General features: G+C 44.8%; 2 long non-coding RNA genes across 2 annotated transcripts; one reads left to right on the plus strand and one right to left on the minus strand.

The window, feature by feature from the left end:
• The first annotated feature begins 4,183 nt into the window (after positions 1 to 4,183).
• Positions 4,184 to 50,477, plus strand: LOC310660155. The gene is made up of 3 exons (XR_014503250.1): positions 4,184 to 5,128; positions 49,085 to 49,207; positions 50,065 to 50,477. It is a non-coding gene; the product is annotated as an uncharacterized lncRNA (long non-coding RNA).
• LOC310659800 lies at positions 28,409 to 29,768 on the minus strand. The gene is made up of 2 exons (XR_014503018.1): positions 29,587 to 29,768; positions 28,409 to 28,613 (listed from the first exon to the last, which is right to left on the minus strand). It is a non-coding gene; the product is annotated as an uncharacterized lncRNA (long non-coding RNA).
• Positions 50,478 to 72,089: the final 21,612 nt, after the last annotated feature.

A 72,089-nucleotide genomic window follows, 5' to 3' on the forward strand; every position in this document is an offset into this window, starting at 1 on the left:
TCCCCCGTTCCTTATTAAAGTTTTGGTGGTGAACCAAGACCATTCTTTTAACTTCTTAACTACTTGCTGTCACTATAGCTTTTGATATCTTCTTCATTCTATATATGCAGCTTACGCTGGCTTCAGGAAAGAAGAAAACCCACGGAAAGCCTATATATAATTTAGCCTCATTACTTTTGAGGCCGAACATCCCAAAAGCACTTTCCCTCCTCCCTGGCAGTAAAAATGCAATGATCATAAGTTAAATGGCTATTATGTTTGCTGCCATTTCATGACACCCCAAGCCAACTGCCTGAAGCAACTGTCTCGCCTTGCCTAATAATGGCAGGCCTAGCCCTGGTGATGGTTGTCAATGCAGACTCAAATGAACATGACCATCCATGCTTCTGGTCCCCTGTGGTTTGGTTGCTGATTGCCTTTCACAAGCACAGTAAGTAGCATTACCAACCCTATCACATGAGGTTCATTATCTCTCTCATCTTTCCCCTGGCATATGACAGAGAATGAATTTCCTCTTCTGAACTGAAATCCATTGTTGCCATAAGCTGCTAAACTGCTCAGCCGTACAAAAGGGCTGGCTGGATTTCTATACAGCAAGCCAGTGGTCCTGTATCTATTGGTCAGGTCATTTTGAGACACAGCACTTCAGGGAATTATTCGCTATGGTAATGAAACGACGGGCTTTATTTCTCTGCCTCGTCCCTGTAGCAGCACAGCTGGGGTTGCCATCAGAAGCATACTTTCTAGGAAAGAAGTCTCACCAAATATGAGGCAAATTAAACATCTATAAAATTGCTGTTAATTTGGGAATATTTTTCAGAAAGCAGGTTAATGTAAAAAAAATAAAAAAATAAGCACCTTTCTGTGAATGGGAGTTCTTTTTATCCCATCTGCACCCCAGAGGCATTTTCAGATAGCTGGTCTTGGGATAGCAGTTGGGTGACACCTCTTTCTCACTGGATCTGGGGTAGAATGCATTCATAGGAAACAACTGCATTTTCCTGGCTACAAAATACTGTCCATATTCCAATAATAATAATAATAATAATAATAATTTATTTATACCCCACCCATCTGGCTGGGCTTCCCTAGACACTCTGGGTGGGTCCCAACAGAATATTAAAAACATGATAAAACATCAAACATTAACAACTTCCTGAAACAGAGCTGCCTTCAGATTTCTTCTAAAAGTCAGTTGATTATTTCCTTGACATCTGATGGGCGGGCATTCCACAGGGTGGGCCCTCTGCCTGGTTCTCTGTAACCTCACTTCTCACAGTGAGGGAACCGCCAGAAGGCCCTTGGATCTGGACCTCAGTGTCCGGGCAGAACGATGGGGGTGGAGGTGCTCCTTCAGGTATACTGGGCCAAGGCTGTTTAGGGCTTGAAAGGTCAGCAACAACACTTTGAATTGTGCTCGGAAATGTACTGGGAGCCAATGTAGGTCTTTCAGGACCGGTGTTATATGGTCTCAGTCTAGCTGCTGCATTCTGGATTAATTGCAGTTTCTGTGTCACCTTCAAAGGTAGCCGCACGTAGGGTGCCTTGCAGTAGTCCAAGCAGGAGATAACTAGAGCATGCACCACTCTGGCGAGACAGTCCACGGGCAGGTAGGGTCTCAGCTGGCATACCAGATGAAGCTGGTTGACAGCTGCCCTGGACACAGAATTGACCTGCACCTCCATGGACACCTGTGAGTCCAAAATGACCCCAGGCTGCACACCTGGTCCTTTAGGGGGCACAGTTACCCTATTCAGGACCATAGTGCAACCTTCAGAGAAGATGCCTAGATTGAGCACAACAAATGAGCAAGAAGTGTGCATTGTGCAGAGATGATTGTGCAGTAAGCCTCAATCCCAAAGGTCTTCAAGAATCACTGCAACATGGTGGGGGACACACTTATCACAGGGGTAATATTGTGTAAGTCTGGGAGAAGCATATTCTAGACCCTGTAAACAATGATTTTATTGCCTTTCTGATCTGATTTACTATCGCCACAAAAATATTACAGCAAGTGTGATTGCAAGAGCCTCTGCTGCCCTCTGATCAGCAGCTTGTAACAGGCTCATAAACCGCTTTCGTTCACCCTGCCAGGAGAGATTTACCTTTACCAGTTATTGCTACTTGTGTGTAACCTTTGTCTTTGCGGCCGAAACATTCAGTGCAACAGTAGCCAAAGCAAACAAATCAAGCACAGCACAACCTTTTCCCATATCACTTTAATCTCTCTTTATTGTACCCACTGTATTTCCCTCTTCCTCTTCCCTGTCCAGATACTCAGCACACTGTGCAAAAATGGGATGGCGGCTGAGCTTTTGAAATGGAGCAAACTTGATATCCGACAAGAACTTTTTAAGGCGTCGCATTGTTTTCTCCTGCGCACCTGCATCTACTCTGGAATTTGAAAACCTCATGAATTTGGAATCCCTGTGGTAGAAAATTGTGCAATGTGTAGTGTGTTCTTCCTGTTTTTCTTCAGTGAATTACACCTGTCTGGGAGGAGGGGGAGATTTATTGCATCATGGATTGCAGCATGAGAAAGGAAGAGAAAGGGAAGGGCTTTCCCCCTTTCCTTCCTTACTTAGCCAGCACAACTCTGGCGAGACAGTCCACCCCTCCCATATCTAAGACAGACATTTCACCCCTCCCATATCTAAGAATCTCCTGAGCAGTCTGCTGATTCTGCAGAGAGGAGGAGGCATGTTCTGATATCTACATATTCTGCTCCAGCACCTCAGTCAGAGAGTGAGTTGGTCAGTGAAAGAGAGAGTCGGTCAGTGAGAGAGTCAGGGAGTGAGTCAGTCAGTGTGTCGGAAAGACTGAGTGTTATCTCTGTGTAGATAAGGTCGCAGCTGAAACACTCAGTGCACTCCAGCACCTCCATTTGTATATAGTTTGTATAGTACAGTAGCTGTTAGCGAATAAAAGAAGATATTCTTCAGCACTGTCGTCCGAGTGATTTATGCTCTGCTGTACAACGACTGTCTTCTTGGTGGAGTGATTTGCGGTGCTCACAGCTCTGAGTTGTGAGTCCACAGCACTTAGACCTGTTCCTGTGAGAAAGGTGGTCTTCTGGAAGTGCTACCCAGCTCGCCTAGCCCAGTCGGGGCTGAGTGGATGAGTCCAGTTGGTGACACTGGCTCAAGGGCGATGCTGACAAACTTTACTGCCAAAAGCCAAGACTGATGACTTCCACATTGGAGCTGTACAATGAACCAGGAAGAATGAACTTCCCTCCTAGTACCTTGAGAGCCAACCTCCCACAAAGATGCAGAGCAACGGGTGGGCAGGCAACACAATGGAGGCAAGCCGAGTTCCTGCATCCACCTTCAAATTACCTTACATGCAATGCCCAAGTGGACAAACAGCTGCCATCAATGGGAGCTGAGCAGCTCCCATCAAAAAGCACTCTGCCATGGCGGCAACATGTTCTATCTGGACCAAGCTGGTGGGGAGGAGAGCAGATGGGTCAATGAATGAGGCTGCCCTCAGTGCAGGAACCAGAAAGGGAAAGATTGAGCCCACAGTGCAGTCTGTCTGCTGGTGAGGACCAGTGGTATAGTGTGTGGGGCCCAGAATTGTTGTTGTTTAGTCGTTTAGTCGTGTCCGACTCTTCGTGACCCCATGGACCAGAGCACGCCAGGCACTTCTGTCTTCCACTGCCCCCCGCAGTTTGGTCAGACTCATGCTGGTAGCTTCGAGAACACTATCCAACCATCTCGTCCTCTGTTGTCCCCTTCTCCTTGTGCCCTCCATCTTTCCCAACATCAGGGTCTTTTCCAGGGAGTCTTCTCTTCTCATGAGGTGGCCAAAGTATTGGAGCCTCAGCTTCAGGATCTGTCCTTCCAGTGAGCACTCAGGGCTGATTTCCTTAAGAATGGATAGGTTTGATCTTCTTGCAGTCCATGGGACTCTCGAGAGTCTCCTCCAGCACCATAATTCAAAAGCGTCAATTCTTCGGCGATCAGCCTTCTTTATGGTCCAGCTCTCACTTCCATACATCACTACTATGATTTAAGAAATAGCCATGGTTATTTTCAGACCCATCTGCTATCGCCTCCTTCTGAGGAAGAAGCTAGCACGCAAACTCTTTACGTGCTTCATGTTAGGCTATTCTACATTTTATACTGAACATTGGTACACAGCTGTGTCTATAATGAGCCTGAGCCTACGATGGAGGAGTTCACAGCACTAACACCCCAAAAGGGTGTTGGTTCTTCCGTAACCACAGCCTTCGATTCAAACATAAATCAAACATTGCGCCCCCCCCCCTTAGTTCCTCATTTGCTGTTCTCTGGTTTCTAGCTCAGATCTCTCCAAACTTTGTAACTACCCACAAGCTAAGAGTAGGGCCCCACCCATTTGCTGTCTCGCACACAGAGCCACTTTCCTTTTTACCCCTTAATGGCCCATCACCCAGGTGATCACCTCACCAGGAAGCTATTTTTCAACACTTCCTGGATCCAGGGGTTAGAAAGGTCTCAGACTAAAGGTAAAGGTAAAAAGTAAAGGACGCCTGGATGGTTAAGTCTAGTCAAAGGCGACTATGGGGTTGCAGCGCTCATCTTGCTTTCAGGCCGAGGGAGCAGGTGTTTGTCCACAGATAGTTTCTGGGTCATGTGGCCAGTATGACTAAACTGCTTCTGGCACAATGGAACACCATGACGGAAACCAGAGCGCATGGAAACACCATTTACCTTCCTGCCATAGCGGTACCTATTTATCTACTTGCCCTGGTGTGCTTTCGAACTGCTAGGTTGGCAGTAGCAGGGACAGAGCAACAGGAGCTCACTTCATTGCACAGATTCGAACCGACGACCTTCTAAACGGCAAGCCCAAGAGGCTCAGTGGTTTAGACCACAGCTCCACCCGTGTCCCAAATAAACAAGAACACAATCACTGATAGGTCCACCTGCCATTGTGAGGCTCAAAGCAATGAAGATGATGCCTCCCCAGCTGTTGCCATTGGCTGTGGGTTTCTTGTGATGTCACAAAAGCACTTGGCAACTGAGTGGATATACAGGCAGGCCAAGGGGAAAGCCCTTTTCTATTTCTAGCAGGACACACCTGGCAATGGATGTGACATTCAGCACTGCCCAGGTTTCTTCCACTTGGAGGAGGCAAACTGGTGAATGGAAGGAGGCAATCCTCTGGCAGTGGGATACTTGGGAGCGATAATAAGGCAAGTTTGCTTGTTTGAAGGCTGCTGGTATCTGTGGTTGGAAACTGGTGGACGTCTCATGATGGACCTAACAGTAGCTTCTGGCACAATGGGGCACCATGACAGAAGCCAGAGTGGTTTAGACCACAGTACCACCCCTTCCCCAAACTCATAACACTATGCATGATCAAATCTCTGCCCCCACACTGTTAGAGACAGGAGATACTGGGCCCTGCTGAGTGCTGTGGGTTTTTGTCTCTGATTATATGGCTCATATATCATTCCCAAGACCAAAAAGTAAAAAGAAAAAAGTGAGTGAGCATTAAATCTGTGCTGGGAACAATACCATAATTACGTACAATTAGGTGTGAAAAGGAAATTGCAGTAAAAATGCCCTTGAAGTACACTGCTTTCCCACAATTTAATATTGAATGCATCCAAGAACAGGCCTTTAAACCTTGCTGTGATCCTGCCCCCAGTGAAATATATATAAAAATGGAAAATCTAGTCCTCACAAATCAGTGCCAGAGATCCAAATGATGTTTCCCAGGCAGCCCAGCCATAGCGAGTGGAGAGTCCAAATTGCTTCCCTCAGATAGCACTCTTCCCATCATCACAGGCAAATCACACACATCCCTGGAACTTCACAGCTGCCGGCAAAAAGTGATTATTCTTCCTGTTGGCATTTTCATTACTTACGCAATAGCCATGTGTTTTGTGTGCGTTTGTGTGTTGTGGGAACATAAGAGTACTCATTGGTTATTGCCTGTGATGTCTGAGGCTATGCACACAAATTAGCAGCTCGAAATTCAGCAGGGTCATTTCCAGTTGCATTTTTACGTTGCTGTACACACCAGAAAGAGGGGCGTGGGTGGCGCTGTGGGTTAAACCACAGAGCCTAGGACTTGCCGATCAGAAGGTTGGCGGTTCGAATCCCCGCGACGGGGTGTGCTCCCATTGCTCGGTCCCTGCTCCTGCCAAACTAGCAGTTCGAAAGCATGTCAAAGTGCAAGTAGATAAATAGGTACCGCTCCGGGAAGGTAAACGGCTTTTCCGTGCGCTGCTCTGGTTCGCCAGAAGTGGCTTAGTCATGCTGCCCACATGACCTGGAACCTGTACGCCGGCTCCCTCGGCCAATGAAGCAAGATGAGCGCCGCAACCCCAGAGTTGGTCACAACTGGATCTAATGGTCAGGGGTCCCTTTACATTTACCTATACACACCAGAAAAGAGCTGGGGATGTCTCTCTATCTGATGCACATTACTCGATTTGTTTCTCCACCCTGACAACCTCCTGCAACTCTCATAAAAATGAAACTGTTGTCCGTGTGTGTGCATTGCGTGTGCACAATGGCTGCCTGAAATGTACACAACTCGGCTTAACCATGCTGTAGATTTTCAAATCAGATGAAAGCTGGTTTGAGGGGAAACACATTTAAAAGTATTTCTCAAGAAGTTATAGAATACAGATGGATTGTGGCCAACATTATGCATCCTCGGCTTCAGACACTAGCACTGGAGCCGGCGCAATATGCACATGGCGGATATGGATATGATTTGGAAACAAATTATATGGCTCCCTCGCTGAAACAGGCTGGTCTAAAGCTGCTTGGGAATCCCTGTGACTTCTTCATTTTCCCCCCAGTCACAAGGCATACCTGAGACTGAGGAATATGCAAGGCTTTTTGCAGGTCAGTGAAATTCAAAAGAATGTGAACTCAACATGTTAGGAACCTACTCTGCCCCAATGAACCTGCCAAAAGAATGGAATTCGGTTTTTCTGCTTTTCTCTTTCTTTCCCCCTAAGGGCTCCAGCTTCGTAGGTGCAGCTGCCTCTTACCATCCCTCTTAGTAGTATTGGAAGAAATTCAGCTTGAGGCTGTCTGCATTGTTTTCTTTCTTCCCCTCCCTTACCTTTATGACAAATCTTTGACAGGGAGGACAAAGGTTCATTCAGGGACCAGCCTGCTAAAATGCCAGGTGGATGCTCCATCTTGCATTCTAGGGAGAACGGTTGTAGCTCAGTAGCAGAGGATGTGCTTTGCACGCAAAAGATCCCAGGTCCAATCTCCCACATCTCCAGGCAAGGTCTGATTCGAAACCCTGGAGAGACACCCCCAGTCAATTTCAGCAGTAGGTGGACTGATGTTCTGAGGCAGCTTCCTAGGACTCTGAGTCATTACTTATTACTCACTCTCAGAGACTGAAGTTCACAGCTGGATGAAGGAGATAATCACGGAAGACACAGGAATCCTCTGGTTTTCCCTGCGATGGTAATTGGTTGGACTGGCAGGAAGCAGGAAATTCCTCTTGCTCATAAGACACTCGGAACTAAGCTACCTTGCTTCTCTTGGTGTGTCCGTTTTGAAATGATTTGAAAAAGTGTGCCTGCTTTTTTGCAAGTTGCAAGTTGTGTTGATTTTGATTTCCTTAACATAAATTACAATAGGCACTTTCATTATATCCTTTAAAGCACATTATTTCCCTCAATCTGGGCCCTGGAGTTTGTTTAAGAGTTGCCAACTTCGTGTGTGATAATCTACAGTGCTCAGAATCCTTTTAAGCTGTAAGAAGAAGAAGAAGAAGAAGAGTTTGGATTTGATATCCCGCTTTATCACTACCTGAAGGAGTCTCAAAGCGGCTAACATTCTCCTTTCCCTTCCTCCCCCACAACAAACACTCTGTGAGGTGAGTGGGGCTGAGAGACTTCAGAGAAGTGTGACTAGCCAAAGGTCACCCAGCAGCTGCATGTGGAGGAGTGGAGACCCGAACCCGGTTCACCAGATTACGAGTCTATGGCTCTTAACCACTACACCACACTGGCTCTCAAGTTACTGTCAGGGACTGTGGTGAGGAGAGCTGCACTGAGGAAGAATTGTGGGAGCCTCCCCCTCCCCCTGATCAGGATCCGAATCCTGAATCTTCCCAGGAGCAGGAGGACATTATAGATTTGGAACAGTGGTTTGCAGAAGGGCATAGTTAAGAAGGCAGAAGCTGGGAAATACTGGATGGGGAACAGCTAGGAGAACACACACACACACACACACACACACACGAGTGTTAACAGATTCACTGTCTCTGGACAGCATTCATCCACTCTACCCAAGGTCAAGAAGAGCTCAGAAAGTGGCAGAACAGAAAGCACACAAAGCACAGACGGGCCAAGCTCAGATTACATGACGTAGAAGTGACATGGATTAATAGGGACGCAAGGGGGTGTAATCCTTAATTGGGAGCACCGCCATTTCTAGGAGATGGGTTCTTTGTCCTCTTGCTGTGATTATTAAAGTTTCTAACTGGTAAGAAGACTCCTGTTCCTTTGTTCTGCTGATCTACTGCCATGGGGGGAGGAAGCCATTTTCCTGAAGCCTGACGGATGCACACAGCCTCAGGGTGGGATTTACTGAACATTGCTATCCCATGTCATGCTGGGTCCAGGCTACCAGGCTTGTCCCCCAGATAATCTGGGGATCCTTCTTTGAGTATGCAAATTGCTAAACAGGAAAGTATTGTCCTTCCAAATGATAACTGAAACACATCAATATTACTGGGGGGAAATTAAGCAGTTGTCTATACGACATATCATTACTAGTCACAGGCATTCCTTGTTTCTTGCATGAACGTCTTCACAGACATCATTAAAATCCAAAGCTGAAGGATAGTGTGCTTGCAAGGGATTGCAGGGGAAAGGAAGAATCAGTGAAAATCACCTCCTCGAGCAGCTGGTCACATGGGTACAAGCCAGGATCCAACCCTTCTGAGTATCAGGTTTTTTAAAAATAAAAAACTACTTTTGTTTGTTGTGCTCACATGCAGTCACTGTCTAGTTGATTTTGTGTCACATGTTCATTTCACATGCAGCAAGAACATGTCCGAAAGATAACCAGAAATGAATTTGCCTGGACACGTCATACAAAAATGTGGCATAATTGCCCACTTCCGCACACCACCCAAATGTCATTTCCATTCCATAAACATGGTTAGTGGAAAACACATAGCATGCCTCTGCTGGAAAACACATCACACAGAAGTCCTTCTGAAGATGCAAGAGGAAGCAGATGGCAACAGAGGCTAATTTTCAAGATGCCCCAATAATGCACATCTAACAAAAAGATGCCCAGGCTATTAGGATCCTATGAACGAGTAATGCTAGAAATGTACATTTAGCATTTTTAAAAATGCCTTAGCTATTGAGAGATCTTTTATGAGGCTTTTTTCATTTTGTTTAGTCATCTCAATGATGACAGAAACCAGTGTCCATTAAGGGGGGAGTACTGTTTCTATACACAGATAAACTGGAATTTTTCCAAATGATGAGAGACAGGAATTTTCTTACATATCACTTGGTATGCTTAAGCATGCTATTTCACATCATTTTGAAGAAACACCAGCTGATGACATGACTCCCCAAATCTCTTTTCTGATGAAAGCAGCTTTTGCATCTCATTTGTTGATTTGGGCAGCCATGTCATCAGCTGATCTTGGTCCACTGTGCTTCATTAAGTCCAGGGTCAACACAGCCATCTACCAGGAGATTTTGGAGCACTTCATGCTTCCTTCCGCAGATGAGCTTTATGGGGATGCTGACTTCATTTTCCAGCAGGACTGCCCACACTGCCAAAAGTACCAAAACCTGGTTCAGTGCCCATGGGATTACTGTGCTTGATTGGCCAGCAAACTCGCCTGACCTGAACCCCATAGAGAATCTATGGGGCATTGCCAAGAGAAAGATGAGAGACATGAGACTGAGCAATGCAGAAGAGCTGAAGGCTGCTATTGAAGCATCCTGGTCTTCTATAACACCTCAGCAGTGCCACAGGCTGATAGCATCCATGCCACGCTGCATTGAGGCAGTAATTGATGCAAAAGGAGCCCAAACCAAGTACTGAATACATATGCATGCTTCTACTTCTCAGAGGTCCAATATTGCTCTATTTGCAGCCCTTGTTTTGCTGATTTCATATAATATTTTAATTTTCTGAGATTGTTAATTTGGGGTTTTCATCAGCTGTATGCTATGATCATCACAATTATAACAAATAAAGGCTTGGCATATCTCACTTTGCATGTCATGAGTCTATCTCATATATTAGTTTCACCTTTTAAGTTGAATTACTGAAATAAATGAACTTTCCCACGATATTCTAATTTCCCAAGTTTCACCTGTATATTGTTGAATGTCTATGTAAATTGTACACAGTGAGAACAGAACACAAATTAAGGTGCATGAAGTTGATGCACCTGAGTTCTGGTGGCATCATGAAGCTAGAAAAACAGAAGAATGTCAAGGAAGCCAAAGGGCAGGATATTTGAGCTTTAGATGAAGCTGAGCATATTTTTGGTCTTTCCTGATGGGTTCTGGCATGTGCTGCCACCTTGAGATCCAGAGAGGAAAGGTAGGACACAGATAATATAATCTTGCAGCACCCTTAAGAAACTGCAGTTCCCTAACTGTGTGTCGATTGGTGTGTATGTAACCTTAGTTATTGACATGGCCCTGCCAAAAGCATGCCTAAGAGTCCATCCTTACCAAGAGTCCATCCTTACCCCATTCTGTGGGGCTTCATGGCTCTGATAATATTTTGCTTCTTTTGGAGCGTTTATTGATTTTACTGCTGTTTTGTCTTTTCACTGTTTTAGCTTTATTGGTATTATACCTTTTCTTTTGACGCACGTCATCTCAGCAGGTTTGACGGGTGGGAGTAAAACATTTGTCATATTTTTTATGAGCTCTATGATCTATAAATCTAACTGAATCTAAATAAACTACATAAAGTACTGATGGAATAGTTTGGTGCTGCAGGAAATGGTAATCTAATAAGGCCGCTCGATTTGGTAGGTGTTCCAAAATATACAGAAATATAAAGCTGTCCCTCAGTTCTCTTTGAAAGTTATCGGTGCCCAGATCAGAGGACCTTCAGAGGTATCACATATGCTCAGTGTCACCTTGCAAGGATGTAAAATGGTGGCAGCCTTCCTGCCAAGTCCTGAGCTCCTATTTACTTTTCCACTTCAGATCTTCTGTGTTTTGTGGCTGTTGCTGACTCAGTCGGCTGCCAGAGTTACTGGCGGCACCACATCGTACTAAGCAACAAACAAAGCAAAGGTCCAGGGCCTCTGGCTTGGCTGCTGACCGGCTGGCTGCTTGGCTGGCTGACCCAGAGAACACACAAAGAGCAGTGTCCCTGTCGGCAGCCCGCCTTGCACTTGTCTGTGGCAAAATCTCTTTGTCTTTCCTTGCTCGGTTTAAAGGAGCATTGAAAGGGGGAAGGGAGAGCATCTGTTCAAAGCATAGCCCACCAGAGCAAAAGAATCAAACGAAATGCACCTGCCGAAACATTCAATGCTGCTTATTCATTGCACTTGAATTCTGCCTTACGGGCATCCCTCCCCAGGTGTGTGTTACACTTGTGTGAGGCTGCGTAAATGAGAAATAATTACATAAATAGAATCATGCCAGGAAATGGTGGGAAAGAACTGGAGAGTCCTTGTGGCTCACAAGGAGACCCTCCCTGGACCAGAAGAGGACATCAGTGAGGATGGAGGAAGCCCTGAAGAGACCAGAGGTGCAGTGGGGCTTTATGCTGCTCAGCCTCCCCGCCTAACAGCTGATTGTGGGGTAGCACAGAAGCTGCAGCCGCTTTCTGGCACATCTTCCAGCTAGCCCCAGAGTTTCAGTTTCGGTGGAAGAGAGAGTTGTGTGGAAAGAGAGCGGAGGGCACTCCCCGCTTTATGCATTTTCACTTATGTGCACGGGGTCCCAGAATGCAATCCCCGCATATGTAGGGGGACAGCTGTGCATCTGGGGTAAGATGTATGGCTCATCCAGACTTTAAAGCTTTGTGTCTGAGCATTTGTTGTTGTCTCAACAAGTTTTGTGTCCAGATTTTCACTTTTTAAAATACAGTGGTGCCTCGCAAGACGAAATTAATTCATTCCGTGAGTTTTTTCGTTGTGCGAGTTTTTTCGTCTTGTGAAGCACCACTGTATTTAAACACTAACAACGGCGGGGGTGGGGGGAGAAGCAGGACAGCTGCTGCAGCCGGTACCTCAGACTCACCCGTGCGTTGTGGCCACCGCGCGACGTGGCTGCTGGAGGGCGGCGGGGCTCAGGAGCGCGACTCTGGCTGCAACGCTGGCTGCTGGCGGCAACAGCTCTCTGAGGGGAGCGCGCGAGGGGGGTGGGCAGTGGCGCGAGGCAGCCGGAAGGTCGGCCGTCAGCCGGAAGGTGGGAGGGAGCCGGAGGAGCGGGGAAGCGAGCGTGCGTGCGTGCAGTGACCGTCACCATGACACGAGAGGCAGGGCCATTTCGTCTAGCGAAGCAAGCCCTTAGGAAAATCCGTCTTGCGAAGCACCTCAGAAAACGAAAAACCCTTTTGTCTAGCGAGTTTTTCGTCTTCCGAGGCATTCGTCTTGCTGGGTACCACTGTATGGGGAAATCAGTGTGTTACCACTGAATCAGAGCAAATGGGAACCTTTGGGAAACTTGATTGCTGTTTGCCCCGATTCAGTGGTAAAAGACTCAGATATGGCACTTTAATGCCTGGACCGCTGCCTTGGCCTTCCCTGCACATCATGCATCTGTGACGGCAAATAAGAGGGAGGGATCAGCGTACCTGGAAGAGGGAGGGATCAGCGTACAAGGTATGCAGAGCTACAAAACATTTCTTTTTAAAGAAGGAGGAACTCCATCTCCAAACCAAACAACCCAGTGGGAACGAAGCATGCAGCATGGCCTCCAGGACATATGGAATATTAAGTGTCAGTTGGGAAAAATAAATGGGAAACCATGAGGGGTGTGATGTGAAGTGCTGGAGCCCCACATAGCTTACAGAATCTTGGAGGAGGGCATGTCTTCTGGCTGACATCCTGAACGAGAACACTTCTGTAAGGGGGTGAAGAAACACCATAGTGTGTTGTGATTCAAGTTACAAGAAAGGAGATTCCAGCTAACCATCAGGTAGAACTTGTCACGGCTAAAATGGCCGCTGTTTCTTTAATGCAAATAAAGCTGGGTCAGCATGACTCAGCAGCCTGCAGCAGGTTGTATATATAAAGTGAGAAATGTTAGTTTGTGCTGAGGCTGGTGTTTGGAGGTTGGGTTGGTTGATTGGTGCTGGTGTGTGTAGTTATTCAGTTGTGTTTTGCACAAGGACCTTTTAAGAATAAAACTCTGCAAGGATATTCTCGTGGATTCCTTTTGTGCCGACAAGGAGACTGAAGAGAAAAAGGGAGGTCAGAACCCTTTCCTTCTTTTTTTGCCTTTTACAAACACTGACAGGTTATGGGCCCAGTGTTTCTGAGCATGTGCAGAGTGCAAAACGACTGACAGCATCTCAGCAGGGAGCTGGTGAGTCCTGGTGGTGTATGGAGCCAGTGGCTGTGCGTTGGAGCAGTTGGTGGCAAGCTGTAACTGTGTGCAGTGACGCTGGAGCGGCTAGGATCTGAGGATCAGGAAAGCACTCGGCGTCGGCTACTGGAACAGTTTGAACGGCTAGAGGACCACAGTAGGCTACTCACAGAGCGGCTACACCAGTTGCAGAGCCAGGCGGGACCTGAGGGTCAACAGAGGCAGCAGCTAGAAGCCGGTGAGTGCCAGCCAGGACCATCCAGTTGGACTCTAAAGAGAGAGTCAGGAGAGATTGCTGGAGGCCCCACAGAAGGGGCTCAGCAAGCACCAGCAGAGATGGCAGATTTCCAGTCTTCCCAAGTTGTAAATATTGGGGGAGGCATCCCTTTTGAACTTCTCTCAGAAAGCAACTGGCTGAGTTGGTCAATTAAAATGCAGCAGTTGTTAAGGAGAGATGGACTATGGGACTGTGTTGAAACTGAGGTTTTGAGACGGGACACTGCTGAGAAAAAACAGCTAGATGAAAGGGCTCGTGCCCAAATTATGCTGTGTTTGAGCAACTCTCAGTTATTGCATGTAGCAAATGCCAGCACAGCGTTTGAGTGCTGGAATTTATTAAGGGCAATGCATGTCAGAGAAACTGCTGGAACTATAATTTCTCTGACCAGAAGGCTGTTCAGGACTGTTTTGAAAGAAGGTGAGAGTTTGGCAACTCATCTTCAAACGCTGAAATCTCTGTTTCTTCAACTACAACAGAGAGGTAAGCGTTATGATGAGACTGACCAAACATACATTATCCTTTCAAGTTTGCCTGAAAGCTGGTTGCCCGTGATTAACAGCATGGAGAGTATGCGTCCCCGAGATCTGACCCTTGAGTATGTGGTGAGCAGATTGACCGAAGAAGCAGAAAGAAGGTCAGATAGACAGGCTGAACTCCCAGAGCGGAGGAGTTACAGCAAAGGGGGCCAGCAGCAGAATCTGCCAATGGAGCAACGCCAAGGCTTGGACTTGGCCATGGCGGTGAGGAGGTGCTATAGATGCAACCAACCCGGGCATCTCCAAAGTCAATGCAGGGCAAGACTTCCAGGAGACGTGGAGCAGAGACAGCAATCGACGCAGAAACGTAAGCAGAAGGGGTTCTCTTCAGGGAAGAAGAACACGCGTTCTGCTCAGTTTGTGTCTGCATTTTCTCGAGAGGAGAGGAAGATACCTCGAGGAACATGGTTGCTGGACTCTGGGAGCAGCAGGATTATCTGCAACAGTCGGGAGGACTTTAAGACCCTGGAGAAGCCAACCAATGGAAAAGACTCAATCTATCTTGCTGATGGTCGTAGAAGCAAGATTGATGGCCAGGGAACATGTTTCCTGCAGTGCTTGAACACTACTCTACCAGAGACTCTGTTTGTCAGCAGTTTGGACTATTGTTTGCTGTCTGTAAGCTGTTTGATTAAAGCCGGGTATAGTGTTAAGTTCACGCAGGATGGCTGTCTGATAAAGAATGGAACTCAGGTATGTGGCCATGCAAAGATGGAAAATGGGTTATATGTAATGCAGGACAAGCCTGTTAAAGCAGCCCAGGTGGTTCAGGATAATTTGCCAGTTCATAAGGGGTGTATACATGAACTGCACAGAAAACTGGGTCACGCCAATTTCCGTGTGCTTTCAGAAATGCAAAAGGTGTGCAAGAACCTAAAAGTAAATAGCTGTAACTGTTTCCTAGATTGCAATGTATGTAAAATGGCCAAATCTAAGAGGAAGCCTGTGGCATCTAAAAGTGACAGAGTATCTAAAGAGGTTTTAGAACTTGTCCATTGTGACGTGATAGGCCCTTTTCCACAGAAGACTGAAGGGGGCGCCAGATATGCTTTTCTGGTAATAGATGATAAATCACGTTTTAGTTGGTTGTTTTTGTTAAAGCAGAAATCTGAGTGTTTCCCCACATTCAGAGAATGGGTTGCCCAAGCTGAAAAGCTCTTCGCTCGCCCTGTTGTGCAGTTGCAAACAGATAGGGGCGGAGAATTTCTGAACAAACAATTTGGGGCATGGTTGCGATGTAAGGGGATCACTCATCGCTTGACTAACCCTTATAGCCCTGCTGAAAATGGTCTGTGTGAAAGACGTGGGGCTGTAATACAGTCAGTAAAGGACTGCCTGCTAGTGGATGCAGGATTGGGCCACAACCATAGGCTGTGGGGCGAGGCTTTTCTCACAGCAAACTTTTTGATTAATAGAACCTGGTCTAGCTCTATAAAAGATATTCCTTATCGTGTGTTGTTTGGGAAAGAACCAGAGTGGAAAATGCTCCATAACTGGGGTTCTTGGGCACATGTAAATATTCCCAAAGCTCAGCGCCAGAAAGGGGGCGCTAGAGCGCAGAAACTGCGGTTTGTAGGATATCAGTCCTATGGCAAAGGATGGCGTTTCAATTTATGCCCAGGACGCGTGATTCTGTCACGAAGTGCAGATTTTGCTGACCAGGACAGATGGACTGCAATCCATGCCAACCCAGATTGCCTACTGCCCCTGCAAGTAAGAGAAGAGGCTTCTTCTCAGCCATTGGCAACACAGGAGCAGGATGAGGAGGAGGCACAGATTTCCCCAAAAGATGTGGCAATAGATAATACTTCTTCTCTAGAGGAAGAGGAAGAAGAGCCAGAGATAAGGGGGGAAGAAGTAGTTGTGCCTAGACGCTCCCAACGTTCAAACAAGGGCGTACCTCCTCAGCGTTTGACCCTAGGAGGAGTGAGAGTATGTAATGTGAGTTGTGTGGAACCACAAAGTTATAATGAAGTCTTAGACTTACCCCCTGGGGAACGTGCTTTGTGGGAACAAGCCATGAAAGAAGAAATGGACTCTTTTAAACGTAACAAAGTGTTTGAGGTCATAATGCCGCCACCTGGTGGCAGAGTGGTGTCATGCAAGTGGGTTTACAAAAGGAAAACCCTTGCATCTGGGGAAACACGTTTTCGAGCCAGATTAGTAGCCAGAGGGTTCACTCAGATTAAAGGGGAGAGTTATGATGAAGTGTTTTCTCCCACTGTAAAGAGTGAAACTTTTCGTTTAATGCTTTCCATTGCTGCTGTAAGACAACTAGTAGTGCACCATTTTGATGTTGATGCTGCATATCTGCATGCAAATTTAGACCATGAAGTGTTAATGAGACAACCCCCTGGGTTTGAAGAGGGGAATGGTGCAGTCTGGCGTTTGAAAAAAGCTGTTTATGGTCTCAAACAAAGTGGAAGGTGTTGGAACCAGTGTTTAAATGAAGCCCTTGTAAAACTTGGTTTTAAAAGGAGTGTGGCTGATCCATGTCTGTACACCAAGGGGACAGGCAACAAATATCTAATGCTCTTAGTCTTTGTTGATGATTTGCTTGTGGCAGGGAGTTCCACAGATGAGATCCAGAAGCTCACAAGTCAACTGGAAAAGAGGTTTAAGCTTAAAGCCTTAGGGCCTGTAAGCAATTACTTGGGAGTAGAAGTAAGGCAGGAAGCTGATGGAAGCTTCCTATTAAGTCAGAAAGAGAAAATTCTTCATTTGATAGAGCAGTTTGGCATGGAAAACTGCAAGCCAGTTCTGACTCCCATGACACCAGATTTCCCAAAGACAGTGTGTGATGATGAATTTGATCAGCCTGAATTGTATCACTCAAAAATAGGATCACTGTTGTATTTAAGCCAGTGGTCAAGGCCAGACATTGCATGTGCTACAAATGTTCTGAGCCAACGTGTATCTAAACCCAGTACTGCTGATTGGTGTGCTTTGAAAAGGCTTATCAGATATCTAAAGGGGACATTAAATGTATGTTTGAAGATATCTAGTACACAAGACGAAAAACTAGAAGTATTTGTTGATGCGGACTGGGGAAGCTGTGTAGCTACCAGAAAATCTACAAGTGGAATGGTTATGATGTTTGCCAATTCCATAATTGGATGGAGGTCAAAGAAACAAGGATTTGTTGCTACCTCATCCTGTGAGGCAGAATATGGGAGCCTATCACTAGCATGCAATGAAATCGTGTGGTTTATACAGATACTAAAAGATCTAGACTGTAAAGTAGATTTGCCTATCCAAGTGTATGAAGATAGCCAATCGTGCATTGCATTAGCGGGCTCGGAAATAATGAAATCCGCATCAAAACATATTGCTATCCGTCATGCGAATGTGAGAGATTGTGTACAGAATGGGGTAATCAAACTGGAGTATTGTCAATCACAAGATAATATTGCTGATTTGTTTACCAAGCCTTTGCCAGCAACATGTCATAATGAATTAATGACAAAACTGGGTTTATGTATATAATGTATGTATGTATTGTTTCTGTTGGGGTTTTTCGCATTTAAGAAACAGAAGGGGTGTCACGGCTAAAATGGCCGCTGTTTCTTTAATGCAAATAAAGCTGGGTCAGCATGACTCAGCAGCCTGCAGCAGGTTGTATATATAAAGTGAGAAATGTTAGTTTGTGCTGAGGCTGGTGTTTGGAGGTTGGGTTGGTTGATTGGTGCTGGTGTGTGTAGTTATTCAGTTGTGTTTTGCACAAGGACCTTTTAAGAATAAAACTCTGCAAGGATATTCTCGTGGATTCCTTTTGTGCCGACAAGGAGACTGAAGAGAAAAAGGGAGGTCAGAACCCTTTCCTTCTTTTTTTGCCTTTTACAAACACTGACAGAACTTTGTGTCAATAAGCGCTTGTTCAACAATGGAACAGACTCCCTCAGAAGGTTGTGGACTCTCTTTCCTTGGAGGTTTTTCAGCAGAGTTTGGATGGCCATCTGTCATGGATGCTTTAGTTGAAAATCCTGCATTGTAGAGAGTTGGACTGGATACCTTGGGTTACCTTGCAACTCTATGATTATTATTTAGGTGTTAAGCCACCAGTCATTTAAGAAAATGTAGAGAGACTTGATGATCTGTGGGGTCCTTTGCTGGAAACTACAACTAATCCAGAATACGGCAGCCAGACAAGTGACTGGGAGCGGCCGCCAAGAACATATAACACTGGTCCTGAAAGACCTACATTGGCTCCCAGTACGTTTCCAAGCACAATTCAAAGTGTTGGTGCTGACCTTTAAAGCCCTAAATGGCCTCAGCCAAGTAGACCTGAAGGAGAGTCTCCACCCCCATCGTTCATCCCTGAGGGCCTTCTGGCAGGTCCCTCACTGTGAGAAGTGAGGATACAGGGAACCAGGCAGAGGGCCCTCTCGGTAGTGGTGCCCGCCCTGTGGAACGCCCTCCCATCAGATGTCAAGGAAATAAATAATTACCTGACTTTTAGAAGACATCTGAAGGCAGTCTTGTTTAGGGAAGTTTTTAATGTCTGATGTTTTATCATGTTTTTAACATTCTGTTGGGAGCAGCTCAGAGTGGCTGGGGAAACCCAGCCACATGGGCAGGGTATAAATAATAAATTATTATTATTATTATTATTATTATTATTATTATTATTATTATTTGTTTATCTAACAGTATGTATGAACTGCTTAACGTTTCAAGAATCTGTAAGTGATAGAGTCTTTAAAAAAACACCCACTAGACATTAAAACAGGAACAAAAATGCAACCTAAAACCAATCAAGCAAAAATATAAGAACTCTTGGAAGCATAAAGAAACAGATGATTAAAGATATAACACAGGGTTTAATATTGTGGGCAAAAAAGGTCATGGAAAACTGGTTCCTTCCAGAAAGCCAGGGCAGATGCCAAATTTTTCCAGACTTACTGAATGGAATATAAACCAGACATACATAGTAGAGAATAACTTCAGCCACGAACAGTGGTGTTCTGGTTGCCAATCAAAACCATTTAACTGGCAAAAGGAAGTTCTGGTATATTGTTAAGCAAATGGTTCTGTATTTGGTATGGTTAGAACTGAGAACAGGAAGGGTAGAATAATATGTTTAGATGCCAAGTTAAAATGTATTTCTTCCTTCAAGCCTATGGAGATGGCTGGTTTGGAACTGGTTTATTCTGATTTTTTTTATTTTTTGTATATAGTTTTTATTAAATTTTCTGCTTTACAATTTAAAGTACTGATTTTTTTACATCCTTAAAATATCAATGACTTCCCATCTTCTCTTTCCATGGTTCATTTTACATATCATAAATCCCTGTATATTTTACAGAAACTATTCCATTCATTATTCCATTATTCCATCCATCATAAATTCTTTATACTGTTTAATTTATCTTAATGCTGCCAGTGTTTTCAGCTGTACACAGTTATAACTGGGGTTTTTAAAATTGACTTTATGAATTTTATATGTGCTCCTAATATGTGGGTCTTTCATGAATTGTGTGTGTGCTGACCTAGGAACCTTCAGGTTGAAGGTGAGTTATAATAAATAGCATTAATTACAACAATTACAACAGTTATAATAATGAGCGTTTGAAGGCCCCATTGTTAAATAAATTCCTAACTGAGTTTGCACTGCCATAGAAGAAAGTATTTTCTAGAAAGGCAACATTAGCTCTCAGCATAGCTGTCAACTTACAGATTTGAAAATAAGGGGCCAGCAGCCTCAAAAATAAGGGATCAGCAGCCAAAATAAGGGATCAACAATTACTTTGATAAAATACATATTTTGTTGCGTCCAAATAGATACCCATTAGGTCCATAAATTACCATATAGCATATATTCAACACAAAAAAACAGCAACAATTTGTTGTTGACAAAGGACAGCTGGACATAGAAAGGGCCCCATTACCTTCAGTAGCTTATTTAAGGGACATCATCAATAAGGGACAGCAGCGGGACATGGCGCTGGGATAAGGGACTGTCCCGCCAAATAAGGGGCGCTTGACAGCTATGGCTCTCAGCCAACAGAAAACCTGAATGCCCATCAGAAAAGCTTTAAAACCAGGTAGGACACCAGAAAGGATGAGATGAGAACTTGCAACAAAGATTTCACTGTTGTTATACAATGCAATCATATTTCTATGTCTCTGCTACACTAATGTCTCATACTCAATTATTTCCCCCAACGGTATCTTTGCATTTCTTTGCTGGCCAGATTTCTTTGCTGGCTGGAACAAAATGTTTCCAGTCAATGGAAAATTTCGGCATATTCTGTTAGATGATCCTCCCAACTTTCCTGTGGGAGGGAGAAGAATCTGCTCTCAGAGAGTGAATTGGCTCAGGAAATGTATGAGGATGATTCTTTTAACAGCCTCTTGTTTGCTAATGGAAATGGGCCATCATAGCTCAGGGAGAAGGCAGTTTGAAGATGAGAAGAAGCGACTCACCTTTATGGCATTCCAAATTAACAATTCCATGATAATTAGCAGCAATGATTCATCTTTAGTTGAGAAGTCATTTCTCCTGGAATGGACATCGGTGATGGAAATATGCAAGAAACTGCATGTTCCCACATCAGATGTAGTCTCAACAAACCAATGTTTTCAACTGAAGTTGGCGGCAGGAGAAACAAAGAAAGGAATGAGCCCAGAACACCATTGAACAAACCACAAAATTGTGTCACATTTTGGTTGGCCTAAATAAGAACCGTGGTACCTTGGTTCATGAACTTAATCCTTTCCGGTAGTCTGTTCTTAAACCAAGGCGTGCTTTCCCTAATGAGGCCTCCCGCCGCCGGTGCCCTTCCACCGTTCGGCTTCCGTTCTTAGACCGAGGTAAAGTTCGCAAACTGGGACACTACTTCCGGTTTTGCGGAGTTTGTAAATCAAATCGTTCGTAAACAGGGCTGTTCTTAAACTGAGGTACCACTGTATTTCTTCATTCTGGATGTGGAGAATTTTCCCATGGGCCCATGTGGCTACCTTTTTGGTTGTTTTTTTGTTCTTTTTAAACTGAAATATGCAAGTTCAAGTTGATTTAGGGACAGGCAGGATTTATTGCATTAAATGCAAGGCCCACCCTCCCCAGATGGCCTGTTCGTAAGTGTTTTGACATGGCATGCCAGTTTGCTGGTGATCTTGCAGGTGACTGTAAGGTCCCATGTATTGAAAGCAGTGTCCTAACAGAGTGATTTAACATCCAATCCGTCTTCCCGGGGAACTTTCTGGGAATTGTAAGTCTGGGAAGGGATCTGATAACAATACTCTGCATCTCAACAAGCTACAGTTGCCAATATTCTTTTGAGGATGCCGTGCCTGTTTCAGATGATAGGATTTAAATGCATGGTGCAGATGGAACTTAAGCTGTGGCTGGCTGGCTGGCTAAAGTATTAATCCCCCAATATGGCTGGACTCCAATTTCCATAAGTTCCAGCCAACAAGTTCAATAGTCAGGATGATGGAAGCTGTAGGCCCACAGGTCTAATCAAATTGGTCTTAGGAGCTATGGGCTAGGAGCTCTTCTCAAAAAGATGGACCTGCAAGGGCAGCTCTTGTATATGGCATAAATTCAGGAGTATCTGGCATTTTCATTCATATATAATTTTCAGATTAATTTTCAGATTAAAGTTTTACAATCATATATCGAACATAGATCATAAAAACAAGATTCCAATGAATCTCTTGGACTTCCCTCCTCCCCTTCAGGTAACGCTTCAGGTTACAAACTCCGCTAACCTGGAAGAGTTACCTCAAGTTGAGAACTTTGCCCCAGGATGAGAACAGAAATCGTGTGCCAGCTGCGCAGTGGCAGCAAGAGGCCCCATTAGTGAAAGCACGCCTCTAGTTAAGAATAGTTTCAGGTTAAGAACGGACCTCTGGAATGAATTAAGTTTGTAACTAGAGGTACCACTGTACAGCACGTTCTTCCTCTCTGCCTCACCTAGTTCTTTGACAGTGATTAAATCCTGGAGAACAGAAGAGCAGTGTAGTCTGTCCAAAAAAATCTACACTAGACCTTTCAGAACTGCATCACAGGATGTAAGCAGCAGTAGGCTCATAGGCTTCAAGGTTATCTGTTATCCAGCTGATGGAAACACATGCTGTTCCAGTGAAACTAGTTCCCAAGATTTGAGATAGATGTCGGGATTTAGGAAGCATAAGATCTCTTTGTGTGTGACATGCGGCTAGGTTAGGCTCCTCACAGCACCGTGCGGCGAAAGCAAGAAACGTAGAAGGATTTCATATCCTTTATGAATCTTTTAAGGGCATCTTCGAAATGGATGGAAAAATACACAGTAGTCTTTCAGGTAAGGACTGACCCCGCGCTCAGGGGAAAATATATAGACACTAGGTGTACACAGAACCTGCTTGTAAGGGTTCAATATTACATACCAGGGATGGGGATCCTCAGATCAGAGGGTTCAAATGCAGCCTATTTGATCCTCCGGACTCTCTCTCCAGGCCACATTCTCTCCCTAGTAATGCCCCTCTTCCCATCCTGCTTTGCATTTTCCTTGAATGTGTTTGTCTGACTGGAATGCACCCTTGAAAGCTGCAAATTTGCCACACTGAATGATAGAGAGCAGGGTGTGGGTGTGCAAAGGTGTGTAGAAACTATACAAATGTAAAGTTTTCCTTTGTTGCTCTGTCCCCTTTTACCTCTGCCCCCACACCACTGGCATAACCGCCCCCCTTCCCCAGAGACTGCCTAGAAGCAAATGAGGCCCACAGACTAAAAATGGATCCCCTCCCCTACTTAAAGCACTTACTTGAGGTAAATCCCATTGAGCTCACTGGGGTTAACTTTTGGATATGAATAGGATCGCACCACAAATGGCTTCTCCCCATTCCACCAGCTCCACCCCAAGGGATCTGTTGCCATCACCTTTGTTGTTGTTGTTGTTTAGTCATTTAGTTGTGTCCGACTCTTCGTGACCCCATGGACCAGAGCACGCCAGGCACTCCTGTCTTCCACTGCCTCCCGCAGTTTGGTCAGACTCATGTTCATAGCTTCGAGAACACTGTCCAACCATCTCATCCTCTGTCGTCCCCTTCTCCTTGTGCCCTCCATCTTTCCCAAAATCAGGGTCTTTTCCAGGGAGTCTTCTCTTCTCATGAGGTGGCCAAAGTATTGGAGCCTCAGCTTCACGATCTGTCCTTCCAGTGAGCACTCAGGGCTGATTTCCTTAAGAATGGATAGGTTTGATCTTCTCGCAGTCCATGGGACTCTCAAGAGTCTCCTCCAGCACCATAATTCAAAAGCATCAATTCTTCGGCGATCAGCCTTCTTTATGGTCCAGCTCTCACTTCCATACATCACTACTGGGAAAACCATGGCTTTAACTATACGGACCTTTGTTGGCAAGGTGATGATTGAGGGCACAAGGAGAAGGGGACAACAGAGGATGAGATGGTTGGACAGTGTTCTCGAAGCTACGAACATGAACTTGACAAAACTGCGGGAGGCTATCACCTTTAGGCAGCATGTAAAGCCAATAATAATAATAATAATAATAATAAATGTCACACAACAGTGTTCACTCTCTTCCTTCTGCCTCTCATGTCCTAATGACCACCGGCCACCAGAATCCCAGTTAGGAGGGTATCCTTCTTCATTTCATGTTTCAGAAGAGCTTATTATTAATTCTGCCCTTTGTCAATAAGAAGAGATGGAAGGGGACTTCTTGTCATATTACTTCTGGGACAAAAATAAAGGTCTGGCCATATTGGCTGCTCTGTGGCCCTCTAGATGTAGTTGGACACAGCAAGTCCCAGCCAGCACTATAGATGATCAGGGATGATGGAAGTTGTATTCCATCAACAGTTGGAGGTCCAGTGGTCCCCCACTCCTACTCTAAATGGAAAAGAGTGCAACACCACAAGGTGTCATAGGCTGCCACAATCTTTTGACCTTGACCACATGGAAGAGAGGAACGAGTGATGTGGCTAGGAAATTTTGCATAGATCTCTCCCTGCATTGTTTTAGTCTAGGAAAAGTAAGGTAAAGGGTAAAGGACCTCCGGACGGTTAAGTCCAGTCAAAGGCGACTATGGGGTTGTGGCGCTCATCTCGCTGTCAGGCTGAGGGAGCCGGCGTTTGTCCACAGAAAGCTTTCTAGGTCATGTGACAGCGTGACTAAACTGCTTCTGTCTCAACGGGACACTGTGATGGAAACCAGAGCACACGGAAATGCCATTTACCATCCCGCCACAACGGTACCTATTTATTTACTTGCACTAGCGTGCTTTCGAACTGCTAGGTTGGCAGGAGCTGGGACAGAGCAACAGGAGCTCACCCCATTGCGGGGATTCAAACCGCCGACCTTCTGATTGGCAAGCCCAAGAGGCTTGGTGGTTTAGACCACAATGCCACCTGCATCCCTAGGAAAAGTACTCTGGCAGCCATCTGAAGCTATAATTGACAAGACTGACTAACCCTTAAATATTGTTTTCCTACGTTTCTGATTTTCAAAATGATCCAACGTAAATTAAGAATTTCCAGATCACTACTGCTTAGATTCAGATAGATGAGAATGATTTTTTAAAAAACCAGGAAACCAAAAGCTTCCTGTGCTTATTTGCATATTTGCATGTGTTGAAAGAAATCATTGGAATTATGCATGATGTCAGTCAGGCGAGAATCTGATCTAATGCATCCTACATTTATCTCTGATTTTTGCCTTCAGCCTGACAGCCTAAATATGAGGAAGGTGTTAATTTTATGCAGTATTACAGATGTTTGATTAAAGCCTTTAACAAGTGCTTCTGATGTATAATTTATATCTGGGTAAGTGACTATTGCTTGCACACTGAATCAGTTACCCCAAAGCATCAAACCCAAAATTCTCACTTTCCTAAAAAGGAACTAGCAAATGAGTCAAAAATAAATAACAGTGATTGGTCAAGGACAAGAATGCTATGCCCTCCTTCTAGGCAAAGTCAAAATCAAGTCCTTGTAACAAGCAACTGTTTGTATTGATGAGCCAATAATGATAATGATGATGATGATGATAATAATAATAATAATAATAATAATAATAATAATAATAATAATAATAATAATTTATTATTTGTACCCCGCCCATCTGGCTGGGTTTCCCCAGCCACTCTGGGCGGCTTCCATAGAAACAAAAAATACAGTAAAATATCACAGATTAAAAACTTCCCTGAACAGGGCTCCCTTCAGATGTCTTCTAAAAGTCAGATAGTTCCTTGACATCTGATGGGAGGGCGTTCCACAGGGCGGGCACCACTACCGAGAAGGCCCTCTGCCTGGTTCCCTGTAGCTTTGCTTCTCGGAATGAGGGAACCGCCAGAAGGCCCTCGGCGCTGGACCTCAGCGTCCGGGCAGAACGATGGGGGTGGAGACGCTCCTTCAGGTATACTGGGCCGAGGCCGTTTAGGGCTTTAAAGGTCAACACCAGCACTTTGAGCCAAGCTGTTGAAATTATCTATTTTCTTCAAAATCAGCTGGAAGATGGCAAGGGCTCACTAACTTTCTGTCTTCAAGATTCACTGGGTGATATCCACTATGGGTATATTCTGAGTATGATTTGCTTGGGTAACACCAACAGTAAATACAGAGAGACCTGAGATCAATTAGAAATGTGCATTTTTAATTTTTTATTAATTCTTTCTGCTTCTAATGATGGCACAAACTGTTGGCTACACCATTCTAGAGTGCAATTTTGATTGGCTCTTGGATACTTAGATTTAGGCACCATCGTGAAAAATGTGTAAATGAAGGCAAACAATATTTATTCTTTAGAATCCTTTATTGTGTTTCAAATCTTTAATCTATCAGTGCTACCAATTACGTAGCCAAAATGTCAACAGCCCATTGCCGAAGAAGCGGGTATCAGTAGGCTTGGGGGAACCCCAAGATTTTGAGACACACAAAATGCCACAAGATTTTGAGACATATAAAAATGTTCAGAAAAATAGCCTGTAAGGGTGAAAACAGCCCAATGAAGATTGAGCGTGCTCAGTAGCTATGGAATGATGACTGGCTGATTAGTTTTGAAGAATGAATACAAATATATGTATGGGAAAGATTGGCAACATAACCTTGGAAGTATAAGTCTGTCACCTGCTTTTCAGGGACTTCATCTTACAACCTTCATAATATAGAGCAAAAACAAAATTGAAACCACAATTTACAATAACATACAATGGTAACTGCATGCAACATTAAGTGGTATTTAAGACACTGGAACAGAGAGTATTTTAGACAAATTAGACAAGAACCACTCCTGCTATATACCCTCCAACATCTCTCTGATGAAAATAGGGACATCGTATTCCACCATCATCATCATCATCATCATCATCATCATCATCATCATCTTATTATGGATACCCTGCGCATCTGACTGGGTTGCTTCAGCCACTCTGGGCAGCTTCCAGCATATAAAAGTAAGAATAAAGTAGAAAATATTTTTTTAAAAACTTCTCTATACAGAGCTACCTTCAGATGCCTTCTAAAGGTTGTATAGTTGCTTATCTCCTTGGCTTGAGGGTTGCATAACTTGGTAGACTCCAACGTTTCTCTGGTGATGATAGGAACATCTTAAGGAAAAGTGGTACATTCCAGAATCAAATCAGTCATCAGTTCACAACTTCTGTGAATCTGGGACTGTCCCTGGAAAACAGAGACCTTTATAGGGTCTCCTGCAAAAATAAATGGTTCTTAAGCTGCGGTCTGAATTAACGTAACATGGGGGGAAATGAAATCTGTACTGGGAGGGAGTACCATATATGGTCACTGATAAGGTCCTGCTTCTTCTAGTGCCCCTCCCCAATCATGTTCCCAGGAGACACAACAAGCAGGGCATCCCCTATAGATCTCAAAACCTAGGTGGGAAGGTACTTGGTAAGATGCTCTTTCAACTGTTTGGGTCACAAGTCATACAGGGCTTTCTGCGCCAGAACCTGAACCTTGGATTGGGCCTACCAGTGTAATGGAAGCCATTAGATGGAGTTATGTTGTGAATGAGTAGGTCTACGGTTGAGACTGGCTTGCCCAAGAGAACATACAATCCACAGCTATGCATATTTATTTATTTATTTATTTATTTTACTTAATCATAAAAAACCCTCCAAGCAGTTTACATTAATCTTGGAAGGATATCCCACTGCTCTTGGTAGGACTTCACTGGCAAGTTTGTTTAGGACTGCAGCCACAGAGAGTTCTTCTAGCAGAGGCCGGATTCAAACCAGGGGCTTCATGATTTGCAGGCTCCGTCCCTCAAGCTATATGCTATGCCAGGTCCTATTCAATGTTCCTTTGTCTTGACAAAACAAACAGTCCTTGGGAACCCTTCAACAGGAGACTTCATGAGGAAATAAACAAGCCCAAAGGCGAGTGGCAAACAAAAAGCAGACTTAACGGAAGGTTATAAAATAACGCTGTGTAAACAGCAATGAAATTCTAAGCGAGTTAATGCCAAGGGGAGATAATTTGATGCCAAACAACAAAGCTCTTCTCTGTCTAGGTAAATATATTGAACACAAATATTATGGCAATGTGAAACAATGGATTTTATTTTTCAAGCAGATGGTAGAACCCTTGAGATGAAGGGTAATGCAAGGATAATAACACTAAATGTGCTACAGCTTCACCTTCTATATACATAATTAAAAGTACAGAGGGTCTGATAGTCTTCCGTTGCATCTGAGCATCCTAGCTCCTCACCCCTTGCCTTTCGAGTTTGTAAAATCTCTGAAACATAAGGGTGGAAAGCTGCCAGAAAGATACAGTCAACATGGGAGCAGAAAGACTGGGCTGAGAGTAGGGTTGGAGGAGAAAGTCAGTTGGGAAGGCATTTAATATCGAATCTACCAAATTCACACCTTCCGAAATAATATGCAAACCGAAACACAGCAATCCTTTGAAATTCACACTTATCTGAATTTTCCTGTGCAGTTCCCCAACCAATGCTTACAAAAATGAGGAGAGTGTGTGCATAAAAATGAAGTCATTCGTGAAAAATAACATACAAAAATGCATTACATTAGGGGGATTTGCTAGCAGAAATGTGTACATTTGCCAAAACTGCATATAAAAATGTGCTTCTCGGGAGAAATTCACACTAAAATACCGATGGTTTTTCACGAGATATATTTTTTTTAATTACAACTTTCTGCAAAATGTGAAGAGCGGAATTTCAGATTGGAAAGACTGGAAACCAGGAGAACGGAAATTGACAGATCCTTCCATGCCTAGCAGAGAGAACGGGGAGCTGAAGATGTATCAGTGAAGTCTGGTCACTGAGCCTCAGAGCCACATGAGGGGATGCAATACAAATTATCTGGAGAGAAGAAGACTTGTTACTGTTTGAAACAGAATCAAAATATATAAGGGTGGTCTTGCTGAAGATAGTTGTCTGTTTCTTGCCACATAAGGTAAAGGTAAAGGGACCCCTGACCATTAGGTCCAGTTGTGGCCGACTCTGGGGTTGCGGAGCTCATCTTGCTTTATTGGCCGAGGGAGCCGGCATACAGTTTCCAGGTCATGTGACCAGCATGACTAAGCCACTTCTGGTAACCAGAGCAGCGCACGGAAACGCTGTTTACCTTCCCACTGGAGTGGTACCTATTTATCTACTTGCACTTTGACGTGCTTTCAAACTGCTAGGTTGGCAGGAGCTGGGACCGAGCAACGGGAGCTCACACCGTCGTGGGGATTCGAACCGTCAACCTTCTGATCGGCAAGTCTTAGGCTCTGTGGTTTACACCACAGCACCACCCACGTCCCTCTTGCCACATAGATCTTAACAATTCATACAAACTAACCTATTCCCACCCATCCACCCAAAAACAGTACTCCTCAATCTCATGCCATTTGAAGTCTACTGGTGGAGTCATTATAGACACAGGAAACAGGGAAGATATAAATGTGTGTTTGCCAGATGAATTGTAACAAGAGTGCAAACATTCGATGGAGGTTATGAATGCAGGGAGAGATCAGAGATGTGCCAGTTGGCTTTCTCCAAATTTCCACTTGTACCAGGACCTATATCTATATATACCCTATATCAGGAGTAAACGGTAAAGGTAAAGAACCCCTGGACAGTTAAGTCCAGTCAAAGGCAACTATGGGGTCGCGGCGCTCATCTCGCTTTCAGGTTGAGGGAGCCGGCATTTGTCCACAGACAGCTTTCCGGGTCTTGTGGCCAGCAGGACTAAACTGCTTCTGACGCAATGGAACACCATGACAGAAACCAGAACACACAGAAACACTGTTTACCTTCCAGCCACAGCAGTACCTATTTATCTACTTGCCTTGGTGTGCTTTCGAACTGCTAGGTTGGCCGGAGGTGGGACAGAGCAACAGGAGCTCACCTCGTCGCGGGGATTCAAACCACTGACCTTCTGATCAGCAAGCCCAAGAGGCTAAGTGATTTAAACCACAGCTCCACCCGTGTCATGAATAAAGCACACAATCCCTGATAGGTCAACCTACCATTGTGAGGCTCAAAGGAATGAAGATGATGCCTCCCCAGCTGTTGCCATTGGCTGTGAGTTTCTTGTGATGTCAGAAAGGCACTTGGCAACTCAGCAGATATAAAGCCAGGCCAAGAGGAAAGCCCTTTTCTGTTTCCAGCAGGACACACCTGGCAATGGATGTGACATTCAGCACTGCCCAGGTTTCTTCCACTTGGAGGAGGCAAAGTAGTGAATGGAAGGAGGCAATCCTCTGGCAGTGGGATGCTAGGGAGCGATAATAAGGCAAGTTTGCTTGCTTGAAGGCTGCTGGTATCCATAGCTGGAAGCTGGCGGACGTCTCATGATGGACCTAATAGTAGCTTCTGGCACAATGGGACACCGTGACAGAAGCCAGAGTGTTTACCTTCCCACCACAGCGGCACCTATTTATCTACTGGTACGGGCATGCTTTAGAACTGCTAGGTTGGCAGGAGCTGGGACACAGCAACGGGAGCTCACCCCATCATGGGGATTCAAACTGCCAACCTTCCGACTGACAAGTCCAAGAGGCTCAGTGGTTTAGAGCACAGCGCCACCTGCGCCCCTATATATATACCCTATATCTATATCTATCTGTATATCGTCTCTCTCTCTCTCCTATCTATCTATCTATCTATCTATCTATCTATCTATCTATCTATCATGTATCTATCTATCACCTATGCCCTAAATCAGGAATAAGGAATCTCAGACTGTAAGGGGATGCAGTACTTTAGACCTTTCTAAATACAGTGGTACCTTGGTTTACGAACCTAATCCGTTCTGGAAGTCCGTTCTTAAACCAAAACCATTCTTAAACCGAGGCGCGCTTTCCCTAATGAGTCCTCCCGCCGCCGGTGCCCTTCCACCATTTGGATTCCATTCTCAGACTGAGGTAAAGTTCGCAAACCAGGACACTACTTCCGGTTTTGCAGAGTTCGTAAACCAAATCGTTCGTAAACAGGAACCGAAGTACCACTGTACTTGAAACTCTACCTGGGTCGTGCCCCTTCCTTGGGATGCATACCCTTTCCGTTGGCATACCCTTCACCAGTGTTGTCCCCTGCTTCTCAAAGTCCTTTTGCCTCGCTGGAATGCATCTTGCTTGAGTAAGATTGCAAGATTTGTGCATAGAAACCATTGGCTTTTGCATGGCTGGACCGTATCCAACTCAAAGGCATTGTTCCGTCCACATTTGCTTCTGGGCTCGCTGCCTCTCCCATGTGGCCCTTGGAACATTCTCCAGGTGGGAATGTGGCTCCCAGGAGGTGAAAAATGTTCCTCACCTCTGCCCTAGACCATTTATTATATGGGTTGTAGATAAATGCCTCTGCACTTTTGAGCATGTGAGGGTCTTCTGGGCAAACGGAAGCTTAGATGCATGAGCTAAACTGAACATCTGCGCACAGTTAGTGTGCTTGATATTAAGCATTTATTAACTCCAGGCTGGGCCTTTATCATCACCCCCTTACTAGTTGCTCAAGGCATTTGTGAGCATTGTTGTTGTTGTTGTTTAGTCGTTTAGTCGTGTCCGACTCTTCGTGACCCCATGGACCAGAGCACGCCAGGCACTCCTGTCTTCCACTGCCTCCCCCAGTTTGGTCAAACTCATGCTGGTAGCTTCGAGAACACTATCCAATCATCTCGTCCTCTGTCGTCCCCTTCTCCTTCTCCTTGTGCCCTCCATCTTTCCTAACATCTGGGTCTTTTCCAGGGAGTCTTCTCTTCTCATGAGGTGGCCAAAGTATTGGAGTCTCAGCTTCACGATCTGTCCTTCCAGTGAGCACTCAGGGCTGATTTCCTTCAGAATGGATAGGTTTGATCTTCCTGCAGTCCATGGGACTCTCAAGAGTCTCCTCCAGCAACATAATTCAAAAGCATCAATTCTTCGGTGATCAGCCTTCTTTATGGTCCAGCTCTCACTTCCATACATCACTACTGGGAAAACCATAGCTTTAACTATACGTGTCAGGGGTTCAGGAGCAGAGGCACAGGATAAGGAGGAAATGGAGAGTGAGGGGGAGGAGTCCGAAGGAAATGTCAGCGATGACAGCGATCCGAGGTCTCTGAGTCTTTCCAGTGAATCGGACGATTCACAGAAAGGAGCTCCCATGGTCAGGGCAAGGGGAGTGCCCAGGGGGACACCTCGGGAAGAAGGGGGGAGAGGGGACTCAGAGAGTAGCAGTCGGAAATCAGGGCCCACGTCCCCCCCAGAGTGCAGTAGGGGGGAGGAGTCCCAGGCATCGGGATCAGGTGGAGCGCTGCCAGCGGGAGAACATGAGGCAGGATTGACCACACCTCCGTCGGGGAGTGAGGAAACGGTCATCAGGAAAGTTAAACGCGTGCGCGCGCCAAGTTCAAATGTACAGGAGGGAGGCACAGTGGGCAGCCCGGGAAGAGAGCCAGGTCCTAAAGCCCGCCGAAGAGAGCGGGAGGAGTCAGAGGGGTCGTCATCGTCAGCCTCAGAGGAATCCAGGGAGACAGGGGCCCCGGAGGGCAGCAGGACCCAGAGGAGAAAGAAGAGGTGGAGTAAAGCTAGAGTCTTAAACTGGTGTACAGGGGGCGGGGACTCAGATGGAGCTTCGCCGGTCTAAAGTCTAGACGTAGAGCTGGAGCGCTGCGGCGTGGAAATGGAAACTGTACTTCAATAAAGACTTTTGTACATAAATACCAGCCAGCGTTGGTCCTCTGTGAGCTGGGACCAGGAGCCAGCCCTGACAGTAAGCTCCATCACACAGAAGATTTTCCACCAAGAACCTCGCAACGTGAGTCTACGTAGCGAGGGGAGAGAAGTGGTGCTTTGCGAGCTCACAAGAATCAGACAAGATGACTACAGAACAGGAATGGACAGACCTGCGAAATGCTGTGGTTCAACTCAACGCAGAGGTGCGTGCCTCCAGAAAAAGGGAAGAGGAAATGGATACAGTCTGCAAGGATCTCCAAGCCAGGTTGGACATGCTTACTAGACAAGGGCAACCGGGACCCAGACCAGAGGGCATAGGGCTGGGGAAAAGGGGAGGCAGCCTGGTATCGCATTTCGACGGGAGTTTACCACAGTACCCTAATTTCCGAGCAGACTTGCTCTTTGCGCTGAATCTGCTGGAAAAGGACTTTAGAGATGAAAGAGAAAAAGTGGGGTTTATCCTATCCCATTTGCATGGGGAAGCCAAAGCGTGGCTGTTCAGAACCCTACAGAAATAAGGACCGCTTTTCAAAAATATTTTAAACAGCTTTATTCTCAACAACCCCAGAAGGAAGTAGACATAGAGAAATTCTTGAAAGTGAATGGGCTACCGAAAATATCTCAAGAGAATAGATTGAAATTGAATTACAGCATAACAGACCAAGAGGTCGAGAGTGCCATTCAGAATATGCAACTGGGCAAGTCTCCAGGACCCGATGGACTGACTGCTAGATATTATAAAGCACTGAAAGACTGGCTAATTCAGCCATTGAAAGAAGTTTGTAACAAAATACTTCAGGGGGAGAAGGCACCAGATACGTGGAAAGAAGCTTTTGTTACACTTATACCAAAGGTAGAGACTCAGAAACACCAACTCAAAGACTACCGCCCAATATCATTACTTAATGTGGATTACAAAATTTTTGCAGATATTCTGGCTAGAAGATTCAAGAAGGTTTTAATAGAGGAGATTCATAAGGACCAAGCAGGCTTTCTCCCAGGAAGACATTTATCAGATAATGTAAGGAATATAATAGACATTCTGGAATTTTTACAAGAAAAAATAAATACTAAGGCGGTTCTAATATTTGTGGATGCGGAGAAGGCCTTCGATAATATTTCTTGGAGTTTTATGAAGAAAAATCTCCAAAGTATGGGGGTAGGTCAGGAATTTGAAAATGGTATAGGTGCAATCTATTCTGAACAAAAAGCTAAGTTAATTGTAAACAGTGTAATCACTGAGGAGTTCAGAATAGAGAAAGGTACGCGACAAGGTTGCCCAATTTCTCCTTTGCTGTTTATATCAGTCCTGGAGGTGTTGCTGAATATGATTAGAAAGGACCAATTGGTCAGAGGGATTCAGGTCGGAGCTAAACAATATAAATTAAGAGCATTTGCAGATGACCTAGTTCTGACATTACAGGAGCCAGAATCCAGTGTGAAAAGAGCCTTAGAACTGATCCAAGAGTTTGGTCGACTGGCAGGGTTTAAATTGAACAAAACAAAAACCAAAGTTTTGACAAAGAATCTAACAGAAATTGAGAAAGAAAGATTTCAGAATGAGACAGGATTGGCAGTAGTGAAAAAAGTGAAATATTTGGGTATTACTATGACTGCGAAAAATGGAAATTTATATAAAGACAATTATGAGAAAAGTTGGTCGGAGATAAAGAAAGATCTAGATATATGGTCTAATTTGAAACTCTCCTTAATGGGTCGTATTGCTGTGATAAAGATGAATGTATTGCCAAGAATGTTGTTTTTGTTTCAGACACTGCAAATTATAGATAAGATTGATTGTTTCAAGAGGTGGCAAAGAGATATATCCAGATTTGTCTGGCAGGGCAAAAAGCCAAGGATAAAATTTAAAATATTGACCGACGCAAAAGAAAGAGGGGGCTTTGCCCTGCCAGACCTGAAACTTTATTATGAGGCGGCAGCCTTTTGTTGGTTAAAAGAATGGCTACTTCTTGAAAACACTGACATGTTGGATCTAGAAGGATTTAACAATGTTTTTGGTTGGCATGCATATCTATGGTATGACAAGGTTAAAGTGCATAGAATGTTTAAAATCCACATTGTTAGGAATGCATTGTTTAAAGTTTGGATGAGGTATAAAGACTTGCTTGAAACCAAGACCCCAAGGTGGTTGTCCCCAATGGAGGCAAAAGCACTAAAAAAGCTCAATATGGAGGCAAACTGGCCAAAATATTGGGAGATTTTAGAACAAGATGGAGACAAATTGAAACTACAGAGTTTTGATAAATTAAAAAGTAAAGTCCGAGATTGGCTCCATTATCATCAAATAATGGAAGCATTTAAAATGGATAGAAAAATTGGCTTCCAGGTGGAAAAATCAAAATTGGAGACAGAATTGTTAGAACCCAAAACTAAGATTTTGTCAAGAATGTATAACTTGCTACTAAAATGGAATACACAGGATGAGGAAGTGAAATCAGTGATGATTAAATGGGCACAAGACTTGGGCCATAATATAATGTTTGCTGACTGGGAACGGTTATGGACCACCGGTATAAAATTTACGGCATCTAATGCCCTAAGAGAGAATGTAATGAAAATGATATATAGGTGGTACATGACACCAGTCAAGCTTGCGAAAATTTACCATTTGCCCGATAATAAGTGTTGGAAATGTAAAGAAGTTGAAGGCACATTCTTTCACCTTTGGTGGACGTGCCCTAAGATTAAGGCATTCTGGGAGATGATTTATAATGAGCTGAAAAAAGTGTTTAAATACACATTTTCGAAGAAGCCAGAAGCCTTTCTCCTGGGCATGGTTGGCCAACAGGTGCACAAGAAAGATAGGATTTTCTTTATGTATGCTACAGCAGCAGCAAGAATACTTATTGCACAGTATTGGAAGACAGAAGAATTACCCACTCTGGAAGAATGGCAGATGAAAGTCATCGACTACATGGAATCAGCAGAAATGACCGGCAGGATTAGAGACCAGGGAGAAGAGACGGTGAGGGAAGATTGGAGGAAATTTAAAGACTATTTACAGAAATACTGCAAGATAACGAACATTTGAAGATATCGGACTGAAGGTGACTGGTTTTTAGCAAGAAAGGTGAACAGAAAAAGATCTAAAATCTAGACTGAAGGAAATATAATTATGGGATATGGATTTAAGATGATGAGAAATTTAAATTATGATAGAGGGAAAGAATTTGCAGACAGAACATTTGATTTGGAATACAGAGTAGGGAGGTTGGGGGAAGTCGCAGAAACAAGTAAATGCAAGGTCATTATGAAGATAAAAAGGGTATTTTTTTTTTTTTTTTTTTAATTTTCTCTATTTTTATTGTTTATTACTGTTGTTTTTGTGTTTTATGTTTGTGTATTTTTTCTGTGTTATGTGTTGTTTATGTTGTTCTTTATTGTTTATGTAAAACTTAATAAATATTTATAAAAAAAAAAAAAAGAGAAATTTATGGAGAGATAATGATCCGGCGCTCCAAGATGCGGATGCGTTCATTAAAGCGATGGATTCATGTTTTTTATCAAAGATAGACATCGATATTGCCAGAAGAGACATACATGGTCTCAAACAAGGCAAAGCCAGTGTAAGGCAGTATCATGCCCGCTTTTTTGCATTAGTCCACGCGCTGGGGTGGGAGAAGAATTCTGCTCCAGTCAGAGACCTTTTCTGGGAAGGATTGAATGCAAATGTGAAAGATGAGATTGCAAGAGGAGAGAGACCTAAGACCACTCAACAAGTGGTTCAGAGGGCGCTGGAAATCGGCGTGCGTTTGGAAGAACGTCCATGGAACAGAGATGAAGGGCGTTGGGGACGTACACCAGCGAAAGCACCTCCCCTTTTTCCCAGAGATGCAGCGCGTGCGCAATCCCCCCCCCCCAAGGAGGGGGGGAAGAACCGATGGAGATTGGAGGTGCCAGGGCTCAGTCAGCTACCAGAGCCTTACCACCGGGAGCAGCCAAAGCGAAGCTTCCTAGAGGGAACAGGAAGTGCTACATCTGTGACAGTGCCCAGCACATGGCGAAAGAGTGTCCCCAGAGGCTCCACAAGCACACTGCAGCCTCTGCAACAGTATCAAACCCAGCTTACCAGGGAGAACCACTGCAGGGAAACGACAGAGTCTGGCTGGAGGAAGAAGCACTGGGGTCCAGCCAGACAAGTCAGTGAAGCAATCCCCAGAGATTTTGCAGCCCACAGACCCCCTCCCACCCAAACCAGTGGTGCAGCTTACAGCGTTGCTTCAACTGCCCAATGGACTCACTATGGAAGTGCCAATTACCATTGACTCTGGGAGTAACGCGGACTTTATAGGACTGGATTTCATTCAAAAGCACAAAGTAGCACTACTGCCGGCCACGCTGCCTTTGCAGGTGGTCACGGTGGATGGCAGGGAATTGCTGGGGGGGCAAGTGGTGCACCAAACGCCTCCCATGGTGATGCAAATTGGCAATCACCGAGAAGTCATCAGCTTCAATGTCACCCACCTGTCAGACACGCCTGTAGTATTGGGCATGAGTTGGCTGCACAGGCACAGTCCAGCGCTGGCGTGGTACCAGCGCCAACTGACCTTCGGCTCCTCCTACTGTGCGGAACACTGCATTCTGCCTGACCAGGAAGGGGGAGAAGATGACCCGCAGCTACAATTAGGAACGCTGCAAGCTGTGCCACTCAAGTATGCAGCGTTTTTGGAGGTTTTCTGCGAGAAAGAAGCGGACAAGCTGCCTCCCCACCGGCCCTATGACTGCAAGATTGACCTCCTGCCTGGGGCGACGCTGCCAACAGGGAAACTGTATTCCATGTCTGAAGACGAGATGCAGGAACTCAGGGAGTTCATAGACCTCAACCTGAAGCGCGGTTTCATCCGGGAGTCGAAGGCAGTGGGGGGCAGTCCTGTATTCTTTGTGAAGAAGAAGGACACGCCCCAAAAAAGACTTGTGGTAGACTTCAGAATTTTAAATTCCAGAACCAAGCCCACGGCCTTTCCCATGCCCAAAATAGACGACCTGCTGGCAACGGTGAGGAAAGGACGCGTTTTCACAAAGTTGGATCTGCGAGGGGCGTACAACTTGATCCGCATACGGGAGGGCGACGAGTGGAAGACTGCCATGTTCACGCCCCTGGGCACCTATGAATACAGAGTTATGCCCTTTGGATTACAAAATGGCTCTCACTGTTTTCAAGCCTTCATGCATCACGTACTGGCGGGTCTCCTCTACAAGAAATGCGTCTGCTTCCTGGACGACATCCTGATATTCTCAGAATCGGAGGAGACCCACGAGGGAGACGTCAAGGAAGTTCTGCAGCGACTGCAGGAGCATAGGCTGTACGCCAAGCTGGAGAAGTGCCAGTTCGACAGGAAGGAGGTAGATTTCCTGGGCTACAAGTTGTCGGACAAGGGGCTAGCCATGGACAGCGCCAAGGTTCGAGCAGTGTTGGACTGGAAGAGCCCGCGCAACCGGAAGGAGGTCCAGCGCTTTGTGGGTTTCGCCAACTTTTACCGCAAGTTCATCAAGGGGTTCGCGATGCAGACAGCGGCCATTACAGACACGCTCAGCTCCAAGAAGAAGAAATTCATCTGGACGGAGCAAGCGGAGCAGTCCTTTCAGAACCTCAAGCGTCTCTTCTCCTCCGAAGAGCAGCTACTGCACGTGAATCCCAGCAGACCGATGAGGGTTGAAACGGACGCCTCGGACAGAGCCGTGGGAGCTGTACTGTTGCAGCAGGACCCGCAGGGGAACTGGAGACCGTGCGCCTTCTACTCTCGAAAGCTCAGCAAGTCCGAGCAGAACTACACCATCTGGGACAGGGAGTTGCTGGCCATTCATGCAGCATTCAAGGCGTGGCGGCACTTCCTTATCGGAGCCAAACACACAGTGCAGGTTCGCACGGACCATAAGAACCTGGAGTACTGGCGCACGGCAAGGTTCCTGAACCAGCGGCACATACGGTGGGCGGAGTTCTTTGCAGATTTCGACTTCCGGATAGAGTACATCCCAGGTGACAACAACATCATGGCAGATGCACTGTCCAGGAAGCCGCAATACCTCGAGGAGGCGGCACCAGCAGCGGCCAAGCACATTTTCGCACCGGAAGCGTGGGCGTGCGCGTCAGCAACCGTGGACCTGGAAGCTGTACGTCGAGCGCTGCAGGAAGACCCCTTTGCACAAGCCAAGATGGAGGAGGTGCACAAGGGCACAGCGAAGGACGATGAGTTCCAGATACGCGACGGGTTGCTCATCCGCAGAGGGGCCCTCTACGTACCGGGAGACGACCTACGCGCGAAAGTACTGCAGCAGTTGCACGACGCACCCACCGCTGGGCACTTTGGCAAGGAGAAGACGGCAGAATTAGTTGCCAGAGATTTTTGGTGGCCCAAGATGAGGGTGGAAGTCGCGGAGTACGTCGCGAGGTGCGACACCTGCCAAAGGGCCAAGTCAGTGCACAAACCTCCGGCGGGGCTGCTCGAACCGCTGCAAACCCCGAGTGCACCGTGGGAGAGGGTGGCCCTGGACTTTGTCACGGATTTACCCAGCTCGAGGGGCAAGACGGCAGTGCTAGTGGTGGTCGACATGTTCACCAAAATGGCCCACTTCATTCCGTGCGCGAAGGTGGCCACGGCGGAACAGACCGCCAAACTGTTTATAGACCACGTCTTCCGGGTGCACGGTCTGCCACGGTCTATCTTGTCCGACAGGGGGCGGCAGTTCATCTCGAACTTCTGGCAGAAGCTGATGGGTTTCCTAAACGTCAAGATCAACCTAGCGTCGGCGAGACACCCGCAGACCAACGGACAAGCGGAGCGAGTCAACGCCATCATGCAGCAGTACCTGAGATGCTATGCAAATCAGCAGCCGGCAACATGGGTGGACTACCTGCCGCTTGCTGAGTTCGCCTACAACAACACGAAGCACGTGTCCACGGGAGTGACACCGTTCTTCGCCAACAACGGGAGACATCCCAGAACCTTCCCGGGATTAGAGAGACTGGGGGAGGGGGAGCCATAGGCAGCGGAAGTCTTAGCATCAGAATTGCAGGAGGTGCATGAACAGCTTCGGAGGCAGTTAGAATTAGCAAAGCACGCATACAAACTGCAGGCTGATAAGCACAGACGGGTTGGGGAGGACATACAAGTGGGAGACTGGGTTTGGTTAGCAGCCCAGGCAGTGCCGACCAGATCGTTAGCGAAGAAGAAGCTCGGGCATAAGCAGCTAGGACCTTACCAAGTCGAGGCACAGATCAATCCAGTGGCCTTCCGGTTGACACTTCCGGAGGGATCCAGAATGCACCCAGTGTTCCATAGATCAGTGCTCACGCCCTACAAAGCACCTCACAGATTTCAGGCGCAGGGCACGGCACCAGACCAGTATAGGGAGACGCACACAAGGAGGGGGTCGCCACGGGGGGAGCCCATCAACCAGGTCACAGAGATTTTAGACTCGAGATGGGGGGAAGAGGGAGTAGAATATTTCCTCGCCAAAGAAGGTACCCCGGCCAGCGCCAACAGTTGGGTGCCGGACTATGCCTTGGACGAGCCTCTTCTCAAGGAAGAGTTTCATGCCTTGTTCCCGCACAGACCCATGCCAGCCGAGTATTTCGACGACTGGCTTTTCACACCCACGCTTTCAGCCAGCACGTTCCAGGGGTTCACCTCGGACGACGAACCGACACTGGACACACGCTCCCCGGAGGGATCGCCCTCAGGGTCGGCCTCAGGCCAATCTTTGTGGTGGGACGATCGATCAGAGGAGCGGTGGAGCAGGAGGTGGATGGGGGGTCCCTGGCAGGCAACGGCCCCAGAGGTCAACGGGGGAGAGATGGACACGGACGTGCTGGGGGAGGACCTTGGGTTCGAGGTCGACCTTGGAAATCGAGGTCGGCGAGAGCACGGAGGACGAGCTGGACTTATCCGGTTGGATGCACGCCAAGGGGGACGAACTGTATCCGCCAACCACCCCCACAACGACGGAGCACCCGGCACCCGCGCCTGAAGGAGGGGAGGGGGGAAGGGGGGGCTTCGAGGGGGGGATGGATGTCAGGGGTTCAGGAGCAGAGGCACAGGATAAGGAGGAAATGGAGAGTGAGGGGGAGGAGTCCGAAGGAAATGTCAGCGATGACAGCGATCCGAGGTCTCTGAGTCTTTCCAGTGAATCGGACGATTCACAGAAAGGAGCTCCCATGGTCAGGGCAAGGGGAGTGCCCAGGGGGACACCTCGGGAAGAAGGGGGGAGAGGGGACTCAGAGAGTAGCAGTTGGAAATCAGGGCCCACGTCCCCCCCAGAGTGCAGTAGGGGGGAGGAGTCCCAGGCATCGGGATCAGGTGGAGCGCTGCCAGCGGGAGAACATGAGGCAGGATTGACCACACCTCCGTCGGGGAGTGAGGAAACGGTCATCAGGAAAGTTAAACGCGCGCGCGCGCCAAGTTCAAATGTACAGGAGGGAGGCACAGTGGGCAGCCCGGGAAGAGAGCCAGGTCCTAAAGCCCGCCGAAGAGAGCGGGAGGAGTCAGAGGGGTCGTCATCGTCAGCCTCAGAGGAATCCAGGGAGACAGGGGCCCCGGAGGGCAGCAGGACCCAGAGGAGAAAGAAGAGGTGGAGTAAAGCTAGAGTCTTAAACTGGTGTACAGGGGGCGGGGACTCAGATGGAGCTTCGCCGGTCTAAAGTCTAGACGTAGAGCTGGAGCGCTGCGGCGTGGAAATGGAAACTGTACTTCAATAAAGACTTTTGTACATAAATACCAGCCAGCGTTGGTCCTCTGTGAGCTGGGACCAGGAGCCAGCCCTGACAATACGGACCTTTGTCGGCAAGGTGATGTCTCTGCTTTTTAAGATGCTGTCTAGGTTTGTCATTGCTTTTCTCCCAAGAAGCAGGCGTCTTTTAATTTCGTGACTGCTGTCACCATCTGCAGTGATCATGGAGCCCAAGAAAGTAAAATCTCTCACTGCCTCCTTTTCTTCCCCTTCTATTTGTGAGCATACTGGGCTCCAAATTCTTACATCAAACCAAACATCAGTCTACTCATCATATACTCGATAGATTTGTGCTGTTGACCTCTGGCAGAAGCTCACAAGACTTAATTTGATGCATTTACCAGTTTTAATATAATTGTAATGTTTTTGATTTTGATTTTCCTGTAATTCGTAACTCAGCCGAAATGCAATGATTTCATTTCTTGAAAGGTAGAAAAAAAGTCTGAGATCTTTATAATGGCTAAAATATGTAACTTTAAAGTAGAGTATTAAAAACAATAATCATGAGATACCAAATATCCATGTGCCAGCCAGACAGTAAAATGCTAAATTATGAGCTTTTAGCCACAGAGAATGAAAACAGGAGATTTACTGTCTGGCTGAGAGATTTTCTCTTTGAGATAACTGCCAGGAGGGGGCGGGGAAAGACTCTGAATTCATCTACTCCCCCCACCCTTAACTTTTAAAGATAAATGATGGACGTCATTTGGTCAGCTTAAGAATGTGAAAAGATCAGTCACCCCAGCACTGAAACGACATTTTAAATGAATTACATTGGAGGAATTGTGTAGATGTTTGTTTGGTTTTAAAGAATACCTCTCTGCTATGCTGAAGTCACATTTTTAACATGCTTCTCAGGCAATAGCTATATTTTTTAAAGGTAGCATGATTTCATCATAGATCAGCCGTAACAAAATGTGTTACAAAACAATGAGACTGACAGACCATCATTGTGTCTCTCAGCAACCAATGAGTTTACAGCAAGGAAGGATAAAATTCAAAGAGTAGCAATTTAGAAATTATGCTAAATCCTGGCAAATTGCTAACATTTCTTAATTGCTATATAAATCGTCGGAAGGGATGATTATGCTTAAATCCACTCATTAAGTACATATGCATGCTGCTTAGGAATAATTATATTGTTCCAAATTCTCTTCCATTTATATGGTGTTTGAGAATTTTAAATATTACCCCCTCTGCCAGAAGACTATCATTTCATATATGATGTCCAAGACCTGCTCCTTATACACTAAGATATGCAATTTCATGAGTTTCACAGTCAAATAAAACCAACAAAGAAGAACAGTGCTCATCTACATTTAATTTTAATGCAACCATTGGGACAAAAGGCATACTGATAATTAAGAGTCAAGATACTTAGCTGACTCAGTTGCCAATGATTTTCTAAAGTAGTATTGCATGAACTGTCTGCAACATTATCACCCTTTCTTTTGCCCACGGCACCACTAAATTTACTCTAGGGGTTCTGACTCTTTGAAGCACTTCTGGGGGTGACATGGGGCATGGACCGGGGGGGATGGGAGACAAGAAAGGGAACTTTCCATTGTGCAAGCGCAAATCTAACACAATGAGTGAATTTGATGCTGCGCTAGGTTTTCAAATATGCTTCCTATTTTTTTCTGAAATAAACTATAAACCACATGTTAACATCTGAACAACTTTCACAGTTGCAAATGTCCATTCTTTGTGTGGATCTGATATCAAACTGTTGTGTAGTGGTTCAGAGCGGTGAACTTGTAATCTGGTGAACCGGGTTTGATTCCCCGCTCCTCCACATGCAGCAGTTGGGTAACCTTGGGCCAGTCACACTTCTCTGAAGTCTCTCAGCCTCACTTACCTCACAGAGTGTTTGTTGTGGGGGAGAAAGGGAAAGGAGATTGTTAGCCGCTTTGAGACTCCTTAGGGTAGTGATATCAAATCCAAACTCTTCTTCTTCATTTACATGGGTAAGAGGTCCCATAGTGTTTGAATAGGGAAGTATGCAAAAAACAAAACAAAACAATACCCTATACATAACACATCAGGTAAAGGCCGGGCCCTTTGTCTCTGATGGGAAGGAGTATTTTATGAGTATTTTAAAAAGTATTTGCTAGTAATATGGCATGTGGGAGTAATAATGTAGGAATTGTGGCATTAGCTTGAGGGATGCTGCCAACACATTGTCAAATCAGTCAACACCAGTACAAGCAGCTGTGCAGAATAAACATTTGGATTCTGCAACTTTTGTGTTTAGAAACCGAATCTTTGGGGGGGGGGGGGAGGTCTCCTCAACTTCCCCTTGACTGTAACTTCCCCCTATTTTTCTTAAAAAAGAGTTTCTATAAAGCTTACAAAATAATCTCCGTATCTTCGTGCATGCAGTCTTGGACTGGGGAGGTGTAGCTTTGGTGCATCCTATTTCACAAGTGCTAAGAAGAACAACAAAAATCACATTTCAGGGTTAAGCTCATGTTTTTCAAAGCTTTTCAGTGTCACTGAAGGTCTGCTTGCACAAGAGAATCCTGCTCAAAGAAATGGGAGTTTCCCTGCTTCTCCTTCCTCTTGCATTACTTGCATGCCCCCCCAAATCATCTCTAGAGGAGGGCTAGGGCAGCCTCCAGAAAAACTATGGGGGGTTGGAGGCTACTGGAGGGGGGAAGAGGGGAAGGGGAAGTCCCAATGCACCCATTGGTGTGATATTTGACAGTGATGGATTGCTTAGGGTAAATATATTTGCTTAGGGTGGCTTAAGCTTAAAATAAATCTTGACTTTAGAAAGAAGGAAGTACAGAGATAGACATGCCTCTGGCGCAGGATCTGTCAGCACAAACAGAGTGAGGTTGTGGGTTGAGTTGTACATATACTAAACTGGAAGCAGGATTGTGTTATCCTGACCGAACCTGTTATGTACTGAAGTTCTCACCCTGGGCCAGCAGGGGGATACTGTAGATAGTTTTCACTCAGGTCCACATATGCAAATAAGGAATTGAAAGTGACGTTCAGTGATTGGATACTTACAGAAAGTTGTTACTGTTGCGTTGTAGTTGAGCTCTATATAAGCAGGTTGGCTGAACCCTTCAGCTCAGTTCTGTTCTGGCCTGTGAATAAACAAGAGCTGTCTGAAGAATTGCTGTGCCATCTGATATGTTCACCCACAACTTAACAGAACCTACGTTTACTGTGCAATCACTCAAGCATACTTTTATATGTTTTACATGTACAGCAGAACCTCAGTTTTCGAGTGTCTTGGAAGCCGAACGTTTCAGAACCCGAATGCCAAAAACCCAGAAGTAAATGCTTCTGTTTTCAAACGCGCCATGGAAGTCAAACGGCTTCTGCTGAGTGTTTTTCAATTTTCTCAATGGAAATTGCTGACAGCCCTTTGCGCCTTGGTTGTCGAACGTTTCGGAAGTCAAACGGTCTTCCGGAACAGATTACGTTCGACAACTGAGGTTCTACTATATACTTATAAATGATAGTATATTTTTACTGTTTTGATTGTTAGCTATGAAGAAAAGAGACCTGTGCTCTTGTACTCTCCAAAATGCCAGGTACACTGATGCTACTATACAAGCAGACAAATAAAACTCATGAAGCTTTATGCTAGCACACTAAACCAGGATTGAGCATTGTGTTGTAAGTAGCCGAGGCGCTAAAACTCAGGCCTGATATTCTCAGTGCCAATACTGTCATGTGAACAGGCTCTCAGATGCTTAGCCTACTGTTATTAATGGGACTCGTCCAAAACACTAGAGGCTTAACATGGTTTAAGGGCTTTCTATTGACCCTCAACTCTGTTCCAAACATTCTGTCCTGTAGCCTCTTGTACTATGGGAAAAGATCAATAGGTAGCTAAAAATACTTCATCTCTTTTTGTCTCAGAATGAACTGTTAAATTTTTATTAGTGTTTAATTTCGAATACATATCTCTAACACTACTAAAATAAAAAGTCATAATGTTTAATTTTGTTATGACTATATTGAGGAGAAATCAAATTTCTGAGCAGTATGAGATCCCAGCTCTGCATGTAAGCCAGTAATTGTTCAACAGGCGGGGATGAAAAGGGTGACGAAATCATCTGCTCCCCATTCCCAATAATTTATCAGAGCTATTCAGACTTTGCAGGACAGTACATGTACTGATTGGCTAGTGATCAGGTTGGAAGGGAGAAGTCAGTGTGGAAGCCATTGGTGTGCAAGATTCCTTATTTAGCTAGGAAGATACTCATATTTTATTCCAGTTTCCTGCTGTTTCCCTAACTGTTAATTTCAGCATTGTATTTGAGCTTCACACAATGTCCATGCTACCTTTAGGAAACTAATGGAATATACTGCATTTTTAGCACTCATTTTCATGTTATTGGATTTTGTGGGGCTGTGGCGGCAGGGAATCCTTTTGTAGTCCCCTCAACCTGGAAAGGGGCGTGGGTGGCGCTGTGGGTTAAACCAAAGAGCCTAGGACTTGCTGATCAGAAGGTTGGCAGTTCGAATCCCTGCAATGGGGTGAGCTCCCTTTGCTCTGTCCCTGCTCCTGTCAACATAGCAGTTAGAAAGCACGTCAAAGCGCAAGCAGATAAATAGATACCGCTTTGGCGGGAAGGTAAATGGCATTTTCGTGCGCTGGTCTGGTTCACCAGAAGCGGCTTAGTCATGCTGGCCACATGACCCGGAAGCTGTACGCCGGTTCCCTCGGCCAATAAAGTAAGATGAGCGCCGCAACCCCAGAGTCGGCCATGACTGGACCTAATGGTCAGGGGTCCCTTTACCTTTACCTTTACAACTTGGAAAATTGCAGTAGCAAAGTGGTGAAATTTAGGGCAGAATACCAGCACACAGTTCTTCCTTGCCATTTTGATGAGACAATCCTGGTGGAACAGAAGCATGTGTGCGCAAAACGTTGTCTGATGGCATTAGTTGTTGTGTGAATTGTATTTAGTGCGGTGTGCTGGCATATCAGCCCAAACAAAACCCGCAACACAGCAAGTACTGCAGCGTGAAAGAAACATTAGAAAACAGGACAGAAGCACTAGCATTGTAATCAGAAAGACTAACATAATATTCCCCACATCTGAACTCCAAGCATCAAACTCCAAGTGCAGGGTCAAAGCAAACTTGCCATCAGACAGTCCCCAATCTCTGCAGGTCAGTTTATACAAATTTGGCACCGCAATGTTACATGAAGAGTCTGAACACCAGGTAACAAATTTGTAACATTTACTGAGCAAAAAAATAACCACCTGGAAAGGCCCTGAACGAAATGTATGTATTTCTTCCAGCAAATTATTTTAAGAATTAAAAATAAGACAAGGAAAGCTTTTTGCATTATAATTACATTTCCGTGCACCTAATGAGGCCTGCAAAAGCTTTCTTGCTTTCACCTTTTCCCATCCTTCCTACAGTGATAAGACTCCATTGTGTCATTTTCCTGTCACTTACGCGTGTGATTTTGCTGTGCATTTTGGCTTTCCAGCACGAAGGCAAGACATAACTGAATTTAATATCTTAGTAATGTAGAAAGAAGAAGAAGAGAAGAGTTTGGATTTGATATCCCGCCTTTCACTCCCTTTAAGGAGTCTCAAAGCGGCTAACATTCTCCTTTCCCTTCCTCCCCACAGCAAACACTCTGTGAGGTGAGTGGGGCTGAGAGACTTCAAAGAAGTGTGATTGGCCCAAGGTCACCCAGCAGCTGCATGTGGAGGAGCAGAGACGCGAACCCGGTTCCCCAGATTACGAGACTACCGCTCTTAACCACTACACCACACTGGCAGAAGGGGGGGGGGGAGATCTGATTTAAGGGGAAACTCGTGTCAGTAAGGAGTGTAGAAACCTGACTAATCACCTACAGCTCCTCTCCCAGTTAACTTTCCTTAATTGCATTTTGAGATTTGGGGAGAGAGATTATGAATCACTGGACCCAAGTTCAGTAAAGAGGCTTTCACCTTGCAGACTCACTAATGAAGCTTTGCAAAAATTTCCGGGGAGGTAGGCATTATTCCAGCATTACACATGAATAATTTGAAGTCCTGAGAGCTTAAGTATGATCTCAAAGCAATTGGAGTAGCATGCCGAGACCAGAAGTCACACACACATCCTTTCTGAAACTGCACAGAATTGCAAACACAAGCTGCGTGAACCAGATTGGCAAACATGTTATCTGGAGGGGAGGGGGAGAAATGAGCTAAAAAACGCCACTGTGCCAACAGTCTGATCCACAACCGGAACTAGAAATCAGCTGTCTGTGGTAACTCAGACTGATTCATAGCCATGCATGTTGCTTGTTTACTCTTGGTGATGGTAGTTCAATTGAGCCTTGGGAATTAATTAGCTAGGTGCAAATTAATTGGTTCACAAACAATGGCCTCTTCAGAATTTGAATATGTGTTTCCCCTACATTTATTTGCTATAGTGGCATCCTCTTTTATTGGAGCTTGGACAAATAGCTGTTTGTCTGCCTGTGACTAATGCAAATCTTAACATTTGTCTTAAGCAAAATATAATAATCTGCTTGTTTCAAACAGAATTTGCGGCTGGGTGCTCTGAACTTATGCAAGCTTCACTCCATTAAGCCTGGATGCTTGGAGACTGCAGCAGAAGGTTGAGCAGGAAGGATCCAATAAGGAAAACAAATATTTATTTTTTGCAAGAGTGACCATAAAAAGGAGGCGGGGAGGGAGAAAAGGATTTGGCACAACATTCTTCCATTTAATCTCCCCGGCCAAATCCTCCACTAGCTGATAAGAACTTTGTTGGCTTGTAATACTGGCTTGTAATACTGCAGCTTTTTGAAATTTGAATGTGTATGATTCAATCATGTATCACACACACATCTGTTCAACCCTAGGATTCACTACCTAAAGTGATGGCATCAAATTTGCAGATGACACCAAACTGGGAAGGGTAGCTAATGCCGCAGAAGACAGAATCAGAATTCAAAATGACCTTAACAGATTGGGCGCAAGGTAACAAAATGAATTTCAGTACAGACAAATGTAAGGTTCTGCACTTAGGCAGGAAGAACCAGACGCACAAATATAGAATGGGGGACACCTGGCTAACTAGCAGTACATGTGAAAAGGATCTAGAGGTCTCGGTGGACCACAAGCTGAACATGAGTCAACAGCAGCAAAAAAAGCAGCAAAAAAGCTAATGCTATTCTAGGTTGCATCAACAGAAGTATAGTGTCCAGATCAAGGGAAGTAATAGTACCGCTCTATTCTGCCTTAGACCACACCTGGAATACTGTATTCAATTCTGGGCACCATGATTTAGGAAGGATGCTGACAAGCTAGAATGTGTGCAGAGGAGGGCAACCAAGATGATCAAGGATCTGGAAACTAAGCCTTATGAGGAACGGTTGAAGGAGCTGGGTGTGTTGAGCCTGGAGAAGAGGAGACTGAGAGGAGATAGGATAGCCTTCAAATATCTTAAGGGCTGTCACATGGAGGAGGGAGCATGCTTGTTTTCTCCTGCTCTGGAGGGTAGGACTCAAACCAATGGCTTCAAGTTGCAAGAAAGGAGATTCCAACTAAACATTTGGAAAAACTCTGACAGTAAAAACTGTTCAGCAGTGGAACAGCCTCCCACAAGAGATGGTGGACTCTTCTTCTCTGCAGATTTTTCAAACAGAGAGAGGCATTTACAGAGAGATGGCCTTCTGTCGTGGATGCTTTAAGTGAGATTCCTGCATTGCAGGGGGTTAGACTAGATGACCCTTGAGTCCCTTCCAACTCTAAGAGTCTATGATTTTATGAAATATGAAATGTGTTAAGGAGTCCTCACACTCTTCCCATTTTTAAAAAATTGGGGGGGGGGGTTCAAGTAAAAGCTGCAAATACTTTGCAAGCATTTATTTATTTTCACTTATGCCCCATGTTGCTTAAACAGGAGCACAAAGAGGTGAACATGGCAACTCTCCCCAGTCCCCATTTATCTTCCCAACAACCTGGTGAGGTGGGTTAAGGCAGAGACGGCAAGTCTTCAAGGTTACTCAGGGAGCTACAAGGCTGAGTAATGATACAAACTTGAGTCTGCCCAGTCCTAACCCAACACTCTAACCACCGCAGTGTCTCAAAAACCTATCACTCATCCCCACATAAGATTGTACGACTTCAAAATGCACGTGAAAGATTAGATATTTAAATATATCTTCATGACAACACCTCTCTGCTTGTAGAGGGATGGTGCAGTTGGGGAAAAGCTTAATTGTTTCTTAAAATGGTAGATTCTCATTTCTACATGATCTCCATCCATGCATTCTGAGGTGGTAGAGGCCTGTGAGGATTGCAGAAGCTGGTGAGGATTATATCATGTGCCAGCATCTGAGCTGGGTCTAATTAAGGTCATTGTGAGGAGGTGCCTGCCATTAGCTCATGATGTTGTGAGTATTTGCCGGAAGTTTCCGCAGCAACCATGTTTGGGCTGGAGGGCATGCCTCCTCTCTTAGCATGCACAGATAAAACAGAAACACTGAGAGGATGGCGTGGGATTGAGGATGAGAGAGGGGGCAGCTAAGGATACAGCTGTAGGAAAAGCCCCATTGTGTCTGGAGTTTTCAGCCGTCAGGCTCAGACAGGCAAGGAGGAGGGTGGCTCCAACTGTATCAAAGCTGCAGGCAACGCAGTGTTGACAGACTAAGAAAGAATGCACTCAACGTATTTTTAATTTTAATTTTTCTTATTCTACTTGTTGCATTCTCAATGTATTTTTAATTCTAATTTTCCTTATTCTACTTGTTGCATTCTCAACATATTTTTAATTTTAATTTTCCTTATTCTACTTCTTGCATTCTCAGTGTATTTTTAAGTGTAATTTTCCTTATTCTATTTGTCAATTCAGTGCAATTCTGTTACAATTGATTTTGACAGCTCGATGACTAAGCTCTATAGCGTCAAAAAGTCGGATTACCAGAACAACGTCCGAGCGCTGAACCACTGGTATATCACAAGTTGACCCTTTATTACTGCGTTTGCAATTGTTCAAGAAATAATCCATTTTGGAACAAGAAGAAATGAGCACTGAACCACTGATACGTATATTACAATCGAATACTGTGTTTGCTATCGTTTTGGTCACTGCACACCTTATGATGCTATATACTCAAGGGCACTATCTTTCATGGATTACACAGTTATTTGGGTAATAAAAACAATATCCCTACAAAATAGGTGACCTGTTTGTAAAAGGCATTCCTCCGTGTAAAAATGGGAAGTTTAGACTAATAGGTTTTCCATGAACAGTTCATGCTTCAGAATGCCTGTTCTAAGTTCACCATGCTTGCACAGGTAAATCAAGTTTCCTTTCACATAAATTTCTCAAAGACCATTTCGGTCTGATAATAATAACAATAATGTCATTGTAGCAGATATTTGTTGTTTCCATTTGCTTCATGTGATGGTCCAAATATTGCCAGCATTGTGCTTGGAAGAGAGATAAAGGGGCAAATTATGTAGAGGTATTACAGGTCGGATAGAGGATTTCCATGGAAGTGAGCCAGTTCCTCTGAAACACAAAGTCTTTATTTACCCAAAGCTTCTCCAGGACTTAGTTGGGCTAGTTATTTTCCAGAGCTGTTGGTTAAGGATGAATGAAACCTCTTCAACAATACAGCTCATAGCTGAACGATATCCCCATGGTCTGCTTAGTCCAAGCTCAGATGCTCAAGCAGAGAATTCTACATCTAAACCATGGGTAGGCAAACTAAGGCCCAGGGGCCGGATCCGGCCCAATCGCCTTCTAAATCCAGCCCGCGGACAGTCCAGGAATCAGCGTGTTTTTACATGAATAGAATGTGCCCTTTTATTTAAAATGCACCCCTGGGTTATTTGTGGGGCCTGCCTGGTGTTTTTACATGAGCAGAATGTGTCCTTTTATTTAAAATGCATCTCTGGGTTATTTGTAGGGCCTGCCTGGTGTTTTTGCATGAGTAGAATTTGTGCTTTTATTTAAAATGCATCTCTGGGTTATTTGTGGGGCATAGAAATTCGTTCATTTTCCCCCAAAAGATATAGCCCGGCCCACCACAATGTCTGAGGGATAATGGACCAATCCCCTGCTAAAAAGGTTTGCTGACCCCTGATCTAAAAAATCTCTGTTTGTCCAGTGAAACTCATCCAAATTGTTGATGCAATCTCTTGCATCCCTAGTGGGTAGTCCCTTTTTCCGCTGTCTTTTCCACAGTACATGTTTCTTCCCCCTTTCCTCACCATTTCTTCCTTTCCAACCATTCGTTTGTTTGCCCAAACTTAGTTTTCAGCTCCTAAAAAATATAAACAGTAGGGGATGGAGTCAGCTAATGAGTACTGCTAGTGGGAGCCTGTACAAATACTTCCTATAATAAAATGGGGTTCTTTGGCCCTCTCCTTTCCATTGCGCACCCCAAATTGGGGCACGAGAACCCCCAGAAAATCACATTAAGGGAGAAAGGGGGAGCAGAGCGGCTTATACTGACGGAATGTTTGTCATAGCGCTGCGTTGAAAACTTCCCTTAGTTTCATGACATATTAAATGGAAAAAACCCACACACAACCTCAACCAAGAAATTGTGTTTTGATGGGGAAACGATCCAGAAATCTGCTTTTGTTTGTATATGTTCATGCTGTGCCAGAGGGGTAATAAGCTGTACGATCCCCATCCAAACTTCTTCCATTAGGGAAAAAAGCCTATCAAAATTCTCACATGAGCTTGTTGCTGCCCCCTTCCTGACTTGTCTTCTCCATCCCTTAGTTTTCACCCCACGCAGAAAGTTCTGTGCCAACATTCCTGGTAACTCCTATGCAGATCACAGGATCTTAGGACTATGCCAACACGTTGGTGTGGAGGCCACAGATTAGTGCAAGAGACAATCTTTCCCCCATTCAGTAAGGCCCTTGTCTATACTACTGCTGTCTGTCCAGGCAATTCAGTGTTGATGTTAGTTAGGCACTAGCAATGTACATCAGATATAAATGGATGCAAACAGCAAAATAAAAATTGCATTGGCTTGGTTTTCCTTTCTTTCAGCTACCAGTAGTAGTAGTAATTACTAATAATAATATAACTCATTGGTATAAATATTGCATATGAAACATTGCAACAGTCACATGTATCCTTTTATCTTATCTTTTTATGTGTTGTTGTCTGCTATATTGCCGACTCTTGGTTTCATGGTAAGGAAAAGGTAAGGTAAGGTGGGACACAGGTGGCACTGTGGTCTAAACCACCAAGCCTCTTGGGCTTGCCAATCAGAAGGTTGGCGGTTTGAATCCCCATGACGGGGTGAGCTCCCGTTGCTCTGTCCCAGCTTCTGCCAGCCTAGAAGTTCGAAAGCACACCAGTGCAAGTAGATAAATAGGTACTGCTGTGGTGGGAAGGTAAACAGTGTTTCCATGCGGTCTGGTTTCCGTCACGGTGTCCCGTTGCACCAGAAGTGGTTTAGCCATGCTGTTCACATGACCCGGAAAGCTGTCTGTGGACAAATGCCGGCTCCCTCGGCCTGAAAGCGAGATGAGCGCCACAACCCCATAGTCGCCTTTGACTGGACTTAACCTTCCAGAGGTCCTTAACCTTTTAACTTTCATGGTAAGGATAAAAAAAATGAATGCAATATTCTCAAAATAGCTTTTTTTTTTAAAAAAGAATCCATTACACTCTTTGCCTATGCATCTCGTATGGGTTGTCTGCCTGTTCCCATTCAGCAAAAATAAAATGTAACTATGTTTGCATCAAATACAAATGGCATTTAAGCTGAAATCTGATACTCAATTACCTGGGAGTAAGCTTCATGGAGCTCAACAGGGCTAACTTTTGCACGATCCCACTGTGAGTAAATTTAGCCGCATAAGTGAATTCTGCACAAAACATTAATCTGTAGTGAGCTTTCCGCTGCTACTGGAAAATAAGCTTAGAATTATTAGGGTATTTTCCATGTCTAACATCCAGAATTCTTGTGATTCTCCAGCCAGCTAATATCGGTATAGAATGCTACCAGGGAAACATTATTTTGAACAAAAGAATGCTTAATGCTGCTTTCACATCTGAATATTCTAACTGAGAATACCCAACTTCAAACAAAGTTGTTCTCACTAGATCTGCTTTTCTTTTAAAAACACAATAGGCAATGCATTTTTGGGCAATTATTGCATGCCTGGGATGATGTTTAACCACCCAGCAAGGACAATAATCCTCTAGAAATGCCCCGGCTGAAATATCCTGTGGCTTTCATAGAGCCGAGTTTGCAAAGAAACATAAGGAAAACAATCTAAATGGGCACTGACCTAAATAGAATACTTCCACCAGCCAGTCTGTAAAGCTCCCCATAAGACCAGTGCCCCATTGTCACTACATAAACAGGCATTTTCAACATTCTTACTTGTCCGCGATAATGCCGCGCAAAAGCCAAATTTGACACAGAGAAAGAAACAGGGCACCTGAGCTGCTATGATATACAGTGACACCTCGGTTTATGAACTTAATCCGTTCCGGAAGTCCGTTCTTAAACCGAATCTGTTCTTAAACCGAGGCACACTTTCCCTAATGAGGCCTCCTGCCGCCGGTGCCCTTCCACCGTTCAGTTTCCACTTGTAGACTGAGGTAAAGTGATCCACATGACCGTCACCTGCAGGCTTGATTATTATAACTCGCTCTACGCAGGGCTGCCCTTGAAGCTGACCCAGAAACTCCAGCGGGTGCAGAATTCCGCAGGGAGGCTCCTTACGGGGTCCTTGCTGCAGGATCACATTCATCCAGTGCTTTACCAACTGCACTGGCTCCCGGTGGAGTACAGGGTCAGGTTTAAGGTGCTGGTTTTGACTTTTAAGGGATGCGGGTGGCACTGTGCGTTAAACCACAGAGCCTAGGACTTGCCGATCAGAAGGTCGGCGGTTCGAATCCCCGTGACGGGGTGAGCTCCCGTAGCTTGGTCCCTGCTCCTGCCAACCTAGTAGTTCGGAAGCATGTCAAAGTGCAAGTAGATAAATAGGTACCGCTCCGGCGGGAAGGTAAACGGTGTTTCCGTGAGCTGCTCTGGTTCGCCAGAAGCGGCTTAGTCATGCTGGCCACATGACCCAGAAGCTGTACACTGGCTCCCTCAGCCAATAAAGCGAGATGAGCGCTGTAACCCCAGAGTTGGTCACGACTGGACCTAATGGTCAGGGGTCCCTTTACCTTTGACTTTTAAAGCCCTATGCGGCCTAGGACCCATGTACCTATGGGACCGCTTCTCCTGGTATGCCCTGCGGAGGACCTTAAGGTCCACAAATGACAACACCTTGGAGGTCCCAAGTCGCAGGATGGTTAGGCTGGCCTCAACTAGGACCAGGGCCTTTTCATTACTGGCCCCGACTTGGTGGAACACTCTGTCACAAGAGACTAGGGCCCTGCGGGATTTGACATCTTTCTGCAGGGCCTGCAAGACAGAGCTGTTCCGCCTGGCCTTTGGTTTGGACTCAGTCTGACCCTTATGTCTTTCCTCCCCTTACGGTTTTGATCTATGAGCTACTTTTAAAATGAGGCTGCATTTTTAAATTGCATTTTAACCTGTATTTTAAATGCCCCCCCCCATTATGTTTCTATTGTAATTTTACTGGTGTTAGCTGCCCTGAGCACGGCTCTGCATGGGGACGGCAGGGTATAAATAACATTTATTTTTATTATTATTACTATGTAAACCAAATCGTTTGTAAACAGGACTGTTCTTAAACTGAGGTACCACTGTACTAGATCCTACGGGAAGATTACAGCAAATGGTATAATGGTATATTATAATCAGACATGGTGTGAATATCTGGATGTCACAGGAGTGAAATAAAATAATTTCATGGGTGCCACAATGGTCAAGCGACAATGTGGGTTGGGGGTAGGGTTCTTTCTTCTATTTTATATTCTATTTGCATTTTCAAAAACAGGAGCAGAGAGCATATTTAACCCCCCTGTCCCTGTCCCACTGGCAACTTCATACCAAATACAGCATGTATTTCATACCAAATACAGCAGTGGCGTAGCGTGGGGGGTGCAGGGGGGGCCGGCCGCACCGGGCGCAACATCTGGGGTTAGGGTTAGGGGGCGCAAATCCACGGGTTAGGGGGTGCAAATCCATGGGTTAGGGGGCGCAAATTACTTGCCTTGCCCTGGGTGCTGCCAACCCACGCTACGCCACTGAAAGGGAGCTCACCCCGTCGCGGGGATTCGAACCGCGACCTTCTGATCGGCAAGTCCTAGGCTCTGTGGTTTAACCCACAGTGCCACCCGCGTCCCTAATCATAATATATAGTTTCCCAATATTCCTGAATTATTTTACAGGACCACCACATGTGGAAAAAAGATCTGGTGGGCGTAGGGTTCTGGCATCCTGCATACAGGAAGAAAGGAGTGAGGGATGTGTCTAGAGGCAAGAGGAGGCAGAGAAATGAAGGCAAATTTTGCCTTTGTATAGTAGCATAATTTCCATGCACAGACACTCTCGCCTCCATCCCTCCAAGCAAGCAGGAGTCCTTATCAGAGATGAAAAACACATTCCAGCCAGGCAAAAACACTCAAAGGGTATTGTCAGGGAACTGCCATCAGTGTCCGAGGGAGAGAGCAAGCTCCAAAGGGATCCCAGAGAGCGTCACGGGAGTGGGAGAGGCAGCCCGTCTTCTGGGGAAGAGAATCAACGTAGCTCCAGTGGAGAAGGGGGGCAGATGGGGGAATCGGCGAGGCGGTCCCATGATTCCTTGCCAGGGACCAGCGGGGAGAGGAAGGGTCCTCCGCTGCCTACGCCCTCCTTGCGCAGAAGGCTTCCGCGAAGGGAGAGTAGTAGGAGACTTGGCGTCAAAGAGCTTCTTTGCGGGAAGAAGTTTAAGAGACGCCCACTGACGGATTCTGCCAGCGATTGAGACAGTCACGGGCGAGTGGCTGCCCGGACAGGAAAGGTTCACTCAGGTAACCCAGCCAGAGGTTGGGACAAGCTTACGCACGAGCAACCCCTAGAACCATTACAGGTATGAAACACAGGAGCTGGTGACAGGGGCAGGCTAGAGAGATCCTCCAAGGCCAGATTTAAAGACCTGAAGTCCTGAGGTCACCGACTCTGATCTGACATTATGAACTTGACTTGCAACACACACAAAACTTGACTTTCCTGCCCTAACACACACTTTCCGTTAGAATGTTTAAATCCAACAATAGTTTTACTCTTTTGGTGTACGTGGGCCAAGCACCTCCTCTTTTTAAATAAGAATTATTATTAATTTTTCAATTACAATCCAATAATAGCCTCATTATAACAATACATAATTGTAATACAATTACTAATAGCAATCATTCAAATACTGAATTTAGGTGGCTCCCCAGGTGCTAGATTTGATAGTTTGATGATTTTCTTTATTTCTGCGTTCCAAAATCTTACTAATTTCAATTGCATTCCGGTCAAAATAATAATCCCTTATACAACAACTGCAATATTAATAACTTTCGTTCATGTTGACACATTAAATGGTTTCTAGAACTACAAGTGAGGCACTCAAGCTATATCCTTGTTCTTCTAGCACGTGGGCCAAGCAATACCTCTTAAGAATAATTTCTGTGTGGGGGATTATTATCATTATTATTATTATTAATTGAATTTATATTCTGCTCTATACCTGGAGGTCTCAGGGTGGTCCGCAGAACAAAATCAAAATATAAAACCACAAAATTTATAATCAAAATAAAATCAATAACCCAAGAATGTTCCCCCCAAACCCCCACATTTCACCTGATATTCTGATATTCTAGGCACAGTTCTTTATATGGGGGGAAGTGAGATTCTACTGCCAAATAGCATATAGCTACAACAACCACCATCACTATGTAGATTACAGTTGCACATGACAGTCTCATGCAACCCTTGTACAGTGGTACCTCGAGTTAAGTACTTAATTCGTTCTGGAGGTCCGTTCTAAACCTGAAACTGTTCTTAACCTGAAGCACCACTTTAGCTAATGGGGCCTCCCCTGCTGCTGCACCGCGGGAGCACAATTTCTGTTCCCATCCTGAAGCAAAGTTCTTAACCCGAGGTAATATTTCTGGGTTAGCGGAGTCTGTAACCTAAAGCGTATGTAACCTGAAGTGTAGGTAACCCGAGGTACCACTGTATATTGGCTGTGATGTGCAAAGTTACGAGAGACACAACTCTCTCTCTCTCTCTCTCTCTCTCTCTCTCTCTCTCTCTCTCTCTCTCTCTTTGATTGCTGGCAAGACGTTCCTTTAAACTTTCTTCTATATGTCACTGACGCCAGCCGTGGAAAATCCCTGCCTGCGAAAGGAATGTCTTGTAAAGTGCTTGACGTATGAAAACAGGAAATAAAATTATAAGAAATATTTCTGCAAGGTATGCAGTATGGTATCTAAAAGGACCATTTCACTTGCAAGTTTGTCAAACCTTTCTTAGTTCAATACATTGCTTCTAGTTTAAACAGCATATTTTTCGGATTTATCATGCAAAAACCATGCAACATTTCACGCACAATGTTATCAGAACCCGTTTATAATATTTCCAAAGCCATACATACAAACGGAACAGATGCTGGAAATCTAAATTAAGAGCATTTTTCTCATATGTGCTTCTTCATGCTCACCAAAATACCTTCTGAGGAGCTCTAATTGGAAGTAGCATGGAACTTAGATTTTAATATAAGTTGCGTGATAAAATGCTACTGCCCATCTTGAAGTAGCTCTTTTCTATGAATAGACGACAAGACTACATTTTTAAGGACAAAATTTAAGGGTAAGTAGCAATAGTCCTTATTGCCATGTTTCCAACATACTGTTCCAAAGCAAAACGGCTTGCACGTTCCTTCCATCCAATTTGCTATTTGCATATTTAGGGTTAAGGCATAAAGAAATTTAGAGGATGTTTTTTGCTGTTTTGATGTATAGAATAACTGCCACAAGGTAAACGGTAAAGGTAAAAGACCCCTGGACGGTAAGTCCAGTCAAAGGCAACTATGGGGTTGTGGCACTCATCTCGCTTTCAGGCCAAGGGAGCTGGTATTTGTCCACAGACAGCTTTCTGTGGCCAGCAGGACTAAACCGCTTCTGGTGCAACAGGACATCATAATGGAAACCAGATCGCACGAAAACATTGTTTACCTTCCCGCTGCAGCAGTACCTATTTATCTACTTGCACTGGCGTGCTTTCGAACTGCTAGGTGGGCAGGAGCTGGGACAGAGCAACGAGAGCTCATCACATCGTGGGGATTCAAACCGCTGACCTTCTGAACAGCAAGACCAAGAGGCTTGGTGGTTTAGACCATAGCTCCACCCGTGTCCCAAATAAACCAAGCATACAATCACTGATAGGTCCCCCCGCCATTGTGAGGCTCAAAGCAATGAAGATGATGCCTCCCCAGCTGTTGCCATTGGCTGTGGGTTTCTTGTGATGTCACAAAAGCACTTGGCAACTGAGTGGATATAAAGACAGGCCAAGGGAAAAGCCCTTTTCTGTTTCCAGAAGGACACACCTGGCAATGGATGTGACATTAAGCACGGCCCAGGTTGCTTCCACTTGGAGGAGGCAAACTGGTGAATGGAAGGAGGCAATCCTCTGGCAGTGGGATGCTAGGGAGCGATAATAAGGCAGGCTTGCTTGTGTGAAGGCTGCTGGTATCCATGGTTGGAAGCTGGCGGACATCTCATGATGGACCTAACAGTAGCTTCTGGCACAATGGGACACTGTGACAGAAGCCAGAGTGCACAGAAATGCTGTTTACCTTCCCACCACAGCGGTATCTATTTATCTACTTGCACTGGTGTGCTTTCGAACTGCTAGGTTGGCAGGAGCTGGGACATAGCCACGGGCGCTCACCCCGCCATGCAGATTCGAACTGCCAACCTTCTGATCGGCAAGCCCAAGAGGCTCAGTGGTTTAGACCGCTCTCAACTGGTTCTGAATACCAGTTGCTGCAAACCATAACAAAGGAAAAAGCTCTTGGATTCGGTTCCTGCTGGTGTGCTTCCACTCTAACAACAAAATGGGCTATTTGAGTGATCCAGCAGACTCTTCTTATGTTCTCTAGAACCTTTGCACGGGTTTCTGTGGTGAGGTACACAAAGGGCTCTGAGCACTTAGGAAAGCCGCCTTATAACTGGGCATTGAAGTTTTGGCAGTTTCCCCTCCCAGGTGTCCAGCTTGCATTAGATGCCATTATGAAGGGTCTGGTTTTGGGAAGTGAGTGCAGCAAGGGGTGCTGTTCAAGAGCCCCAGTATAGAAAGCTTCCCCCCATGATCTCCAGGTGTAAGAAAGACCTTGCTTGGGAAGTGTCTTGAAAGCTGAATTGAGGGGCCTGATGCAGATGGTAATAATGACAAACAGGTGTTTGGGAATACATTAGAGAGCTGGCAATGTCCATGGCTCTATTGCATGCATATAAGGGTAAAGGTAAAGGGACCCCTGACCATTAGGTCCAGTCGTGGCCGACTCTGGGGTCATCTCGCTTTACTGGCCGAGGGAGCCGGCATACAGCTTCCAGGTCATGTGACCAGCATGACTAAGCCGCTTCTGGCGAACCAGAGCAGTGCACGGAAATGCCGTTTACCTTCCCGCCAGAGCGGTACCTAATTATCTACTTGCACTTTGACGTACTTTCGAACTGCTAGGTTGGCAGGAGCAGGGACCGAGCAACGGGAGCTCACCCCATCGCAGGGATTCGAACCGCGCGATGGCAAATCCTATTCAGCTCCCATGAAAAAGACGTGTTTTGACTTCCTTCTTCAGACGTTACCCTTCCAACTTGTGGAGGGAGATTCTTCACTCTCTTTTGTGAGGGATTCAGAGTGCTTATTGAGCCCTACTGTGCTGTAAACATCAAATGGCTGCAAAGGAACATGCAGAAATATCTGATAATGATCTCTTGACTTTAGCCAGCACGGAACAGCCCCTATAGAGAACCAAACATTGGGTTCTATGAGTTCTACGATGCCTCTTATGTGAGCGAGCCAAGGAGGCTTTGGGCCTGGGAATCTCGTGACACAGTGTTCCAGGAAGCAGCCTTTGTTTGCCCACACGGTGTCTCTTTTATTTATTAATATGCACGCCCAACAATGCCCATTGTCTCTTTTCATATTGGAGCGCTGTCACATGAGCAGTTCGGGTGTCACCCAGAGGATTGTGAGGCAAAGCCAAGTGGCTCTCTGGTTCCAGCTCGAAATGTTATAATACATTAACACTCTGCACACTCGACAAATGTCTCTTTTCAGACCCAATCGCCCACGTACGTTTTCAAAGTTTTCAGTTACAAGGAAGCACCCAAACAAGGAAGCTTGCACAAAAGCATTTTCTTCCTCTCGAGCGAAACAAAAGAATGACTAATTTATAAAGTTGCGGAGGCAACATCTCCTTCTGCACCAGAGGCATCTAAGTGTGTAATCAGATTAGATGGAATTTATGAATACTGAAGACTTACGCAAGAGTCATTTCTTTGGAGCTCCTAATTGCCATGTAGAAAAATGGGTATTTATAGTTTGAAAAGGGCCTTCCTCATGTCTCCCTCAGGGCTTTTACAGATGATTTTCGTCACATAATAAACACACAGTTCTTTTTCGTTTGTTGTACAAAACATAAGGAAGCCCTCATGCCGCAGGGATACAGTATTTTCCCAGAATTTTGTCGCTGAGAAAAATGTAAGTCCTTTCCCCAGTTATTACATCTATTGTGATTGCCTTGGGGAATGTGGCTGAGGGACTCTCACTGGAACATATAGGATAACTTCTGTAACATCATTAGAGACCAGGACACAATCCCTCACTCACGCCACTTCCTGGCCTTTTGAAAAAGTTTATTTTTGTAGTAGTTTTTTTGCACTGATCTCCACTTCCCCATTTTGCCACAACATTGCAGGAGCCTTAATATAGTCTTTTCTTTTTTCTTTCTTTTTTTAAAAAACCAAACACCCAAAAGTGACCCTCTTCTGTGTTTCCCCACAAACCTTTGGCTTTTCAACTTTTTTCTTATTTTTTTCCATTTATTTCATAAGTGATGTTCCCCACTCCATGGCTAGATTTCTGAAGGCATTACATAAAGGAACGTAAAAGAAAGAAAAAGAAAACAATTAATGCATGAGACACACACACACACACACACACACACACAAAATGATGTACAACACCTCATTCTTTCCACATTTCTAAGTGGCCTTACAATTATTTTTTTGCTTTTCTTTAGTACTCTGAAAGCTATATTTATAGCACCGGAGTGCACTTCTGCACAGATTTTATTTTAAAAGCGACTGCTATCTACATGAGAATGGGATATTGAATTACTTTGCGGGGTCATAACTAGCACTGAGAGCACAGTACTAAGAACAATAAGCTGGTTGTATGAAGAGGGGAAGACGTACAAATGCCATATGTCTGGAAAATTCCTGACATGTCCTGTTTTTCGGGTGCAAAAATGGCACGGGGGGATTTTGCCAAACCAGCAAACTGTCAGGGAAAACCCGGATGGGTGGCAACACGATGGGAAAAGCAGCGGAAACAGTTCAAAAAGCTTAAAATTACAATTTTGGGGGTAGGTTTCCCCAGAAAAGCTCAACAATTTGGGTTTGTTCCGGCAAAAAGCTTAAGGATTTTGCGGTCTTCCTAAAAAAAAAGTGCTCAACAACAGGAGTTTTACTTTTTGAAATATGGCAACCCTAAATAAAGCCAACATTTGCTTTGCTCAAGTGCTCAAGTGCTGAAATTATATTCCATTTCACAGAAATGCCTCCCAGACCTGAGTGCTGTGCATGATTAGAGAATATGAACCTTCCCAGACCCTGAGATCATCTTCTGAGGCCCTCCTTCATGCGCCTCCTCCTCGAGAGGTCCGGAGGCTGGCCACACGAGAACGGGGCCTTCTCTGCAGTGGCTCCCCGTCTGTAGAATGCTCTCCCCAGGGAAGTTCGCCTGGTGCTTTCATTATACACCTTTACGCACCAGGCAAAAACATTCCATTTAAACCAGGCCTCTGGTTGATCTAATTTACATCCTATGCCCTTTTAAAATGTGGTTTGGCGGGGGGGGGGCTATTGGGTTGTTGTTTTTATTTTTATTATGTATTTTGTGGTTTTATATCTTGATTTTATTCTGTGAACCGCCCTGAGACCGCCCGGGTATAGGGCGGTATAGAAATTCAAATACAGTGGTACCTCGGGTTAAGCACTTAATTCGTTCCGGAGGTCCGTACTTAACCTGAAACTGTTCTTAACCTGAGGCACCACTTTAGCTAATGGGGCCTCCTGCTGCTGCCACGCCGCCAGAGCACTATTTCTGTTCTCATCCTGAAGCAAAGTTCTTAACCTGAGGTAATATTTCTGGGTTAGCGGAGTCTGTAACCTGAAGTGTATGTAACCTGAAGCGCCTGTAACCTGAGGTACCACTGTACTAAAATACTAATACTAATACTAATATCACTCACAAAATCAGTCCTCATGTTTTTGGAACCACAGTGCTTATCTCATGTTTCTTTTTGAACTTATAATTTAGACATAAGTCCAGAATCCTGGCTGGGATGGTTTCACATACCTTGGGGGCATGTTTCAAAGGGAAATCATCAAATAGGGAAGAGTTAAGCATCATTTTCCTTGTTCCCAAGAGGAAGGTAGCTGTTGGGTTAACATTGCATGCAACACTGGCGTAATTCTTGATTTGGCGCCAAGGTGTATAAACCAGATGGAGAGTGTCATTGTTTTCTGGTGAAGAAAACATAGCCACCCATGAGCTAAGCACCCGAATCTTGTATGGCAATTGCTGGTTTGAAATGCAAGGAACTCTGAGAAGAAAATATCGTTCAGCTGAATAGTTATTATGATAGCTTGCATGCTAAAGCAATCTCGAGTTGTTCTTATACCTGGAGATGGACAAATTTGCCGATTTTGCTTTGTCCCTATCACTCCTTTTTCCAATCTTCAGATCACTACAATTCTTCATTGATTTGAAATTTACTTTGTCAGAAGGCCTCATGAAAATTCAGCACTTTAGGGCACATTTCTCCTAATATACACATTTTTTGGTGAGCAAATTTCCCTAACACTTTGTAAGTTATTTGTGTACATTTCCCCCTAATCAACACACTTTTGCACTTTTTTTTTTTTGGTTGGAGAACTACATTGCAAAATTCAGAAAGGGGTGAATTTAAAAGCTGGCATTTTGCCTCCCTTGTTTCAGGGAGTACAAATTAGGGAGATTTGCATTAACATGTAAGCTGAATTATTCAGCCAACTGAATTATTCATATTCATCCTCTCCAATCCTAGCGACACTGAAAAATCTACGGAAACTAATAGGGGAAATTCTGAAAAGCTTGTCATTTTGCTAAAAATTCAAGACAATGAAAAAGGTTGGCTGAATCAGTATGCAACCACTGAATTAAAAACTTTCCAGACTATGCAATGTTCTTTTGCTGCTGTGGAAGAACTTGGTGACTGGCAAAGAAGAAGAGCGGCACCTAGTGGCCATATGGTTTTATGTCTTTAATGTATTTTTTCTTCCCTAACCCTTTTCCTTCTTGCAGCACCAACTAATTCTTAGTTTTGTTGTTGTTGTTTTTTTAGCATGGAGGAGATGCAGCTTAAAACTGATCCACTTAAAAAACGAATTCAGAACTATTTAAAACGGAACCTACTATGGAAGAAGCTTGTTATTGCTGATACTGAAAATATGAACAGCTGCAACGAAATATTTACAATGAACTAAAATTAGAGGAGTGGGGGCTAATGAGATTTAGCGCAAGAAAACAATCTGGTCCAGGCATCCCCAAACTCAGCCCTCCAGCTGTTTTGGGACTACAATTCCCATCATCCCTGATCACTGGTCCTGTTAGCTAGGGATGATGGGAGTTGTAGTCCAACAACAGCTGGAGGGCTGAGTTTGGGGATGCCAGATCTAGTCCAAAGAGGAGATATTCCCATGTTTATTTCTAGCTCCCATAATTTTCAGCTATGCTAAATTTGCTTTAGTAAAGGTAGGATTTTTTTAAAAAACACAAACAAAACAAGGTTAATAATAATAATAAATTTTATTTATACCCAGCCCTCCCCAGCCAAGATCGGGCTCAGGGCGGCTAACACCCGATTTAATTAATTGAATTACCAGTGGTGTGGGTGAATGCTGGCTGGATTATGACAGATTATGCCTGTCAGGTTGTCACATGGAAGATGGAGCAATCTTGTAAAAGTACGATTGGAATATCACTTGTAGTTTAAGGGTGGATTCTAGATACAATAGAGATGTAAAAGATTTGGACTATCAAAAAAGATGCAGAAGGAAATGATTAATAACAGGACCCACAAAGGGCAGGAGGGAAGTCCAGGAGATTCCTTGAAATCTTGTTTTTGTTGATTTATGTTTGATATATCTGTGTAGAATTTTAATTTGAAAAAGCAAATAAATATATATATATATTTAAAGGAAGGGGGAGCAAGTTTGTTTTCTCCTGTTCCAGAGAAATAGCAACCCTGCAACCTGCTCCAGAGTGAACGTCTTTTGATCCGGTGCCCTGGGGCGAGAGATGGGCTTAAAAAACGGGACATTCCAGGATCCAAACAGAAGCCATGTTTGGATTCTGTGATCTGTGATGTTCCGCTTAAAAAGGGACCCTTATGGGGTATGCATACACTACCAGCTTGGGGATTTACTAACATCACATTTTGACAGGGAGCCCCTGAATCACCTTTTGGTTAGCCAAGCCCCATAGAGCATTGATGCATACTCCTGGAATCTAGGACCTAGATCAGGGGTCTGCAACCTTTAAGACAAAAAGAGCCACTTGGACCCGTTTCCGAAGAAAAAACAACTGGGAGCCACAAAACTCGTCATTATAAAAATAACTTTTTTGTCACTTTTCTATTATTTCTTTTTTGACCCCTCAGAATTACCCCTCCTCATAGAAATAAACGTTAAATTAACAAGTTACCTTTTTGTGTGTGTGTGTGTTCTTCACTCCCCTTCAAAACAGTGACCAGCGTACATGCCCCTTACAATGTAGCGGGCAGGCGAGAAGGTGATGTTGGGACGGTGCGTGACTAACGCACGCACCACCCCCATGCGACGTCACAGCCAGTACAGCGCCCGCCACAGTGGGGAGTGTCGGGGCGCACAATGCGCCTCCTCCCCTCTCTAGTATCCGCCCCGGAGCCGTGGCAAAGGTGTAAAAGAGCCACATGCGGCTCTGGAGCCATGGGTTGCTGACCCCTGACCTAGATGAAGCCTAACATTAAAATCCCTGTGAACTGGGGATCTTTCTAACTATGAGGACCAGAGTAAAATCTAGACTGTGTCCAGGCCGTGGGTAGATACTTATCTAAACTATACCCATATATCTGTATCTATATAGATATGTACTCATCTTGTTCCCGGCTGTACACAGAGGTTATTTTTGGCCGTGCCATAAATCGATGAACTCAAATTACCCAGCTCTTCTTAAAAAACCATTGAAACAATATGCAAATGTACCATTTATTTTTAGGGCATGAGCCAAGCCCAGAATATAATAGAGGATATTTCCATTATCCTGAATGTGTTTTGAATGTAGCCTTTCCCAGAATGATCCTTCTGGGAAACCTATTTATTATGATAACATTGCAGATAGGTATCAATCATCTGCCCCAAAGCAACAAATGCTGCATTATTTCCCGCCAATTTCTGTTTGAATAATTAATACCCACACAATGCTAATTGATCATACATATGGTAAGCATTAGGGACACAGGTGGCGCTGTGGGTTAAACCACAGAGCCTAGGACTTGCCAATCAGAAGGTTGGTGGTTCGAATCCCTGCAACGGGATGAGCTCCCGTTGCTCGGTCCCTGCTCCTGCCAACCTAGCAGTTCAAAAGCACATCAAAGTGCAAGTAGATAAATAGGTACCGCTCCTGCGGGAAGGTAAATGGCATTTCCGTGTGCTGCTCTGGTTCGCCAGAAGCGGCTTTGTCATGCTGGCCACATGACCCGGAAGCTGTACGCCGGCTCCCTGGCCAATAAAGCGAGATGAGCGCCGCAACCCCAGAGTCGGCCACGACTGGACCTAATGGTCAGGGGGTCCCTTTACCTTTATAGTAAGCACTAACAAATAGGTAGCAGATATAGGAGACATAAAGAAAGAATGAATTGCTTTCCTTTGGACCACATCAGCAAGGATGAGATGGGGGTCTTGTTGCCTGCGAAGCCCAGGACCTCCATACAAATTGTCCAGGCTTGCGGCCCAGAGAGGTAACATTGGGGCTGCTAACACAGTGGTTTGACTTCACCCTCGAAAGCACACTCCATTCTCTCTTGAGACAGATGGATGCCAGCTACAGCGACAAATATATATGCAGTTTTATATCACTTAACATTCTTCTTTGGGTTTCAAAATACAGTGGTACCTTGGTACTCGAACGGCTTGGCTCCCGAACAAATCGCAAACCTGAACGCCGCAAACCTGTAAATAAGTGTTCCAGTTTGCGAACATTTTTTGGAAGCCGAATGTCCGACACAGCTTCCCTTTGAGTGCAAGAAGCTCCTGCAGCCAATCAGAAGCCGCGCCTTGGTTCTTGAACAATTTCGGGAGTTGAATGGACTGCTGGAATGGATTAAGTTCAAGAACCAAGGTACCACTGTAGTATGTTGTTGTGGTTTAGTCGTTTAGTCGTGTCCGACTCTTTGTGACCCCATGGACCAGAGCACGCCAGGCACTCCTGTCTTCCACTGCCTCCCGCAGTTTGGTCAAACTTATAATCACATATAATTTATAAATCAGCAGAGTATAATAATCTGAAATTCAAAACAGATCAAGATTTCCCATAATAGAACAATACTTCTAAAACTCTTAACTTACTAATAATATTATATTCAACATTCCCTCCACTCTTCTCAATAATTGACCTATACTTGAACCTCACTACAGTGGTACCTCTGGTTAAGAACTTAATTCGTTCTGGAGGTCCGTTCTCAACCTGAAACTGTTCTTAACCTGAGGTACCACTTTAGCTAATGGGGCCTCCCGCTGTTGCCGCGCCGCCAGAGCACATTTTCTGTTCTCATCCTGAAGCAAAGTTCTTAACCCGAGGTACTATTTCTGGGTTAGCGGAATCTGTAACCTGAAGCGTCTGTAACCTGAGGTACGCTGTAGGTGAGTCACCATCACGCATGACCAAGCTAGCAAAAGACGAAAGTTAAGCAGAGCCGTGTGGGTGTAACCAACTTCAGGAAAACACCTGGCAGTTTAAGCCAGAAATAGATGCCTTCAAACAGAAAGAGTGTGCATTTTGAATAGGGAATGGAAAAGGAATAAAATCTCTAGGCAGGTCTACTGTTACGACAATTACACCCGCCTTGATTTGCTGAAGCTGGCATTACTCTAAAGACATCTATAACAGAAACAATTTGATGGACATAAGCTGACATCAGAGGTGATGGAGCTTGAGAGTCAGATTTGGAGAGACGGTGCCCCACCTGGATCGAAGAAGGAAAGATGGGCAGATTTCCCTATGGAGGGAGGCACTGAGGGAGAGATTGGAGATGTGGAGCCCTGTAGCCTCAAAGGGTCTTTGGAGTATGTTCTAGAACATCTTTTGGACTACAGCTTCGAATATGGAGCATGGGCAAACTTGTTGAGATGGAATCAAGAAGCTGCCAAGATGGAAACCCTTTGGGACCCAATCTTTGGCATCAAAAGAAGGAAACCAAGAACAAGCTCAGCAGAAGATAAAGGAAAGTGTAAGCATAATTCTGAAGAAGATCTGCAGACGGGACAGGGAGAAGAGTTAAGAGCCTCGGATAGAAGAGCACCAGGTTGATGGACTATATGGAACTGATAGAAAAGACTGACAAAATCCAAGACCAGGGAGAAGAGACGGTGGAAGAAGATTGGGAAAAAATTTTAAATTCTATTTAGAGAAATAATGCATAATTAAGGAATGTTAGGAAATGGTGGAATGAAATTACATGACTTAACTTAAATATAGATAAATTTTAAGATTTTGATGGTAAGATAAGGTTAAAATAAATTAAGACAACTAAACGATAGAAAGCAGTGAAAGACGGAAAGGATTTGCTGATTTAATTATTAACTGGAATACAAAAATGGGAGGTGTGAGGAGGTCGAGGAAATAAGTTAATGAAAGATAAAGTTAAAGATCGGAGGAGTTTTCTTTTTTTTAAATTGTGTTGGTGTTTTTTGTGTTTTGATGTATTTGATGTATTGTGCTTTTGTTTTTGCTCTTTATCATGTAATTTTGTATTTTTCTATCTTTCTTTTTTTTCTTCCTCTCTTTTCTCTCTTTTCCTCTTTTTTCTCTTTTCTGTATAATTCTTAAACGTTCAATAAATATTATTTTTTTAAAAAATAAAGATATCTATAACAATGGATATGTAAGCAGGGGGAAATGTGTAGGTGGAAGGAATATTAGATATTGTCTCAGGTTATATTAGCTGTTCTGTCGCAGTCTGCTTTGCCAGGAACATAATGCATACATTCTTTCATAAATTTAAAAAAGTCAGTGGATTCCAACAGAAACTTTGCTTGGAGCGACAGTCAAGGGCAAGAATAGAAAACGATTGTTCCATATGTTTTGAATGTATCTTTCAATTCGTAGAATCGTAGAATTGCAGAGATGGAAGGATCCCAAGAGCCAATGCAGGAATCACAGCTAATATGTCTCTGACACAGGGGTGTCAACTTGAATAAAATATTGGGATGGCTCAAGTAAGCCCTTCCTTGCATAATCCATCACAAGATGCAACACACACACACACCATTTGAGTTGGAAGAGGCCACAAGGGCCATCGAGTCCAACCCCCTGCCAAGCAGGAAACACCATCAGAGCACTCCTGACATATGGTTGTCAAGCCTCTGCTTAAAGACCTCCAAAGAAGGGGACTCCACCACACTCCTTGGCAGCAAATTCCACTGTCGAACAGCTCTTACTGTCAGGAAGTTCTTCCTAATGTTTAGGTGGAATCTTCTTTCTTGTAGTTTGGATCCATTGCTCCGTGTCCGCTTCTCTGGAGCAGCAGAAAACAACCTTTCTCCCTTCTCTATGTGACATCCTTTTATATATTTGAACATGGCTATCATATCACCCCTTAACCTCCTCTTCTCCAGGCTAAACATGCCCAGCTCCCTTAGCCATTCCTCATAAGGCATCGTTTCCAGGCCTTTGACCATTTTGGTTGCCCTCCTCTGGACACGTTCCAGTTTGTCAGTGTCCTTCTTGAACTGTGGTGCCCAGAACTGGACACAGTACTCCAGGTGAGGTCTGACCAGAGCAGAATACAGTGGCACTATTACTTCCCTTGATCTAGATGCTATACTCCTATTGATGCAGCCCAGAATTGCATTGGCTTTTTTAGCTGCCGCGTCACACTGTTGGCTCATGTCAAGTTTGTGGTCAACCAAGACTCCTAGATCCTTTTCACATGTACTGCTCTCAAGCCAGGTGTCACCCATCTTGTATTTGTGCCTCTCATTTTTTTTTTGCCCAAGTGCAATACTTTACATTTCTCCCTGTTAAAATTTGTACGTCTTTCCAGGACATTGCCAGAGCCCTAGCGCCTCCCTCCCAAAGCCCTGCGTCTCCGTTACCCAACTTTGGGAAGGTAGTGAGAGGGCTCTGGCAGCCTCGTGCTGCCTTCCCAAAGCCAGTAAGCATGGTGGCTCACAGTCCTATTTTTCTAGAAAAAGAGGTGCCGGAACTCACCATGAACGCCTCCCTCATTCTCTTAGAGTGGCACTGGCGTCCATCTGAGATGTGCCCCAGGAAACTCAAAGTAGGCCTCCTCAAAATCATAGGCCCATGCCCATTGCCCCCCCCCCCCCGGTTCTGGCCTAGGTAGGAATTAAGGTTTGTGCTCCAAATTCTGATTGAGGAAGGCGGAGCAGGAACAAAACCTCTTTTCAAAGTTTAATCATGGGGATGCAGCTGAAGAAATCTAATAGCCCACGCTTGTCCTGATTTTCCTTATATATATCAAATTTCTGTCCATCTGGATTCATTCGGATCTGATCTAAATTCTTCCCCTTCTTCCACATAAGTCTGCAAAGTGGATTTAACGGAATAAATGAATATCACACTCCATTTTATATCGGAAGAGCAGAAAAGGGAGAATTCGTCTATACTAAATATATCGGATTAAAAGGTTAGGGCTCAACAGGACAATAAAAGCTAAGGCTTCCTGCTGGCATTTTTGTCAAAAGTACTGATTTTACTCCCTAGGTCCAATATTTATAATGTGATGCTAGGTGGCAGGGTCAGCAAACTTTTTCAGCAGGGGGCCGGTCCACTGTCCCTCAGACCTTGTGCGGGCCGGTCTATATTTTGAAGGGGGGGGGGAATGAACCAATTCCTATGCCCCCAAATAACCCAGAGATGCATTTTAAATAAAAGGACACATTGTACTCATATAAAAACACACTGGTTCCTGGACCGTCCATGGGCCAGATTTAGTAGCCTATCCATGGCTTAGACAGACTGGCCCAAGACATTTTCTTCCTGCTGTGAAGGACAAATTCTTACAACACCATTGATGGGATGTCCTCAGTGGCGTAGCGTGGGGGGTGCAGGGGGGGCCGGCCACACCGGGCGCAACATCTGGGGGCGCAAATTACCTGCCTTGCCCCGGGTGCTGACAACCCACGCTACGCCACTGGATGTCCTCCTCTACTACATCTTGGGGAAGCAAGTTAGGCAGGCTGTGAATAGCGCACCTAGTTCTTCATTGTCTTCATTATCTTTCTGCATCTGCCACCTGAGGTGTCTGCCTCATTCTGCTTAATGGCAGAGCCAATGAAGAGTGGAATGAACTTATCATATGTGGTGGCCTTGTAGTAGGGTTAAGGCTTCCTGGGAAATGATATACAATGTAATGAAAAAGATGTTAAAAATAACATTTGTAAAAAAACAACAACCCAACAACAACAACCAGAAGCCTTTCTCTTGGGAATTGTAGGGATAGAATCGTATAGAATGTTTTTCATGTATTTGACTCCGATGGCAAGAATGTTTCTTGCCCTAAAATGGAAAGAAGGAGAAGTCCCAGCAAAGGAAGAATGGATACAAAAACATAAGGAATATGCAGAAATGGTGAAACTTACTGGAAGAATAAGAAATCAAGATAACAAACTTTTTTACAAAAGAATGGAAATGGTTTATTGAATATTTACAGACAAATTGTAAACAGATAAAAACACTGGCAGAATTATTAGAATAACCTGCAGCTACATAAGAGTATATATTTAAAGAAGATAAGTAAATGGGTATGTTAAGTTAATTTGGATATGCAGAAGAAACTAAAAATAAACTTAAGGAACCACAGACAAAGGGGGAAGGAAGTCAAGTTTTAAAAGTGTCAAAATGACTGTAAAATCAGTGCAATGTATATATCTGAAAAGTATGCTTCTTTTTTTAATGAGTAAAATGAACCACTTTCTTCTGCATTTAGATCCAAAGAGAGATCATTTTAACGGATCCTTCTCCCCCCCCCCCCTGTTGCTACGATGACATGAAATGATGGCCTTTGTGTAATCCTCCTTTCTCTGCATTTGCTTGTGAGCAATGAGTCTTCAGTCACTGCTGCCCATTTGTCTCTCTATAAAGCACGAAGACAGAGTCACAGAGGAAATGTCGAAGAACGGGAGATGCTTCCTATCCAAATAATAAGTTTGCCAGTATTTAAACAAAACTGGTTCTGCCACTGTGCCTTAAAACACAAACATTTGAAAAACACATCATTACAGTGGTGCCCTGCAAGACGAAATTAATTCGTTCTGCGAGTTTTTTCGTTCTGCGAGTTTTTTCGTCTTGCGAAGCACCACTGTGTATTGACGGTTTCCCATAGGAATGCATTGGCGGTTTTAAAAAAAAGGCGCAAGACGTTTCGTCTTGCGAAGCAAGCCCATAGGGAAATCCGTCTTGCAAAGCAACTCAGAAAATGAAAAACTC

This window comes from Podarcis tiliguerta (genome assembly GCF_965153285.1).
Source record: "Podarcis tiliguerta genome assembly, chromosome: 11".
In the NCBI taxonomy this organism is placed as follows: domain Eukaryota; kingdom Metazoa; phylum Chordata; class Lepidosauria; order Squamata; family Lacertidae; genus Podarcis; species Podarcis tiliguerta.